The sequence below is a fragment of the Vicia villosa genome, unplaced genomic scaffold (genome assembly GCF_029867415.1).
Source record: "Vicia villosa cultivar HV-30 ecotype Madison, WI unplaced genomic scaffold, Vvil1.0 ctg.000488F_1_1, whole genome shotgun sequence".
In the NCBI taxonomy this organism is placed as follows: domain Eukaryota; kingdom Viridiplantae; phylum Streptophyta; class Magnoliopsida; order Fabales; family Fabaceae; genus Vicia; species Vicia villosa.
Window position 1 is genome coordinate 312,105 of NW_026705237.1, and position 72,089 is coordinate 384,193.

The window sequence follows — 72,089 nt, forward strand, 5'->3', positions numbered from 1 at the left end:
GCAAAGATTGGAAGGAGGATGATGACAACGAAATACCCAAGTTGTTGATTTGTATGCTTTCAAATAAAACTCTGCTGATGATGTACAGGCATTGTTTCAATTCCCAAACACTGGAGAAATAAGGAAGTTAATCCCTTGTCAACCCCTTTGAGCCTTCGAAGTAGGAGTTTCTTTCTGTACGAAAAAACCCGCATTTTAACCTGGGGCAGGGTAGTTCTCAGTTAATTTGGCTGTGCATTCTATTTTAAGAGAATCATTCAGTACACCTTTTAACAAAAGTTTCGATCACAAGCTTTCCTCCGCATACATCAAAGAAATGTTGGAGATGTCAATCAAAAGCCAATGATAGTTCATCAATCATTAAGCAAGGCAATCACTATCTTTCAAAAAAATATGTATCAAAAAATATATACAAAGAAAAGCCTGCTAAGTCAAAAGTCAAAAAGATGACTTAGGCAAAAATAAGGCATCCCGCTGACTGTAAGTGCAAAAATAGACAGTTCAGGTAAAAGTTAGGGATATCAAAATAAAAAGATGAAAAAAGAGAAGTCAATAAATTCCTCAAGCAACAAAATGTTGTGACAACAAAAAGGAAGAAGTGACTGCCATCTCAAAAGTTCTCTTTACTTGTGAGCTAACATCATTACAAAGGTGCAATTCCAGAAGCCTCTTGGAACCTGAATGCATAAGTTGAATTAACTGAGTTTTAGGACTGGAGATCATCACGAAGATGGGGTGGGTACAATCAAATTTTGAGCCTTATATCCTTTGTTTCTTAAACCGTGAACCAGGCCACGTTACAACCTTTAAAAGACCTAATTGAAGCAAGGTTTGTTTGAAAGCATACTACAACAAGGTTGCGTAAGATGACTCCCATGAGATTTGCCAATCATTTGCTTTGATATCATATCCTTGCTTTATCTTTCACTTTGAACGTCTCAACCTTTATGTTTTGACCAGTGATTCCATTTGCTTTACATCAATAACATCATTCCAATAATGATTTTGATTTCAAAAATATTCTTTGAGCATTGCATTAAAATTACCATTCTTGAATGAACATTTTATTTGCAAGTAAGCACTCATCTTTCAGGAAGTTCAAACAGTCGAGAAACTTGATCAGTGATCCAATCAGGGGCACGTTACTTCAAGATCCTGTTGTTCAGATGTTCATTCAAGATCTGTTGATCAGAATATCCTTTCAAGACTTATACTGGGGCAAGCCATCCCAACATGCATTTTAATAATTGAAGCCATGATTAGTTAACTTGCAACAATTAGTCAATCAGGGGCAATATTCTTCAGCAATCCCCAAGCAGTTTTATCAGCCTTTCTCAAAGGATCATCGTTTTGATACAGTTACCAATGTGACAAGAAGTGTGTCCAAGCATCTTCTTCATAAGCAGAATTGGTAGGGTTCCCGTGTTGAGGAGTCGAGTTCCTATCGTGCCTTACAAAAGAGTCTCCCTCAGTTATCACAAACAATTGCATTGCATTGATCGTATATCATGCATAGAAAAATTCAACATCATGCATTGAGACAAATTTCATACTCATTTGCATTTTTCGAGGTCCTGTTGCTATCAACATCTTCACCTTGAGATCAAAACAGATACTTGTTTGTCTTGTCTGTCTAGTGTTGTTCCTAGATGTATCTTTTCTTCTTTCAGTGTCATTCCTGAAAGATTTCAATCATGTTTTATCTTGGTTCCCTTCAAACATGTTTTATCTTGATTGTCTCTGATCATGCTTTATCCTGATCGCCACCAGGTTTTATCTTAATTTCCCTTCAATCATGTTTTATCTTGATTGTCTCTGATCATCATGCTTTATCCTGATCGCCACCAGGTTTTATCTTGGTTTCCCTTCAATCATGTTTTATCTTGATTGTCTCTGATCATGCTTTATCCTGATCACTTACACCATGTTTTATCTTGGTTCCCTTCAATCATGTTTTATCTTGATTGTCTCTAATCATGCTTTATCCTGATCGCTTTCAACCATGTTTTACCTTGGTTATCTAATCATGTTTTACCTTGATTGTCATTTGGTATTTTTTCAATCATGTTTTACCTTGATTGTCATTTGATGTTATCAATCATGTTTTACCTTGATTATCCCTTAATGACATCCAATCATGTTTTACCTTGATGGACCTGTGATGATTATCTAATAATGTTTTACCTTGATTGTAATTCGATGTTGCCCAATCACGTTTTACCTTGGTTGTCATTTGATGTTGTCCAATCATGTTTTACCTTGATATTCATTTGATGTAGCCACATTCATGTAGGCCTCAGATATTCTCTTCTCGAAGTTCAATCATGTTTTATCTTGAAAGCTTATGTCGACTGTTTCTTTCTTTTGTTAAGTCCGATTCTATTCCTAGATGACGTATACCTTTTCCCCCAGTGGAATCCTTTCTTATCTCCCCAGTGGTGTTATATTTCTCTCTATTCCATAATCATACTTGATGCATCCATTAGCATCGCATTATACCTTAGGTTCAAAAATTGTGTGTTTTATATTTAAGTCTCTTCAATTACGTCGAGCTGAGGATTTTAACCCTCACATCTCCTGATAGAAGAAACTTAAATAGGGGCATCTGTCATACCCCAATTTTTGACCCTAAGATCATACCTCATTTGCATATCAATCATCAATTAAGAGTTTCATCTTAAAGCTCTGCTCTCGGTGTTATGCTCATTTCATCTGTAAGAGGGATCATCAAACACCAATGTTTTTTGTATATATATGTTTTACTAACCCAAAATACAAAAAATTTTGCCTTGTGCTTTTGTAGGTACCAAGTCAAAGTATCCATCAAAAGGAGCATTTTTCAACAATTTCACTGTGCAAATCGATTTGCATAAGGTGTAAATCGATTTACACAACTGATTCTGCACCAGATTTTGCTTCTGCCATCAGTGCAAATCGATTTGCATAAGGTGCAAATCGATTTACATAACTGTTTTTGCCCCAGATTTTGCCTTTTTCAGCAATGTAAATAGATTTGCATAAAGTGTAAATCGATTGCACCAGTGCGAATTTGGAAAAATGAAGGCAAATTTCAGCTTTTGAAAGTGTTGACATCATTTGCAAGCATGGGAAGCATGACTTAGCTCTTGTATTTGATTACCTACATCATTTAATCATAAACCCTCATGTGATTGCATCAAGACCATTGGATCTCATTTTTGGCTCCAAATCCTTTTCCCAAGCCTAATTCTATTTTCCAATCCTAACTTCAAGCCACAAAAATTCCGAAGCCTAGCTCCTATAAATTGAGGCATTCCCCTCTTCATTTTTCAAGCTTTGATAGCCAAGAAACTTATTGCAAATTCTCTCCTCACCTCTTCCAAACCCATCACTCAAAGCTCTTTTTCTTCCACACAAATTAGTGAGTCACATCTTGAACCTCACTAATTTAGAGCTAAACCTCAACATAAACACTACTTTTCTTCATCAATTGTGAGAGATCAAAGCTTGTGGTTGTGTGTTCTTGAAGAAGATTCAAAGTTTGTGAAAGATTTGGTAAAATTCTAGATCCATTCCATAATTCAAGATGTGATCCATTGTTGTTTATGCTTGATGCACCTTTGGTGCTATATTGATGAGATTTGCTTGCTTACTTGATACATTTTCATGCACAAATTGATCCAAGATCACAAGGTGTTTGGTTTTATGTTTAAACAAGTTTTCTTCTCTTTATTTGCTGTTTTTTTTGAAAACTGTGTTGTGCAAATCGATTTACATCTTGTGCAAATCGATTTACACAACTGAAAACTGCGCAGATTCTGAAAACAGAGTTATGCAAATCGATTTACACTCTGTGCAAATCGATTTACACTGGGCAGAATGCTGATTTTTGTGGTTTTTGACTTGTTTTTGGTTCTAACTCATCTTCTACTCCATTCTTTTGATATTTTCTTTGAATCACAAGTTAGAGGCCTAATTTCTCTCTAATTTCAGTGGACTTAGGGCGTCGATAGGATGAGAATCCAAATCCGCAAAATTATGTGATTGAAATTATGGATGAAAGGAGCTTTTAATGTGGTTCCATCTTTTGTTTCTCTTTATTTTGATCGATGCAAGTCTTAATACCTTGAGAATTCTTATGGATTCTTGGTAAAGACTAGATCACTCACCATTTTTCTTTTCGTGCGGTATTGCTTTCGGAGAGTGATCTACATATCGCTTCTCTCGCATGCATTAGCACATAAAGTTTTGACCGGCCTCGTTGTAGGGTGATTTCTACATAAATCACTTGGCGATCTGCTTAACATAGCGCAATATTTCGTGTCCCGAATCAAAAAGATCAAATATGGAAGAGAATTGTATGCGGTTGATTTAAGACTTATGGAGGTTTATCGTGTAGTCGCTATGATTTTATCAAGCTTCTGATAAATTTCTATTGAATTTAAATCCGAGTACATCCTTCACTCACCATCGATCTTTATTACTAACTTTGATAACATACTTTACAAGTTTCAAGATGGTTATCTTTAACATCTAACAATTGACTTTAGTTTCCGCACTTTATTATATTGCTCTTTATATTTCTCGCTTTATCGCTTTATTTTATCATTTCATCATATTTACATTCCGCCATTTTCCTTTTGTCCATTTGGACATATGTTTATGCTTCCGCTATTTTTCTTTTGTCCACTTGGACCATACTTTATTTTTATGCTAAAACACTAATAAATAACAAAAATCTAAAAAACATTTAATGTTCTCTTTTGGACTATTGGTTACTACCCCTAGCATTTTGGAGAGTTGGACTTATGGACTTAGTGCCTCTGGACCCCTATGATGTTGTTACTTTACTGTTATTCTGTCTGTCTGGCATTGGATTGTTGTCTGTTTATGTGTGCAGGTATTTCCTTAAAAGCCCTTGATGGTTAATTCCAAGGCATTGAAATGAGGATTTTACCCCAAAACAACCGTTACTCTGCCCGATTTTCGTCAGAATTTTAATGTGCTTAATGCAAAGTGGTGCTAAGATAATAAGTTCATCTGGATCCCCAAGTGATAATGTGTTGGTTTAGTGTTCAATATTCCAAAGGATGGGAAATCTACCTTGACTCATAATGTCAAGTGTTGGCTTCTTATTTCGGTTAGACCGTTTCTTTCCTTAGCTTTTATTTTACGCAATAGGATAGCCTCTTCATCTCCTCCCATTCTTAAATTTTCAAAATCTTCTCCCTTTTTCCAAAACATTCTTATGTTTGCAAACCTTTTCAAAACCTTTTCTTTTAAAACATCTTTTGCTCTTAGTGGCCTTTTCTTCAAAAGTTTAGACACTGTTAATTGTCGAAACGAGTGGTTATACCCCACGATTTTGAAATTAATTGATATAATGAGATCTTTTCCGCGTGAGAAAGCTAGTGGCATACTCGTCGATCTTATCCGAGTTGGAGCCCTTCTTTCATTAGCGATGCAAAGAACTCGTTTGTTCTCATGCTCAAGATCAATGGCTGAGTATTTCTCTCTGACGACAATAAAGTGTTTATTCGTTTTAAAAACGTTTTCCTTTTAAGCGGAACTACATTAGCTCTGACTTCTCCATTGCACCGAGGAGGTATGTAGGCACAAGGCTTAACGTCTTGCCGAGCTTATTTTAAAAATAAAACAAACCGTTTTTTAGCACACACGACACAAATTTTCAAAAAGGTTCCTGTGGAGTACCACAGATATGAGGGGTGCTTTAAACCTTCCCCTCATATAATCAACACCCGTACCTGAGATCTCTTTCTTGTTTTAAAAACAAAACTTTGGGTTTTTCGTTCTTTTCCCTTTTCCTTTGAAAAAATAAAGCGCGGTGGCGATTTCAAACGAAATATTGATTCGAGTCAATCCCATGGCTTCGATATCAGATTTTCCCCGCTACAGTATGTGTTCGATAACTGGACCCCATCGAAGAGGCCTGACAGCCCGCACCCTAGAGCTCGAAGGGTCACATTCAAAATCCCCGCAGACACACCTAGGGATAGATGGATGCAAGTTGGTGCGAGGACCAACAAGTGGCGAAGTTGGGACCAAGGAGGAAGAACTGCAATGGCATATAGGAAGCAATTTCAGACCTCAAATCGAGAGATGTACAAGTTGGAGAATTACAAAGGCAAAAATCCTATGTCTAGATCCCAATGGAGAAGGCACCAGAGGATGAAGAAGGCCCAAAGGGAATATAAACCAAAGGAGATCGGAGAGTATAGTAGTAACCAAATCCCAATGCAGGGGGCAAGGACAAGTAAACCTCTAGTGGAACGCAAGTTATTCGATTCTGAAAATGAGAAAGAAGAAGAAAAGATGCATTCCAGCCCATGGAAAGAAGACGATAGGATGACAAATGATTTCGACTCAGACAGAGTATCATCTATAAACCTCAATTGCAATGTTGTGTCAGTACTCCCTCATGAGTTTAATCAAGAGACAGAAGCTGAAGATTGTGAGGAAGCTGATGCGGAAGAGATGGCAAGACACAAACCTGTGTGTTATTATGTGCTAAACAACGGGGAAGTCGAAGAACAGAATGCCTTCTTCGAGAGGCGTGATGAAGGTATGAGAAACCATATAAAACCACTCTACATAAGGGTTAAGATTGAAAATGTTGGCATTAACAAAGTCCTAGTAGATGGGGGGCAGCGGTGAATCTAATGCCCCAATACATGTTGAAGAGAATTGGTATGTTCGATACTGATATAAGGCCACATAACATGGTCTTGTTTAACTATGAAGGCAAAATAGGGCAAACTTTAGGAGTCATTCAAGTGAATTTAACTGTGGGTTCGGTCACAAGGCTAACGATGTTCATGGTGATACCTGCAAAGGCGAATTACATTCTTTTGCTAGGAAAAGAGTGGATCCATGGAGTTGCTGTAGTGCCTTCGACAATGCATCAAAGATTAACCATTTGGAGGGAATATGGCATAGTAGAAAACATTGAAGGAGATCAGAGTTACTACATGGCCGAAGTTAATCAAGTCAATAAAACCAGTTTCGACAGGAACTTGGCGAACATAGGACCTTGCCATGCTGTTGAAGATATATACACTCCGAACAAGAATGCTTTATACTATTTGTCTTTAAACCCAAATGGATTCCAATGGAATAGAGAAATAATGGACAGTCCAGAATATACCGCACCAATAGACCATTTGCCAACGATACGGCCAACAGGCTGGGATGACGACGTTGATGATGTCTGAATCATCTTTCTTCGAAAGGATTTCGGCTTACATAGCCGAGAACAAAAGAAAGACGGCTCTCGAAGCCGAATTATCAAACATGACTGTCGATACAGTTCAAAGAGAGGCAGAAACGACGGGTTCTGGGGTACATTCGATCCCTCAATTCCCTGAAGACACAGTTCAAGCCGAAAAGATCTCGGGTGAAGAGTTGAGTCAAAGGCTGGACGCAATCTACGATGAAGAACCCTTAGGATTCGAGAAAGACCCAATGGCGTCAAATGTAAAAATGTTAGCCCAAGATCCACTTGAAGAAGTAAATATTGGCGACGGAGATCAGAAGAGGGTGACATACGTCAGTGCAAAATTAGAGCCAGTTTTGAAATCAAGAGTCATCGCGTTATTAAAAGAAAACAAATATTGTTTCGCATGGGATTACGATGAGATGCCTGGTTTAGGGCGAGATTTGGTCGAATTAAAGCTGCCCATAAAGGAAGGAAAAAAGCCCATCAAGCAAACTCCTAGGAGGTTCGCACCGGAGATTCAAGTTCATCAGAACTACAAGGTATGTTGAATGGATTGCTAATATTTTGCCGGTTATTAAAAAGAACGGTTCATTAATAGTATGCATAGATTTTCGTGATCTGTATGCAGCAACGCCTAAGGATGAATATCCCATGCCTGTGGCAGAAATGCTAGTAGATTCAGCCGCAGGCTTCGAATATCTAAGTATGTTGGATGGATATTCTGGGTATAACCAGATCTTCATTGCAGAAGAAGATGTGTCCAAAACAGCTTTTCGTTGCCCAGGGGCAATAGGCACCTACGAATGGGTTGTAATACCTTTTGGTCTAAAAAATGCTGGGGCAACTTATCAAAGAGAAATGAATTCTATATTCCATGATTTTATAGAAACTTTCATGCAAGTATACATAGATGACATTGTTGTAAAATCTGTTTCAGATTACAGTCATCTTGACCATCTGAGCCAATCATTCGAAAGAATGAGAAAACATGTCTTAAAGATGAATCCCCTTAAATGTGCTTTCTTTGTGCAGGCTGGAGATTTCCTGGGCTTCGTAGTCCACAAAAAGGGAATAGAAATTAATCACAATAAAACAAAGGCTATTATGGAAACAAAGCCTCCATCCACGAAGAAAGAACTACAGTCTTTACTAGGAAAGATAAACTTCTTGAGAAGATTTATCTCTAACTTGAGTGGACGCACGCAAGCTTTTCCCCCTTACTTCGACTCAAGCAAGGAAGGTTTGAATGGCATGCTGAACATCAGGAAGCTTTTGAAAAAATCAAGCAATACTTGATGCATCCACCAATATTATCTCCCCCAAATGGGAAGAAGCACATGCGCCTATATATTTCAGCGTCAGATAATACAATAGGTAGCATGTTAGCTCAAGAAGACGACAATGGCATCGAAAGAGCCATTTATTACTTAAGTAGAGTACTCAATGATGCAGAGACTAGGTATAGCGCAATAGGAAAACTCTGCCTTTGTTTATATTTCTCTTGTATCAAACTCAAGTATTATATAAAGCCAGATTATGTTTCGTCTCATTGCGATGTTAAAGCAATGAATGGTCAGATCGTATCAGACTTCATTGTTGACCATGCAGTGGTTGGGAAACCTTAGCAATATGTAGAATTGAAGCCTTGGAAGTTATACTTCGATGGTTCAACCCATAAAGAAGGAACCGGCGTTGGAATACTAATAATTTCTCCTTATGGAATTCCAACAAAGCTCAAGTACAAGATTGAAGGTCCCTTATGCTCCAACAACGAAGCTGAATACGAAGCACTGATCGCTGGACTTGAAGCTTTGTTAGAATTGGGGGCAACCAGAGTTAAAATTAAAGGAGACTCCGAACTAGTGATTAAGCAACTGACGAAAGAATACAAATGTATCAAAGAGAATTTGATCATGTATTTTGTCATAGCAAATAGGCTGCTTAAAAAACTCGAATATGTGGAGTTAAATCACGTCTCAAGGTTAAATAATCAAGAAGCGAATGATTTGGCACAACTAGCCTCAGGATACAGGGTATCAAAAGAAAAACTAGAGGAACTGATCGAAGTAAAAGGCAAAGCAATGGCCACCAAGCTTTCCCCAAGTGATCTGGAGAACTCACAATTAGGTTTCGCTAACAAAGAGGAGTTTGAAGTTTTAAATATAGACTCTTTAGCAGACACAGATTGGAGGAGTCCAATTGTGAACTATTTAAAAGATCCTTCGACAAACACGGATAGAAAGGTAAAGTATCGAGCCTTATCATACTTCCTGATGGGAAACGAATTGTTTAAGAAAACTCCTGAAGGAGTTTTGCTAAAGTGTCTGGGTGAAGCGGAAGCATATTTGGCCCTCTCAAATGTACATAGCAGAGCATGTGGTGCACACCAAGCGGGGCACAAAATGAAATGGCTTTTGTTTCGATATGGAATGTATTGGCCCTCTATGTTAAAAGATTGCATAGAATTTGCAAAAGGATGTCAAGAATGTCAAGAACATGCAGGTATTCAACATGCTCCTGCAAATGAATTAAATTCAATAATAAAACCATGGCCTTTTAGAGGTTGGGCACTAGAGTTAATTGGGGAAATTCACCCCAAGTCTTCTAAAAGTCAGAGATATATCTTGGTAGGAATAGACTACTTCACAAAATGGGTCGAAGCGATACCACTTGCAAATGTGGATCAAGAGGCTGTGATTGAGTTTATTCAAAGACACATTATATACAAATTCGGAATCCCAGAAAGTATAACCACAGATCAAGGATCAGTGTTTACTGGGCGAAAGATGCAAGATTTCGCCAAAGAAATGGGGTTCAAGTTGTTTACTTCTACACCTTACTACGCTCAGGCAAATGGACAAGTTGAAGCAGCAAATAAGATAATAATTGCTCTCATAAAGAAACACGTAGGGAAAAAACCTAAGGGTTGGCATAAAACTTTGGACCAAGCACTCTGGGCCTGTCGAACATCGCCAAAAGAAGCTACAAACACTACACCTTTCCAATTGACGTTCGAACACGATGCAGTGCTCCTAGTTAGGATATACTTGCAATCAGTCCGGATCCAAAGACAGGGAGAAATTCTTCCAAACATATATTGGGAATTGATGATGAACAAATTGGTGGATTTGGACAAAGACAGACTTTGAGCGTTGGAAATGATAAAAAGACAAAAAGAAAGGGTGTCCAGAGCATATAATAAAAAGGTGAAAGGTAAAACATTTATTAATAATGACTTAGTTTGGAAAGTTATTTTGCCTATAGATCGAAAGAATCAGGTTTTAGGCAAATGGTCCCCACACTGGGAAGGACCCTTTCGAATTTTAAAAGTATTCTCAAATAACGCTTATGAGATAGAAGAGTTGGCAGAAGATCGCAGGATCTTAAGAGTGAACGGGAAGTATCTGAAAAGATACAAACCAAGCATGCACGAAGTAAAAATTGCAAAAACGTAGATATTCAAAGTATGCTACGTAGGCCAAAATGATTGAACAAGCACCAAAATGGCTTCGTGTTCAAGCAAGATATGTGGTAAATAAAGTAAGAAGACAAAGCAATGTCAAAATATATTTTATTAAGATTAGAAGAGTACATTCATTTTGGAAAATTGTGTTTTCACAAAAAACAAAGGCTACAGAAATAGAAGCATACTAGAGGCTATCAAAAGGAGCATTCAAAAAATTTTGAACAATAAAACTAAGACCTATAACACCTCCATCAAAGCCTAAAACAACGCATCCTCTAGTTGATCCTTTGTTCTATACCTTCCAAAGATAGCAGGGGCAAGCTTTCTGCTTCGAAGAGATCTAGAGATCCTGACTTACGCATTCTTCTCACTATACCTTTTTTGAGAAACATGTAGGACAACAACCTTCCATAAGGAAGACATGTCACTACGCCTTGACGAGAGGCGGCCATAGCAACAGCTTCGACAAGTTGCTTGAAGATCAGCAATGGAAAGTTGATTTTCCTTCCCCGGAGAGCACAGAGTATGAACTTCAGATATTCCATCATGATGTTGTCTTGATCATGGTTTCGTGGACGAAAGTTGCCCACTAAAAGTTGGTGCCAAATCTTAATGATCTTAGCGCTTAAGGGATCATTAGCAATGAGGGCCCTCAAGACATTAGAGGTAGTCATGTTAATGGTGTTATCATCAAACGCTTCTCCACAATTATCACACCTCAGCAGTTCAGAGATGGTTGAGGGAGTAATGGTAATATGAGCCCTTCAAACCTGAGACACAATGGTGGTTCTCCCTTCTGGATCTATGCGGAGGGACGCAAACATCCAGAAATCTGCCAGCATGTTAGGATAAACGGACCCCTCCAGGATTTCCTGGTAAAACTGGAGTTGTTGGTTGGCAAAGAGTGCGCCAATATTGATGTGGTTTTCATCGAAATCCTCCTCAGAGAGTTTGAATTCCTTTTTGATGCTGGACCGGATGGTAACGTAAGTCAAAGGTTACGCCATTTTGAGGAAGAGAGTACAAGAGGTTTTATCAAATTCTGTATTTGAAAGAGTATTAGGGGAAGAAAGGAAACTTTGATTAGAGTTTGGTGAGAGAATGAAAGAATGAGTAGAATGCTAAGCCTTATATAGAATACGTCGGCCATAAAAGAACGGTTTATCTTTTAAGTGTTGATTGGACTGCGTTTGGTATCCCCAAGAGAAGTTATGGCCTCCGCCGTTTCCCACCTTGGAAGTTGGAGTGTAATCATTTTGAAAACTGATACACGCACGTCTCAAATAGACGTTTTGAAAAAGTGATGTCATCATTTAATGATGGTTACGGCTAGGGAAGTGGAAACGTCAAGTCTAGGCTTGAGAGGCTGCGAAGAATAGTCATGTCACGTGGGTACATTATTAAAGTCATTATGATAATAAAAATAAATTTTGACAACTTTTAGGAATTATTAAAACGCTACTCGTGACAATTACAAAATCTGATGTATGGAAAATGGAAAGACAAAACTGCATATACATTCCTGGGGAAGTTTGATTACAAAATAAAAACTAAGTACGAAACGCAGAAGGATAGTACAAGGTTCAAAGTAATTAATTAAAGTCCCTAGGAAGGTTATCTTTCATCTTCAAATATTGAGATTCCCATAAAGACATACGACGTTCGATTAATGCCTGTTATCTTTTCAGTTCCTCGATTTCTGGAACTAGCTTCTGTGCCGTCTCGAAGTGTCGAATCCCTAACTGCGCCACTTCAGTCAATTCTTCCTGATGGGTTTGTTGGATTGCTTCCTAACGATACTGGGCTTTCTTTATCTTCTCTCCGAGGAGTTTAATTTCTTGTTTCCAGGATTCGATATTCGCTTCACAAGCTTCATATTCTTTCTGGTTCTTCGAACGTTCAAGCCTAAGGGCGTCAGCCTTTGTTGTTGCATCATTAGCAGCTTTCCATGAAGAACTATGAGAAGTCACCTTTGTTGTGAGTTGTTCGTCAACATTTCGTTTTCGAAGAATATCAGATAGAAGCTGATCAATCAGAGGACTCAGCGAAACAATAACTTGTGAAACTTCCTCTGAGACCAGAAGTAAATCCACTTTCTTCAAAAGATTGTTTAAGCTATAACAGCTGGTGGAATCCTTGCTTAGAACTTCAATGAGGTTAGTTTCAAAGAACTTCTCCCTTATTTGACGAAGGAGATTAGGAATATCATCCTTGTCACCGCTCCCTACCAGGACATTAGAAGAAGCTTCAAGCCCGACGGGCGAAACGTTATCAACGCTCATCATGGTCTTGAGGAAGCTTACGGGATCAGTTTTCTTGAGTTGCTCTAGTTTTGAAGGAGTAAGCATTGCTGGGGCCTGCTTCGAAGTAGCCACAGGAGTAACTATAGTCCCGAAAGTCAAAGTTTCATGAGGACCAGGTGTAGGCAAATTGGAAGTTTCCTCCGCAGCATCATGTTCAGAAATAGTATCTTCGCTGCCAGTTGGTTGTCCGACTACATTATCACTATCTGAACATTGAGGATTTTCCCCCATATTTTCATCTTGACGAGTAGGTGGAGAATCATCATTTGAATGGCTTTCTTCAGCAGACACAATTGGAATGATGGTTGCAAGGGGCTAAGCGTCTTCAATAACCGGAGAAAGCACAGGAGATTTGGGTCGAGGAACACCTGTGTTGAACGGTTAGAATTGATCAAAATGGAAAGGTTGCAAGAAATTCATCTGTCATTAGAAAAAGCAGACGCTTACCTTGAAGATCGTCAAGATCAATGTTGAGACTTAAGGTTTTGAGATCAGAAGTAGTTGTGCCCACATCATCCTACATTTATAAGGTAAGATGTGAACTTAATCACTAAAATTAAAATTTGAAAAGATGATTATGTTATGAAATCCAAATACCTTGGTTGGAACATTGTATGGGCTTGAGTTGTGGCTCTCTACAATAGGGATAATACTAGTAGCCTTTAAGGGTGATTCGTCAGAAGATACCTTATCACTTGATGAAGTAAGCTTCGAAGTCCCAGATCCCTTTTCTTTGGTTAAAGGGGTGGCAGTTTTCTGTCTTTTCTTCGTTGCTTTTCTAGTACGAGGAGGAGATTTATCTTCGTCATCTGAAGCAGCTGTCTAAGGAATTTTTCGCTTCGAAGGTGCTGGAGGCTTCGAGCTCTGAAGATGCATATTAAACTAAGTGAGTAATATTCAGAAAAATTGCACAAAATCACTCCCACTTGTCTTGGTGCTCCTCGAAGCTCCAGAATCCTTCTGTGCAGGGGTCTCCTTGATACTTTTCTTTCGAGTAACGGCTGTGAACAAAATTGGAATCAGTATTTCAGTGAAGAAGAAAAAGTTAGTCGAAGGATTGTCTAAACCCCAACCTTCATGTTTTGGAGTCAAGACGCAAACATGCTCAAGACCTATATGAAGATGCCCTTCGAAAGTATCTAGGGTATGCTTAGTCGGGACCACTCGTTCAGCGCATTTTTTAGATTGTTCCTGAAGGATTTTAATGGCATTCCCACACACAAACCAGTCTGGAAAAGGGGGGCTTAAAGCCACACAAAAATCAGCACTAGGTAGTGGAGGAAATTTTGGAGGATTAAGTTCAAAAGCCACTTCATAACGTAGTTCAGGTCGAACAGACGTGGGCAATTTCAACTTATCCAGTTTAGCAGAAAACTTTTCACGTAAAATGACCGCAGCCTCACGAACGGTCCGACTAAGATCATTAGGCCTGTAGATAGTTTCAAAGAATTTTTGAAATTCTTGGATTTCTTTAATGTGAGTCGAAGTACCTTTATGGAAGTTCGCCTGCACATCAGCAAAAGCTTCAGTTAGTTCTTGAGTAAGGCTCTCAGCATCGAAGATTTGTGTAGTATAGTAATCTGTCCACCATTGATGAAAATCTATGGTAGAATAAAATGCAGGTTCGAAAGAGACGGGAGACAGAGTGGTGATGCCAACATATTTGGAGATTTTTGACTCGTATTCATCTTCAGCTAAATGCAGAGTGTGTAGGCACATGTGATTCCTTTTGTCATACAAGCATTTTGGTTTGAATTGAACCAACCCAAATTGTCTCGAAACCAGATTTGGTTGATAACAAAGAAGACAGCAGTGACTTTTTGAAGATCGAAGTCGGTGGTATAACAGCTTAGGAGTAAGGAAAGCCTCCCAAATGACCATGGATTCGGCTTGTTGGTCGGAAGAAGTTGCTGGAAATTCTCGAGTAAACCATTCAGGACCTACCTTCCTTTTTACAATAGGAGCCATGGACGGGCTAAACTGGTAACGTTTAGCGAACAACATCACACACGCTAAGAAGGTTTCATGAAGTTTTCCCGTTTCTATTTTGGAGTTAGGTAAGCTAATCTGGTTCCTTCCACTGTTCTATTCTTTATAGCTGTATCTTCTTCATCCACAACACTTTTGTATGGGAGGTGAGCCTCAGAAGTGGTATTAAGCCATAATTGCAACAACCAGAAAGGACCAGCAAAAAGAAGGGATCCTGTCTTATAGTTTTTGACGAGATCTGTTTCTTCACCAAGGTTCTCGTAGAGAAATCCTAAAATTAACTGGCTTAAGTTTAGCTTTTTCCTGGCATTTATCTGGTTAGCCATACATAGATATCTCTTTTCTACTTGGATAGACCTAGAACAAAAGACACATCTCGAAAGCCATAGTTCTAGAAATGCAATGTGTTCTTCATCAGTAACTTCCGTAGTCGTTTGAACATGGTACCTTTGAATGAAAGTAGTGTAGGTGACTGTTGCCTCATTGAACTGGATGGTATCAGTATCCATGAAGTTGGGGTCGAAGAGTTTCCCAGTTGGTCGAAGCCCGGTAATGGCAGCTATATCGAAAAGAGTAGGAGTGATCATTCCGCAAGGAAGGTGGAAAGTATTGTGAGAAGCATCCCAGAAATGTACTGATGCTACTAGCATGGTTTGGTTATACTCTAAACCTATTTTAGATAACTGAATTAGGTCATAAATCCCTAATTCTTTCCAAAATGAAGCCTTTTGCTTTTCCACTTTAGCTAGCCAAGCGTAATATAATTCAGGATCTTTTGCTAAAGGGATTGACCTAAAGACTTTCACGAAATTGGTTACATAGTTTAACCTAATTTTCTCTAAGACCGAAGAAGTTTCAGTCGAGGTTTCTTCCGCATTGTCAGGATCAGCTAAGATTGGATGACCATCTTCATCTATCTTATTCTTGCTAACTAAAGGTCTAGTTTTATAATAAGCAGGAAACAATTTACTAAAAGAGGGGTTATTTCCTCCCGGTAAAGGACCCATGAAAGCGTGAGTTTTTCCAGAAAGTTCAAAAGGGATGATTACCTGAGAAGCGTAGATAGAGCGCGCCTCTGCAGCATTTGGGTCTAGAATGTGTTCTTGATTCCCTATCTGTGTAGGATTTTGAAGTGTTTGAATAGGTTGAAGAGCATTTGAAGAAGACGCCATGAGTAAATTTGATTTAAGAAATGGGTTAAACGAGACCAAAGAGGATTTTCTTTTCTGTGATGAACGTAGGAGAATAGAAGTGAAAGTTATGTGAGGGTAGAAGTTCAAGTATTTACAGGTTTAACGGAAACCCTTTCAAATCTTTTGGGTAAAAGTCAAAAGACACGCGGCGGGCGTTGATTTAATCCAACGGCGGTCGAACAGTTGTTAGCCTTACTCCTAATATATAGGAGTAATAATCATGAAGTAATGAAAGAACGTGAGAATGTAAGTTCTGAGAAGACATCTTTGAAAATGACAAGACGTTTTGAAAGTGGAGTCATAAATGATTATGACGTTAGTCAGTTGTCTTGGAACTCTAAAAAGTGAGTAAAACGAAATCTCGTCATAACAAAAAACGCCTATTTCTCTGGTTTTCGAAACAGGCATTTATTGGGGGAAATTTGTTGGCTGGAGATTTCGTTTAGAGGAAATATTCTTTGAAGGATTAGAATTCGAAGAAAGATGGCTACTGATGGCCATGTTTCGAGGATGTTGTTTGAGTTGGAGTGAAGATGGTTAGAATCGGAGCTAATTCCAAGTGAATTATCTTTAAGACTTAAACGTTTTGCGAAATACGAAGGGTACTGAAGCTTAACGTGTTTTCGTGATATTCTCGGTTCTGATCACGTTGCCACGCGTCGAAAGAGGATTCAGGCGGGAGGATTTGAATTTCGAAGTAGTCTGTGTAACCGAACAAGGACAGATGGCATCCCAGGGATTCTTGTGAGCAACGTGGCATCAGATTAGTGTAGGACCGTTAGGGTCGAAATTAGTATAACCACCTCTATGCAATATGCATGTGAATCCCACCCGTTATCAATTCCGGTCATGCCGATTGTCTTTCCTCTATAGACTAGATAACCACCTCAAAAAGCCTCATTCCGCGTTATGCTTTCAAATCTCATCCGGCGTTATATTTGGGACAAGTAAATAACCTTCACGAGCCTTCTTTAATTTTCAAAAACAAACAGCATCCGCTTAGCGGGTTGTGTCCGCTTAGCGGACATGCGATTTTGCAGAAAAAAACCAGAAAATACAGCACTGCGAAATCACACACCCACCACTCAAAATCACTTCCAGGCATCAATAAATATAAAATACAACCAGTATTAATCATTATTGAACAACATATATCATCAAAATCATGTTTAATCATGTAAATCCATATAAAATAGCATAGAAATTAGGGTTCATACATTTTCATGGAATTTGAAAATATTGAAGAGATTCACACAAACACATACATTACCCAATCTTATATTCTACAAGAATTTGGATTCTAACCCTTACCTCTAACTCTTAAATCCACCTTCTTGATGAAATCTACCAATCCCCTCTTTGTTCTCCTCTTGTCTCTTTTCTCTTCTTTTCTTTCTATCTTTCTATCTTCTAATTTTAGGTTAAGTCATAAATTTCCTTCTAACTCTTATTATCTCATTGGGCATAACCCACTCAATATTCTTTCTCACTCAACTAAGCCCATTTAGCTAATTTCTAATAAAATTCTACCATTAATTAATTAGCTAAATGACATATTACCACACAATTAAATAATTATCACTCAAACAATTATTAATTAAAACACACAAAAAATTATCAAGTATCAATTAGTCCTAATTAAATAAAATCTAACAAAAATAGGATGTTACAACTCTTCCCCACTTAAAAGATTTTTGGCCTAAAAAATTACCTCAAACAAACAACTCCGGATATGATTCTGTCATCTTATCCTCGAGTTCCCAAGTGATATTGCCATCGGCCACTCCACCCCATATCACTTTCACCAAGGAAATCTCATTACCACGAAGCTTCTTCACCTCTCGATCTTCCATTTGCATAGGTGATGTATCAACCGTTAAATTATCTCTCACTTGAACATCATCTAATTGAACAGCATGCGATGGATCCGCAATGTACCTCCTCAATTGAGACACATGGAACACATCGTGAAGATTATAAAGAGACGGTGGCAATACAATCCGATATGCCACTTCACCTACCCTCTCCGAAATCTTATAAGGACCAATGAAATGCGGCGTCAACTTATGCGACTTTAATGCTCTACCAACACCCGTTACTGGCGTAACTCGAAGAAACACATGTTCATCCTTCTCAAAATCAAGAGCCTTCCTCCTCTTATCATGGTAACTCTTTTGAAGACTTTGAGAAGCCTTCATCTTCTCTTGAATCGTCTTAATCTTATCCGTAGTCTCTTGAATCAACTCAGGTCCAACCACAACACTCTCTCTCAATTCATACCAACACAAAGGAGTTCTACACCTTCACCATAAAGAGCTTCAAAAGGTGCCATTCCAATACTAGAATAGAAAATGTTGTTATAAGTGAACTCAATCAAAGGTAAGAAACTATTCCAATTTCCTCCTTGTTCTAAAACACAAGACCTTAAAAGATCTTCAAGCGACTGAATAGTCCTCTCCGATTGACCATCAGTTTGCGGATGATATGCCGAACTCAAACGCAACTTCGTACCCAAATCACTTTGCAAACCTTCCCAAAATCTCAAAGTAAACCTTGGATCTCTATCTAAAACAATACTTGACGGAATACCATGCAAACACACAATCTTCTCGATGTATAACTTAGCAAGTCTTTCCATCGAATAATCTATCCTCATCGGAATAAAATGAGCATATTTTGTCAATCTATCCACAATGACCCAAATTGCCTCACAATTATTCGATGTTCTCGGCAAACCTGAAATAAAATCCATAGAGATACTATCCCACTTCCACTCTGGAATAGATAACGGTTGCATCAAACCATACGGCTTTTGATGTTCAATCTTTGACTTTTGATAAGCCAAACATGAATACACAAATTCCGCTATATCCTTCTTCATACCTTGCCACCAAAACATTTTCCTCAAATCTAGATACATTTTAGTAGCACCACGATGAATACTCAAACCACTTCTATGCCCTTCCTCAAGAATCCTTTTTCTCAAATCCATAACATCCGGAATACAAACTCGATCACAACATCTCATAACACCATTCTCGTCAATTTGAAGATCACCACCTTTACCTTAATTAATCAATGACATAATGTCAACCAATTTCAAATCCGATCTCTGACCTTCTCTAATTTCATCAAGAATACCACTCGTGAGCTTTAACATACCAAGCTTAACACACGAAGACGTCACTTCACAAACCAAACTCAAATCTCTAAATTGTTCCAAAAATTCCAATTCTTGAATCATTAACATAGACATATGCAATGACTTCCGACTCAATGCATCAGCTACAACATTTGCTTTTCCAGGATGGTAATTCAAACCAAACTCATAATCTTTCAAGAATTCCAACCATCTTCGTTGCCTCATATTCAACTCTTTTTGATCAAACAAATACTTCAAACTTTTGTGATCACTAAAAACGTCAATTCTTGATCCAAACAAATAATGCCTCCAAAGTTTCAAAACAAACACAATGGAGGCCAACTCTAAATCATGCGTCGGATGATTCCTCTCATGAACTTTAAGTTGCCTTCAAGCGTAAGCTACAACTTGCCCTTTTTGCATCAAAACACCTCCCAAACCCAACAATGAAGCATCACAATACACAACAAATGGTTCAAACGGATCCGGAAAAATTAAAATAGGAGCAGAAGTCAATCTTCTCTTAAGCTCTTGAAAATTCGCCTCACATTGTAAATTCCAAATAAAAGCTTGACCCTTCCTAGTCAATAATGTCAACGGAAAAGATAACTTAGAAAATCCTTTAATGAACTTCCTATAATAACCAGCCAAACCAAGAAAACATCTAATCTCAGAAACAAACTTAGGAGCTTCCCATTGAGATATAGCCTCAATCTTCGCAGGATCAACTGAAATACCTCCACTAGAGATCACATATCCAAGGAAACTAACTTCACTCAACCAAAATTCACACTTAGAAAGCTTAGCAAACAACTTCTTCTATTACAACACCGATAACACAATTCTCAAATGCTCAGCATGATCTTCTTTACTCTTAGAATAAATCAAAATATCATCCATGAACACAACCACAAACTGATCAAGATAATCATGAAAAATCCTAGTGACCATACTTTGTTCTAAAAGCAGTCTTCTGAATATCCTCTGCTTTCACACGAATCTGATGATATCAAGACCTCAAATCAATCTTGCTAAATACACAAGCTCCAACCAATTGATCCATAAAATCATAAATCCTCGGAAGTGGATACTTGTTCTTAATCGTCACTTTATTCAATTGCCTATAATCAACACATAGCCTCATAGAACCTTCCTTTTTCTTAACCAACAAAACAGGTGCACCCCAAAATGATACACTAGGATGAATAAACTTCTTCTCCAACAAATCTTCAAGTTGACTCTTCAACTCTTTTAACTCAGAAGCAGATATCCTATATAGAGCCATCGATACGGGACTAGTTCCAGGAACTAAATCAATCGAAAACTCAACTTCATGTTCCGGCGGTAAATCACTTACATCTTCAGGAAATACCTCCGCAAAATCACAAACTATTGGCAGTTCCTCAATTGTTCTCTTCTCATGGACAAATAAGGTTGAATAGATTCATTAACTTGCTTAGCAGATAAAAACAAATCTTCCTTAACACCAATCTCAGGAAAAATAACCTTCTTATCAAAACAGTTGATATACACATGATTAAATTCCAACCAATTCATACCCAAAATCACATCAAGCTGCTCTAATGGAAGACAAACTAAATCAATTCCAAAATCTCTAACAAAGATACTCAGCGGACAATTCAAATACACATAAGAAGTAGAAACAAAACCCATAGCAGGTGTATCAATAACCATACTTCTACGCATATCAGATAACACAAGATTCAATCTCTTAGCACAATCCAAAGAAATGAAAGAATGTGTCGCACTGGTATCAATAATAGCAATCAAAGGTGTACCATTAATAAAGCACGTACCTTGGATTAGCCTATCATTGGTAGAATCCTCCACACCAGACAATGCAAACACTTTCCCTTTCGCTTGCTCCTTCTTCGTCTTATCACACTTGGTACTAATGTGACCTTGCTCTCCACAATTGTAGCACATCACTTTTGAACCACCTCTACACTCGTGAGACTTGTGACCCACTTTGCTACACTTGAAACACGCCGCATCAGACTGAGGACATTCAGAAATACGATGTCCCTCAACACCACACCTATAGCACTTGACAGGAGTGTGAGATCCTCCCCCACTCGGTTTCTTTCCATTACCAGCTTTCTGCTTTCCTTTACCATCATACGGTTTCCCACAGAATTGACCTTTCTTCTCATTCATAGCCTTGAAGTGAGAAGCACTCTCCCTACTATCCTCATCATAGATCCGACTCTTGTTAACCAACTCCGTTAAACGAGTAATTTGTTGGTAACCAATCGCCTTCTTGATATCAAGCCTCAAACCATTGACAAACTTCAAACACTTAAATCTCTCCGTATTCATAGTATTGTAGTGAGGACAATACTTGATAAGCTCTTGAAATCTAGCAGCATACTCCGCCACGGTACCATTTACTTGCCTCAACTCAATGAATTCCACCTCTTTCTTTCCAAGAAAATCTTCTGGAAAATAGTTTTCCAAGAATGCATCACAAAAATGATCCCAAGTAACATGAATACCTTCCTCATCAAACCTCTGAGCCATATTGCCCCACCAATCCTCACCTTCCTTCTCTAGCATGTGAGTACAAAACTGCACTCTCTGAGCATCGGTGCAATTCATGACTCGAAAGATTTTCTCGATCGCCTTCAACCAAGCTTGAGCTTTATCCGGTTCATGCTCCCCCTCAAAGGTAGGAGGATTATTCCTATGGAACTTCCCCAAAGCACGATACTTATCATCATCACCATTCTGATTTCCAGCATTAGCTTGAGGAATTTGACCAAGAGATCCAGCCAACATCCTCAATGCATCAGCAATGGCATCATCATTCCTTCCAACAACCATCGTCCTACGACAACCAACAACCAGACAGACAAAACAGTATCGATCGTGTCAGATACACAAATTTAATACAACGGGAATAAGGATATTAACGACTACTGACTAACTGGTCAACTAGGCTCTGATACTACAAATGTAACACCCCTTTTCTAACCCCAAATACATCATACAATCACACAAAGTAATCATGCATAAGGAAAAAAGGGCGCCACATGTTGATTTCCACAAAATGAAAATCCCAAATTAACATACATACAACATCCATAATATGCAACGATCATATTGTAACACAATATAAATCTCATGCTTTCATATATTATGCATAAATGCTTGCAGAAAACAAAAAGAATTACTATCATATAAAATTCAACGAATATGTCCCATACCACATTCATCTACCAATACAAAGTAACATTAACATCCATGTTACGTAAATTCACAAATTTAGGCATACAAGACCTTTAAAACAACATATCCGAATGTTCACACATACATCCAAAATATTCAACAAAACATAAAGATAGCAATGTTCAAAACATAAGCATAAGTCAACAAAATCCCCCCAAGTGTTACATGACCAGAGCATATGACTCGCTACCTAATCAAATAACAAAACTCGGAGCTCTTCGGCTAAGCCACGAACAAGCAACTACTCGTCTGAACCTACACGTTACCAACAAAGGGCAACAATCAAACAGAAGGGTGAGAATTCAAATTATCATAGAAAATATAATAATGGGAAATACAACATAACAAGCATACATTTCAAAATTCATCACTCTTCATAAAAACATGCATTCATAAATATACATCAAAGTTAACATGTTTCATCATTAAACAACCAAATCTCATCCTTCAAGTAATTATATCTAATTACTAATTCAACAATTGCAATTCACTAATGAAATACCATCAAGTATGAAATTATCACACAAAATCCACATTATGCATCACTTATCACATAATTAATCCACGCCAATCATATTGCAAAATCACACAAACACAATTCACATCAACACGTGCGACTCAAGTGTAACTATGCAATATGCATGTGGATCCCATCCGTTATCATTTTCGGTCATGCCGATTGTCTTTCCTCTATAGACTAGATAACCATCTCAAAAAGCCTCATTTCGCGTTAAGCTTTCAAATCTCATCCGGCGTTAGATTTGGGACAACTAAATAACCTTCACGAGATTACCCAACATTGCCACTTTCAAAGACCCATGCTTATGTACCTGTGCAATAAAACAAGACTCGTGCATTTAAGACGATCTCCCTATCTCTTAAACTACACAATCACATCTTTACAAATTTGCACAACATGACATTCAATCCAATCTCAAACACCAATTAGCATTTAGCAATCAATCACACAATTCACAATTATCATATCACATATTACATCCATGAACATTGATTATAAACAATTCATCCATAACATACACATATAATTACATGTTATTCTCAATTAACATCATAATTAAATTAAACAATTACAATTCAATCCTATTCTATCATATAGAACATCACAATAGCTTCCTTACGCTTCAAACGGCGCATAAAAAGGAGTTACGAATCAAAAGATACAACATTTCAAAGTTTGGAAAAGTTTCATACAGCTATGTCCGCTTAGAGGCCATCAAGTGGGCTTATGGAAATAAAAATCCAACAACCCCACTTCAAGCGGCGATAGGCAGAAGCAAAATACAAACCGAGCTCCGCTTAGCGGGCTGGGTCTGCTTAGCGAACCTTCTTTAATTTTAAAAAACAAACAGCATCAGCTTAGCGGGCCGTGTCCGCTTAGCGGACATGCGATTTTGCAGAAAAAACCCAGAAAACACAGCACTGCGAAATCACACACCCACCATTCAAAATCACTTCCAGGCATCAATAAACATAAAATACAACCAGTATTAATCATTATTGAACAACATATACCATCAAAATCATGTTTAATCATGTAAATCCATAGAAAATAGCATAGAAATTAGGGTTCATACATTTTCATGGAATTTGAAAATATTGAAGAGATTCACACAAACACATACATTACCCAATATTAGATTCTACAAGAATTTGGATTCTAACCCTTACCTCTAACTCTTAAATCCACCTTCTTGATGAAATCTACCAATCCCCTATTTGTTCTCCTCTTGTCTCTTTTCTCTTCTTTTCTTTCTATCTTTCTATCTTCTAATTTGAGGTTAAGTCATAAATTCCCTTCTAACTCTTATTATCTCATTGGGCATAACCCACTCAATATTCTTTCTCACTCAACTAAGCCCATTTAGCTAATTTCTAATAAAATTCTACCATTAATTAATTAGCTAAATGACATATTACCACACAATTAAATAATTATCACTCAAATAATTATTAAATAAAACACACAAACAATTATCAAATATCAAATAGTCCTAATTAAATAAAATCTAATAAAAATAGGGTATTACACTTCCATCCCAATCAGCATTACAATAACCCAATAACGTGGAGTTTGAGTTATGTGAGTACATTATCCCATAGTCATATGTATCATTCACATACTTCAGTATCCTTTTGACTTGGTTGAGATGACTTACTTTAGGTTCTGCTTGATATCTAGCACATACTCCAACAACAAACGTAATATTTGGTCTGCTTTCCGTAAGGTAGAGGAGACTACCTATCATGCTTCTGTACAGACTTTGATTAACACTAACCCCCTTTTTCATCATTGGATAACTTCACGTGTGTAGAAGAATTCTTTTATGACTGGCATTTTCCGACCCAAACATTTTCACAATATTCCTTTCATATTTGCCTTGGCAAAGAAAAATGGAGTCTTCCATCTACTTGATTTATAAATCGAAAAACAAAATGTTAGACCATCTCATCCGACATCCCACCAAAGATAATGTCATCCATATATATTTGAGCTATCATTAGTTTACCATCATTCTCTTTGACAAAGAGTGTCTTATCAATTCCTCTCTTTCTATATCCATAATTGACGAGAAACTCAGTCAACCTTTCATAACAAGCTCAAGGAGCTTGCTTCAGACCATACAACGATTTCTTTAGTTTGAAAACATGATCTGGAAAGGCTAGATCATTGAAACCTTTTGGCTGTTCAACATAGACTTCTTCATTTAGATAGTCATTCAGTAAGGCACTCTTTATACCCATTTGGAATAACTTGAAATTTAAAATACATGTCACTCCAAGTAGTAACCGGATAGATTCCAGGAGAGTCACGGGAGAAAATTTCTCATCAAAGTCCACTCCCTCAATCTGAGTGTATCCTTGAGCCACAAGTCTAGCTTTGTTTCTAGTAACAACACCTTTCTCATCTGACTTGTTCTTATACACCCATTTGTCCCAATAGCATGTGTTTCTTTAGGTCTTGGTACTAAGTCCCAAACCTCATTCTTCCTGAACTGATCAAGTTTATCTTGCATGGCATTAATCCAGAACTCATCAGTCAAGGCTTCCTTGACATTCTTTGGTTCAAATTTTGAAACAAAGCAAGAATTTAACATAACTTCTCTGTATCTAGTGGTTACACCTTTACTCAGATCCCCTATTATAAGGTCCTTAAGATGATCTTTATGAATCCTGATAGAGGGTCCTTTATCATTTGTCTCAATGACTTCATGTTCAACATTTGCACTTGAGTCAGCACCATGGTCCTCCTAAGAAGAGGATGTTTCAACATTTTCCATAGGGAAAGATGTTTCTGCATCATCCATGGGAAAAGATGTTTCAACATCATCTGTGACATTATCTTCCTTTTTTGACTCATCAACCACCATATTTATGGACCCCATTATCACCTTAGTCCTTGTGTTGAACACTCTATATGCTTTACTATTGGTAAAGTACCCCAGAAATATTTTTTCATCACTTTATGGGTCCATTTTCCTCATCTGCCCATGATCAGTCAGAATGTTGCATTTACTTCCAAAAACATGAAAATATTTCACATTTGGCTTCTTTCCTTTCCACAGTTCTTAGAGAGTAACTGAAGTTCCAGATCTGATAGTCACTCTGTTTTAGATATAACATGCAGCGTTCATGGCTTCAGCCCAAAAATAATATGGGAGTTTCTTAGCATGAAGCATGACCCTTGAACACTCTTGGATATTCTTATTTTTGCGTTCCACCGCCCCATTTTGTTAAGGAGAGATTGGTGATGAAAACTCATGACTAATTCCCTCAGAAGCACAAAGTTCTTTAAATTTGTTGTTCTCAAATTCCTTCCCATGATCACTTATGATTCTGACATCGTTACACCCTTTGTCTCTTAGGATTCTTTTACATATTTCTTTGAAAACTTCAAAGGTATCAGGCTTCTCTCTGATAAAACTCCCGCAGGTGAACCTAGAGAAGTCATCCACAACCACATAGTCATTCTTTTTTCCTTCAATACTTTCAACCTACATTGGTCTCCTTAAGTCCATGTGAAGTATCTCAAGAACTTAAGAAGTGGTAGTAAGATGTTGAAGCCTTTTATGGGACATCCTTGTTTGCTTCCCAATTTGACATTCACCAGAGATACTTTCTTCACCAATCTTTAATCTATGAATACCTCTGACAGCTTCACTTGAGAGAATTTTATTCATACCTTTCAACTGTAGATGACCAAGATTTTGATGTCATAGCTTAGATTCATCCTCATTTGATGTCAAACATGTTGAAAAACATTCAGTTTCTTGAGGACTCCATAAATAGCAGTTATCTTTTGATTTGGTTCCTGTCATGATAAATTCACCATCCTTATTTGTTACAAGGCATTTTGATTTAGTAAAGTTAACTTTGAGACCTTGGACACATATTTGACTAATACTTATCAAGTTAGTAGTTATCTCTTTAACAAGGAAAACATTGTCAAGACATGGTTGTCCTACATGGTCCGTGTAGTGGTGAAATTTGCGAGACTAGAGTCATTGAATTGAATTAGCTCATATGTTTTAACAGAGTCGCCACTGCGCTTTATTATTTCCAAAGGAAATGGGAGAAAGAGTAACTAAAATCCACAAAAGTTTTTAAAATCAAAACTAATAAACTTAGCAGAGATTTGAGTACGGGGCTTTGTTATGCAAGGGGAAGGTTTTAAGCACCCCTCACATCTATGGTAATCCATAGGAACCTCTTTGAAAATATTATTATTATTTTTGTTGTTTAAAACTGTTTTTGTGTTTATGGGTTTTTGTTTAAATAGAGTGGGAGGATGAGAAAAGAAGGTTTTAAAAGTGAGCTCGGTAAGATATCGCATCTCAGGCCTACTTACCCCTTGAGTGCAATAGGGAAGTCAGAGCTTTTGTAGTTCCTCTTAAAAGGAAAAATGAAAGAGCCAAGTGGCCAAAATCTTTTTTGATGTTGAGCTTTAACAATACTCAACGGGTTTTTAAAATGTTAAGCTTTAACATTACTTAACAAGTTTTTATAAAAGAGCCAAGCTTTACAATATAAGGCTAGGGTTAAAAAAAGGTTGGTTAAGCTTTAACAAAAAAAAACCATGAGTTGATTTAAAAAGGTGGAGCTTTAAAAATACCAAAATATTTTCAAAACAAGTGGGGTGCAAAGCTTTAACAATGCTAAGCACAAAGATAAAAGAGTTTGGAAGAGAGATTGAGTACCTTGACAATTTTAGTCAATACCATTCCCATTCTTTTGGATATTTCAACAACAACTTAAGCAATCAATCATGGATACCTCGTGTGTGTGTGTGTGTGATAACATGTGTCACAAAATTAAACAAGAGAGTATAACAAAGAGATCAATGTAAACTCAAATGGTAATAAGTGAAAGGATGTTTGTACCTTTGGATCATTTCATGTATGAATGAATATGACGGATGATGGATGGATAAATATCTCATGCATGTGGTTAGTAAAAAATGTATGATAATACCATGAATAAAGTACAAGTGTACAAGGATAAAAATCAACAAGCATATGTACCAATACAAAGAAAGAGATCAAAGCTACAAGTTATATTAACATGATGAAGCTAGAGATCAAAGATTCAAATTAGGGTTTTTTAAAGATTAGGGTTTTAGAACCACACCTAAACCTAATTGATTTTAAAATGATAAAAATGCCAAACTCTAAAAGAGAGTTGGTTTAAAGGTACATGGCATCATCAAGAAGACTTTAACCTAGCCCTAAAAAGATTCACACAAAAATAATAGGAGTTAACTTGGTGAAAATATTAAAAAGAAATAATTTTTTAAAGGTTTTAACAAATAAAAATACTTTTTTGTTTTAATTTTTAAATGACTCAATAAATAATATTTTTGGATTTTTAAAATATATTAGCAAAATAGATAAGTTAAATAAGGAGTGTGCAAAAAATTACATTAAAATAAATATTTTTGCTATTTTTAATGATTTATCAAAGTTAAATAAAAAAGTGAAATAAACTAGTAATATAAAATTAAGGTTTGCACTTGGTGGGACTTGAACTCGTGCCCTCAAGGTTGCAGCTCAAACTCTTAGCTACTGGGCCAGACGCTTGCATTTAATCATAAGGCACAATCAGTTCAATACATAGCATAACATGTGATAAATGGTTTAAAATTAAAATTAGTGTTCAAAAATGAAAAAGGGGGGATCGAACCAACGCCCTAGCACACAAACGCCTTAAAACACACACTTTTGCCACTGAGCCATACAATGAAGTTAGATTTAAAACGCAAACAGTTGAATATAATAAAAAATAAATTCTCTTTTTCAAAGTTTAAACTTAAACCAACTTCATCTTCTTCGTGAAGCAACAACAACAACACCCATGGCTGGATTTCCAAACTCATTCAATTCTCAACCATTTGTGATGATATAACTCAGGTTTCATCCACGAATTCAATCATATGACTCTCATTAATTTATTTTAACTCTAACTTATTAATTTCCAAAAAAAAAACTCTATGAACCCTAAAACTTCAATTTAAAATTAAATTATCAATATGCATAATCAATCCCTAAGACCTTAGGGCTTTGATTCCCTACATGATGCTGAACTGAATGGTATCAAGTTTTGTTCAAATAGATACACAAATAAGTGAGTCAAAGTTTGAGTGTTACCTCTTTGAAGCTGATATCGAAACCTGTGTTAGAGGTGTTACAGAGAAAATGTAATGACCCGGGTAGCTTCCTTAGACCTCAAAGATGCTAACTGAATGCTTGGAATGGATTGAAACCTCCTGAAACTCCTTCCTCGACCTCAACTGCAACTCAACCAAGTGACAATGGTGGATGATGATTATGTGTTTACATATTGGATTTCATCATTTGTATAGCTTATATGGATGATATATGAGGTGTTTGAATTCTTAGGAGAGTTCAAGATGGCCTGTATAGCTCAACTCAAATCCTTGGACCAAGCTTAAAAGTGAAAATGGAGGGTGGTAATTTTGTGGCTACATATGCTATCTAAGGGTTGCTACATCTTCTATGGGGTGTATGGAAGATGTTTGAATGCTTCTTTGACACAGAAATTCCCTAGAGCTCAAAATGACCAAGTTTGTACAAGTGACAATTTTGAAGCTTTTGAGTGAGGGGTGACTTTGAGATTTTCTATGTGTTTGATTTCACAAGCTCTGGCCTCTATTTATAGGCAAGAAATGTGGTTTGTGGAGGGAAAAATCAGAGCAATTGAATATCACATGCTCAAGTTATCCAAATTAGTTTCTTAGTGAAGGAACATGAAAGTTATGGTTCCCATGGTGAAGTACAACCTTTAAGCATGCTTGGGAGAAATTCTTGTGCAAATTGGAAGCTTGCTTGTTGTGTTTAGATTGCTTTTGGTGTAGAGAAAACAAGTTAGGAGCTCAAGGAGAGTGGACTTTGTGATTAAAGTAGCTTTACAAGAATGGAAGTGTAACCTTTAGCCTTAAAATGGAACGATCACTTGGACAAAGCTTAGAACACTTGGAGTATAGCTCAAAACCAGGTGTAATCTTCTAATTATGGGGTGTTAAACAAGTTATAGGACCTGTCTTTGCTTGATTCTTGCAGATTTGGATAAGTTTGGATCATGGTTCTTCATGTTCATGCTTTGAAATTCAAGTTGTCATACCCCAAAATTTGCCTTCCATATTCCATTCATAATGATTCAAAGTTCAAGAGATTCATCCAGTCATTCTCTTGAGCAAGAGTCTCCTAAAGCTAGGGTTTGGTACTCTCCTGAAGGAACTAGCAAAACAAGGTCTCTAATGAATTTCTCCATGGCCCATTATGATCCAAGATATCTCTATGTCAAAAGTCAAGATCCAAATCCAAAGTTTACTTGTTCAACAGCTCAGATGATCCACAGTCAACTGGTTTGACCTAAAAGTCAACCATGGTCAAAGCATAGTCAAAACCTTTAAAATTTGGTAAACATCAAGTATGAGAGATTATATCCATCATTTGATCAAAGGTTGGTCATGATCCATCAATAGAAACTCAGAGATGAACAAATGCAAAAAGGTTCAAATTAGGGTTTCTTCAGGAGAAAGTCAACTCAACTTTGACTGGCCATAACTTTCACATGGAACATCAAAAATTCCCCACTCAAAGCCAAATTTGGAAGGAAATTGGATTCTCTACAACTTTGTCTCTCACAAGCCAAGGCCAGAAATGCTTTATTTGGGAGCTATAATGCAAAATATCATAGGTCATTTTCAAACATCATTCAAAAGCAGTTTTCTGTCAAAGAGTATATGATCAAGATAAAAGCTCCAAATGAAAAATATGTTCCATAGTGGCTTATAGAAGACATCTTGAGGTTTCCAAAAAGTCCTAGAACTCCTTCATAGCTTAAAAATTGAATGAGATATGCTTGGTCAAAGTTGGGTAATTTTAGAGGACAAAATGTGAAATAAAGGAGGTTCAAATTGGATTTTTTGCAAGTGGGCCTATCTTTTTATGACTTAATCTTGGTCCACAAGTTATGTACGCTATCCAAACCATATGCCACGAAATTATCGATTTTATACAATTTTAATACATTTAAAAATTGATTCAAAGTGATATATTTGGAAGAAAAATAGAAGATTGGACTAAGGAAATTATATTAGCCAATTTCAATCACATTTATGACAAAATTGTAATATATTTTCGTGGTGAATTGATTGGGAAAGGATTAATAGAAGATGTGGCAAATATAGAAAGTTTCTATTCAAGATTTGAAACAATTTTCTCAAATTTGCAAGATTGGATTCAAAGAGGTTTTGGATTGTTTTTATTGACCTAATTCGTTGCCTATAATCACCTAAAGCATACCACACGAATGGGGGTTGGAAATTCTGCAGAGAAGGCATATTCATGCACAAGAAATTTTCCAAAAAAACTCACATTCAGTTTTTGCAAATTAGAAGGTTTCAACCAGATTTAAAGGGTGCAAAAGCTTCCTTGAAGGTCTCTAAAGGTGACTGGATATTGGCATAGCATCAACACCCCCAGATAACCCTCCAATTAGCCGAGGTATGTGCTCTTAAAGTTATGGTCGATTAGAATGATTCCTGTGCATCCATAGCAAATTAATTGTGTATTCTAATTATTCTTGGTCTCCTTGATGTTTCTGGGTGGTTTAATTGTGGTTTGTATGCTTAAATCGTGAATCACCATTGTTGCACGAATTAGGGTTCTTGATTTCAAATTGGGGGTTTTTGATAGAGATAAAATTAGGACAAATCAAGAACATAATCAGGTTCGCATGATCAAAACGAGGAGAATATGATAGGTGCGCCAAATTTATGTGTGTTCTATGTGCAATTCGCTATTTTTCCAGGTTTGTGTTTGCTACGAACAAAAGGGTAGCTATTTCGTAGCTATTCTTCTGAAATTTACAGGTTGCACGAAGAAGATGATGGCGTGGCATCATGGTATTGGGTATTTTAAATCTCGCGCACGTTTTGATTTCATTATTCTATTGTTTATATTTTATGTTATGGATGCATTGCTCAAACAGTTGCGTTGGTTGGCTGGGTTGGTGCGTAAGAGGTGTGTGGAAAGAAGGGACGAGGGTTCGATCCCTCGCTCCCTATTATTTTTTATAAAAGATTTGGCTTCTTGATCATGTGAGGCACCTTCCCTGTAGAACACCATGCGCTCCCAGATCTGAGCCATAGGATCATCCTCTAGTTTAGATCTAGCGCCCCAGATCTGATCCTTGTCTCATACACCTTCAGCCAAACCACATTGATTTAAAACTCTAATAAACTAAATAATTTTAATTAATTTATTTGTTTTATTTAATTTCTTTTAAATATTTATTTATATGATAATAAATTATTTTTTATAAATAAATTAATATATGATGTTAATATTAAAATTCCAATTTATTGTTCGTCCCGATTAAATCAATTAATCGCAATGGGCAATAATCAATTTTAATTAAAATGTTTATTTAATTAAAACATAAATAAGTTTTATTTAGTTAAATGGTTTCAACCATTCTTATTGGTTGCGATGATTAACTTATTAATTTCCTCACTTCAATTCATTATTCTTTTTAATCGAATTAATCACGAGGGATAGTGATACAAACTAAACTATTAAATTCCTAAAAAATACTTTTATTCGTTATTAGTGATAATTGAATCTATCAATTAAAATTGGTAATGATAAAACTACTAATCTGTTAACTATGGTAATTGAATCAATCGATTATTACGGTTAATAGTACAAATTAAAATCAGGGTTGTACGCCCAAATCCTAAAAACACTTCCAAACAAACCTTTCAAATTCTTAACTCATCATAGGCTATTTCAAAAGCCTTTGAGACAAACTTTCAACCATATCAAATCAAATTCCAAATCCTAAGGGCGTACAACCCTTCCCCGAACTACGTTGACTCTGATTCTCCATAAGGAGATACGTAGGCACTTGGTAACAAGGTGAGTCCGCCTCCTCCAAATTCTAATCATGTCAATAATTAGCCTTTAACCCTATTAACTGTCTGTTACCTTTCTTTATGTTAGCCATAAATATTAACCCTATAGTGCAAACCTTGGGAAAGGGTTGAGGGTGCCTAACACCTTCCCTCGACCTGAATATAGTATCTTACCCTGATCTCTTAACCGCGCGAGGTTTCCTAATCGCCTTGGTAGAAAAGGTGGCGACTCTAATCTTTAATTTTTAGGGCATGTTGCTACAGCTGGCGACTCTGCTGGGGATACACTTAATGGTAAATTACTATACTCCTATAGGTTTTGGCAGAGTTTAGGTTTGTGGCAAACTATTTAGGGTTTGGCAATTTTCTGCCATTTTTAGGGTTTGTGCCTTTGTTTTCTTTTTTTATTATTATTATTTATTTTTCATTTTTAATTTGTTTATGTATTTTTGCCAAAATCTTTCTAGTTGTTTATATATATTTATATTTATTGCATAAATGTTATATTATATGCTCTGTTGGGTTATTATATTTTTGTTAAAACCTAAGTGTGGGAGTTATCCTTGAGATCAGGGGGGACTTGAATCGCCTACGAGTCTCATTGATAACTCCACTCGGAGTGGGTTGAATATCCGGAAATGTCCAATACGAGGCTTGACCTTGTTGAGGACAGGACTTGGTAGTCAGCTGATCTCTCCGAGAACCTACCCCAAAAATTCGAACCTCATTGGATAAAATGAGTTGGTGTAAAATCCGAAGAGACAAAAAGTCTCGGAGGCTACGAACGAACCCATGAGACCCGTGTCTAGGACATACCAATGGAATGGGTAAGCTCCCTAAAAGCCGCTACGTCGAACCTATGAACCTATGAACCTAGGGCCTATGTGATTATGTGCTATATATATATATATATATATATATATATATATATATATATATATATATATATATATATGTGTGTTGTTTATTATTTGTTTTTTTTTTTTTGCATTCATCATGCATCATGTGCATTCTTGCATCATGTCTTATCCAAAAAATAAGAAAGACAAAACAGATTTATTATATTTAATCCATAGATGTGGATAAAGACATAAATACGAACAAAGCATATCATGCATGGCATGCACATCATTTTCATGGCATTGAGAGAAGATTTCTCTTCTATCTCCAGAACAAGGGACCATTGGGAAGGATAACCTAACATCCCGACCGTCTTATCAAACCAGATTTCAGCAAAAGAAATCAATGGATCAGCTGGAATAGAATCAAGCCGCCCTTCGTGAGGAAGTGGATCAACTAAAGGTTAGTATGGAAGAGGTTAAAGGAGGTATTGCTCAGATGCTAGGATTCATGAAGGCCCTCCTAGATAAACAAGACAACGCAAAAGAGGTTCAGTTTGGGGATACCCTGGTTCAGGATGAGATCCCCAACGACGAAAACCCGCTACTAGGATTTGTTTCAGGCTTTGGCCCGGCTAAGGACAGACCTCAGGCCCGACCTGTTAGGAGAGCTATCCAATTACAAGAGAAAGGAGAAACCTCTCAAGAAGGATTTGTCCCTCCTCCACAAACGAAAGGGACAACCCGCACAGTTCGCATTCCTGCTAACAATGTCCCTAAGGATGACGATTACCTGGATCTACAATACGGAGTACACGAGGTGGAAAACACAGACCAAGCACCTCAGACACAACAGTCTATTCCTAACTCTGGGGAAGACTCCAAGGACAGTGAACAAATCAAGGTGCTAGAAGAGAGACTAAAAGTGGTAGAAGGATACTGAAGGATAGAAAAACACTTAGAAAGGGGGGGATTGAATAAGTGTGACTTTAAATCTTGGACGATAAAAATAAATGCACAAATATTTTTATCCTGGTTCGCTGTTAACGAAGCTACTCCAGTCCACCCCCGCAGAGATGATTTACCTCAACTGAGGATTTAATCCACTAATCGCACGGATTACAATGGTTTTCCACTTAGCCGCAACTAAGTCTTCCAGAGTCTTCTGATCACAACCTGATCACTCCAGGAACAACTGCTTAGTTCACTCCTAAGACTTTTTCTAGAGTCTACTGATCAACACGATCACTCTAGGCTTAGTTCACTCCTAAGACTTTCTGCTCAGCCAACTGCCAAGACTTCCTGCTCAGCCAACTGCCAAGACTTCCTGCTCAGCCAACTGCTAAGACTTCCTAGAGTATACTGATCAACTGATCACTCTAGTTCCTTACAACTTAATGTAATCTATTCAAGAGTTTACAAATGCTTCTTAAAAGCGATAATCACAACTGTGATATTTCTCTTACAATTTAAGCTTAATCTCACTAAGATATTACAACAGCAATGTAGTGAGCTTTGATGAAGATGAAGATTCTGAGTTTAGATTTGAACAGCGTTTCAGCAAGTTTGATATGAGTTGTTTTGGTGCAGAATCGTTAACCTTGCTTCTCATCAGAACTTCATATTTATAGGCGTTGAGAAGATGACCGTTGAATGCATTTAATGCTTTGCGTGTTCCGTACAGCTTTGCATTTAATGTTATACGCTTTTGTCAACTACCTCGAGCCTTGTTCACGCTGTGTCTACTGACGTAGCCTTTAGTAGCTTTAACGTTCCTTTTGTCAGTCAGCGTAGTCTGCCACGTGTACTTCCTTCTGATCTGATGTTTGTGAATACGACGTTTGAATATCATCAGAGTCAAACAGCTTGGTGCAAAGCATCTTCTGATCTTCTGACCTTGAAGTGCTTCTGAGCGTGATACCATCTTCTGATTTTCAGTGCTTCTGATCTCATGTTCTTCTGATGCTTCCATAGACCCATGTTCTGATTCTGCTTCGACCATCTTCTGATGTCTTGCCAGACCATGTTCTGATGTTGCATGCTGAACCATTTGAGACACATCTTCTGAGCGCTGAATTATGCGTACTCTTTATATATTTCCTGAAAGGGAAATTGCATTGGATTAGAGTACCATATTATCTTAAGCAAAATTCATATTATTGTTATCATCAAAACTAAGATAATTGATAAGAACAAATCTTGTTCTAACAATCTCCCCCTTTTTGATGATGACAAAAACATATATAAATGATATGAATTTGCGATCAGAAAGAGTAGACGGCAAAAGACAAATTACACAGCTATAGCATAAGCATATGAATATGTCTCCCCCTGAGATTAACAATCTCCCCCTGAGATAAATAATCTCCCCCTGAAATAAATACTCGAAGAACTTTGATAAAAGACTTCCCTGATTATTTCGGTAGAGACGATCATATAAGCTTCTGCCTTCAGAGAATTCATAGCTTCTGACTTCTGCTTCCATTGGACAGCTTCAGAACTTGAATTTCTTTGATCTTCAGAACATTCACAGCTTCTGACTTCTGCTTCCATTCAGGACAGCTTCAGAACTTGAATTACTGGATCTTTTAGAACATTCACATCTTCTGATTTCTGCTTCCCTCGGATAGCTTCAGAACTTTGAATGTCTACCAACATCACTTCATGCTAGATTTGTATCAGAACATTGTTGAATGTACCAGAGCATCATCTGAGCATCTCTACATCCTGAAATGTTACAGAACAAAAACTAAACGACAAAAGTCAGCATGAACGAGTTAGAACATAAAATGTATATTCAAATACATGATATGTATCAGAGCCAAATGTATCAGAGCATTTAGGCTAATAACATGTATCAGAGCAAATAATGTATCAGAGCCATAGCATTATGTGTATCAGAGCAAATAGAATTTTGTCAGAATTAGATAGACAAAGATATTCAAATTCTATTATCAGTGCTTCTGATTCATTCTTCTTTCTTGCTTCTGATCTCTGAAGCTTGACAGCACTCAGCTTGCTTCAGTTTCCATGGTTTTGCTTCTAGTGTTTGCTTTGAAGATTCACTTCACTTCTCTGTACCTGCAAAACACTTAAACCATATAGAACTTGTAGTTCTTGTTAGTGAATGTGTGGGAGCCTTTACCAGCAACTGATAGATTTAATCAAATCATTTATCATTTATCTTTCTCCCCCTTTTTGTCATAACATCAAAAAGAATATATAAAAAGATTCAGATGTGTAAGACAGAAAAAAAACTTTAAGAGGAAAACAAAGAGATAGGAAACCGAAAAACCATTTTGAAGAGTATTTAAAGGAAAATAAAATGAAACGAATGATGACTAGCATTTAATGTTACGTGACGTGAGGAGAGATATAATAAAGACAAATGAGGTGACTAGCACAGTTACCTATGGTCGGCGTCCCTTCAACTGCACGCGCGCATATCCATGAATAGAAATGACAGGTTTACCATCCCGAGATAAAGCGTAACAGCTGTTTTGCTTTAAAAGAGGTTCTGAATCAACTTAGACAATGAAACGTTAGTAATAACCGAATCATAATTTCTAAAAGAATTCAATCAGAACTTCTGATTAAAAAGATGTTCCACATTCATTTCAGAAGATACTCATACATGAGAACTTCTCATCTTCTCATTCTGGGCATAAATCCATACTGATGTTCTTCAGAATGAACTTAAACCTATCTTCAGCTAGGGGTTTTGTAAAGATATCAGCCCATTGATGGTCTGTATCAACAAAGTTTAAAGATATAACACCCTTCTGAACATAGTCCCTTATGAAATGATGTTTAATCTCAATATGTTTAGCTTTTGAATGAAGAATAGGATTCTTAGATAAACATATAGCAGAAGTATTATCACAGAATATAGGAATGTTACTCTCAAATATCTGATAATCTTCTAACTGACTCTTCATCCAGAGCATCTGTGTGCTACAACCAGCAGCAGCGACATATTCAGCTTCTGTGGTTGATAGAGCAATGGTTGCTTGCTTCTTGCTGTACCAGGAGATCAAATGACTTCCAAGAAATTGGCAACTTCCTGAAGTACTTTTTCTTTCAATTCTGTCTCCAGCATAGTCAGCATCGCAGAATCCTACTAAGTTGTATTCTTTAGATTTTCTGTAAACTAAACCAACATTAGTAGTACCTTTCAGATACCTTAGAATTCTCTTAACAGCAGTTAAATGAGATTCTCTAGGATCTGATTGGAATCTAGCACACAAACAAACACTGAACAGAATGTCAGGTCTAGAAGCAGTCAGATATAGAAGAGATCCAATCATACCTCTGTATAGCTTCTGATCTACCTTCTTACTTACCTCATCCTTACCTAGGATGCATGTTGGATGCATAGGAGTTTTGGCTTCTTTGCAGTCCAGAAGATTAAACTTCTTCAGAAGTTCCTTCACATACTTGGTTTGGTGAACAAATGTTCCTTCTGATGTTTGATTTATTTGTATTCCAAGGAAATACTTGAGTTCTCCCATCATGCTCATTTCAAACTCAGCCTGCATAGACTTAGCAAACTCCTTTCCAAGTGTAGCATTAGATGTTCCAAAAATAATATCATCCACATATATTTGACAAATTAAAATATCCTTTTCAAAGGTTTTACAGAAGAGAGTAGTGTCCACTTTTCCTCTAGTGAAACCATTATCCAGAAGGAAAGAACTTAAGCGTTCATACCAAGCTCTGGGAGCCTGTTTCAATCCATACAATGATTTCTTAAGTTTAAAAACATGATTAGGAGACATAGAGTCTTCAAAACCAGGAGGTTGATGGACATAAACTTCTTCATCTATATAACCATTTAAGAAGGCACTCTTAACATCCATCTGATAGAGAGTGATGTTATGTTGAGTGGCAAAAGAAATTAATAGACGAATAGATTCTAACCTGGCCACTGGTGCAAAGGTTTCTGTGTAGTCAATCCCTTCTTGCTGACTATAACCCTGAGCCACCAGTCTGGCTTTGTTCCTTACCACTTCGCCTTTTTCACTGAGCTTGTTTCTGAAGACCCATTTTGTACCGATTATATTGAATCCATCTGGTCTAGGAACAAGATCCCAAACATCATTCCTTGTAAACTGATTTAGTTCTTCTTGCATAGCAATTATCCAGTCTGGATCTTCTAGAGCATGATCAACAGAAGTTGGCTCGATCAAAGATACAAGACCTAATTGACAGTCTGCATTGTTTCTAAGGAATGCTCTTGTTCTGATTGGATCATCCTTCTTTCCAAGAATGACATCTTCTGAATGACCAGAGATGAGTCTGGATGATCTTCTGACAGATGGTTCTTCAGAAATACTTAGATCCTCCAGAGAAGCTGATACTTGATCTTCTGATTCCTTGCTTCTGAGAAGCTCTGCTTCTGATGCGTTGCTTCTTGGCTCAACAACTTCTGAGATGTCAATATCATAACCTGCAAAATTATCAACCTGCTTTGGTTTTTCAGAACCAAGCTTATCATCAAACCTGATATTGATTGATTCTTCTACAACCAATGTTTCAGTATTGTATACTCTGTAGCCTTTTGAGCGTTCAGAATATCCAAGAAGGAAACACTTTTGAGCTTTGGAATCAAACTTACCAAGATGATCTTTAGTGTTCAGAATAAAGCATACACATCCAAAAGGATGGAAATATGAAATGTTGGGCTTTTTATTCTTCCACAATTCATAGGGAGTCTTATTTAGAATAGGTCTGATAGAGATTCTATTCTGAATATAGCATGCAGTGTTTATTGCTTCTGCCCAGAAATGCTTAGCCATATTGGTTTCATTGATCATGGTTCTGGCCATTTCTGGAAGAGTCCTATTCTTTCGTTCTACAACCCCATTTTGCTGTGGAGTTCTAGGACAAGAGAAATCATGGGCAATACCATTTTCTTTGAAGAATTCTTCAAAGGATCTGTTCTCAAATTCACCACCATGATCACTTCTGACCTTTATGATTTTACACTCTTTTTCAGATTGAATCTGAATGCAGAAATCAAAGAACACTGAATGAGTCTCATCCTTGTGTTTTAAGAATTTTACCCATGTCCAGCGACTATAATCATCTACGATGACTAATCCATATTTCTTTCCTCTGACAGATGCTGTTTTGACTGGTCCAAACAGATCAATGTGCAAGAGTTCTAATGGCCTTGAGGTAGAAACAACATTCTTAGACTTGAATGCAGGTTTGGAGAACTTGCCCTTCTGACATGCTTCACAAAGAGCATCTGATTGGAATTTCAGATTAGGGAGTCCTCTGACAAGATTCAGTTTGTTAATCTGAGAGATCTTTCTCAAACTAGCATGACCTAATCTTCTGTGCCAGACCCACTGCTCTTCAGAAACAGACATAAGACAAGTCACCTTCTGACTCATAAGATCTTGCAGATCTGTCTTATAAATGTTGTTCTTCCTCTTGCCTGTAAATAGGATTGAGCCATCCTTCTGATTTACAGCCTTGCAAGACTCTTGATTAAAGATTATATCATAACCATTGTCACTTAATTGACTGATAGATAAAAGGTTATGTGTTAATCCTTCTACAAGAAGTACATTAGAAATGGAAGGAGAGTTACCAGACTTTATAGTTCCAGAGCCAATTATCTTGCCCTTCTGATCTCCTCCGAACTTGACTTCTCCTCCAGACTTAAGTACCAGGTCTTGGAACATAGACCTTCTTCCTGTCATGTGTCGCGAGCATCCAGAGTCCAGGTACCATGACATGTTGTGCTTTGTCCTTCTTGCAGCCAAGGATATCTGCAATAGGAATAATCTTATCCTTAGGTACCCACATCTTTTTGGGTCCTTTCTTGTTAGATTTTCTCAAGTTCTGATTGAACTTGGGTTTAACATTGTAAGCAATAGGAGGAACAGCATTATAATTCTTAATGTGAGTTTCATGATATTTCCTAGGTTGTGTCACATGCTTCTTAGTGTGTGTAATGTGAAAACTTTGTGCATGTGAAGTGTGCCTAATATTATGTGAGTGGCCATACTTGAACTGATCATACAATGGCTTGTATGTAATTTTCATTTCATCAACAGTTTCAAGTTTGTATGGGGTTTCACCCTCATAACCAATGCCAACTCTTTTGTTTCCAGACACAGCATATATCATAGAAGCTAGCTGACTTCTGCCAATACTTCTAGATAAGAACTTTCTGAAACTTAAATCATATTCTTTCAGAATATGGTTCAGACTAGGAGTGGATTTTTCTGAATCAGAAGGAGATCCAACATTATTGGATAGTTTTAAAAGTTTTTCTTTTAATTCAGAATTCTCCAATTCAAGCCTCTTTGTTTCAAATTCAAATAGCTTTTTCAGCTTTTTGTATTTAATACAAATCTGAGACTTGGATTCCAGAAGTTCAGTTAATCCGGAAACTAACTCATCTCTAGTAAGTTCAGAAAATACCTCTTCAGAATCTGATTCTGATGTAGATTCTGATCCGTCATCTTCTGTCGCCATCAGCGCACAGTTGGGCTGCTCATCTTCTGAATCATCTTCTGACTCATCCCAGGTTGCCATAAGACCTTTCTTCTTATGAAACTTTTTCTTGGGACTTTCCTTCTGAAGATTTGGACATTCATTCTTGTAGTGTCCAGGCTCATTGCATTCATAGCACATGACCTTCTTCTTGTCAAATCTTCTTTCATCAGAAGATTCTCCACGTTCAAATTTCCTTGAACTTCTGAAGCCTCTGAACTTCCTTTGCTTGATCTTCCAGAGTTGATTTAGCCTTCTGGAAATCATGGACAGTTCATCTTCTTCTTCAGATTCTGATTCTTCAGGATCTTCTTCTCTGGCCTGAAAAGCGTTAGTGCATTTCTTGATATTTGATTTTAATGCAATAGACTTACCTTTCTTTTGAGGCTCATTTGCGTCCAGCTCTATTTCATGACTTCTCAAGGCGCTGATAAGCTCTTCCAGAGAAACTTCATTCAGATTCTTTGCAATCTTGAATGCAGTCACCATAGGACCCCATCTTCTGGGTAAGCTTCTGATGATCTTCTTCACATGATCAGCCTTGGTGTATCCTTTGTCAAGAACTCTCAATCCAGCAGTAAGAGTTTGAAATCTCGAAAACATCTTTTCAATGTCTTCATCATCCTCCATCTTGAAGGCTTCATACTTCTGGATTAAGGCAAGAGCTTTTGTCTCCTTGACTTGAGCATTTCCTTCATGAGTCATTTTCAAGGACTCATATATGTCATAGGCCGTTTCCCTGTTAGATATCTTCTCATACTCAGCATGAGAGATAGCATTCAGCAAAACAGTTCTACATTTATGATGATTCCTGAAAAGCTTCTTTTGATCATCATTCATTTCTTGCCTTGACAGCTTTACGCCTCTGGCATTTACAGGATGTTTGTAACCATCCATCAGAAGATCCCATAGATCACCATCTAGACCCAGAAAGTAACTTTCCAGTTTATCTTTCCAGTATTCAAAGTTTTCACCATCAAATACCGGCGGTCTAGTATAACCATTGTTACCGTTGTATTGCTCAGCAGAGCCAGATGTAGATGCAGGTGTAGGTATAGTCCTTTCACTTTCATCAACCATCTTTTAAATGAAGCGTTTTTCTCTTCCTGAATCTTTTCTAAACACGGTTAAGTGCTTGCACCTTAGAACTGGCGCTCTGATGCCAATTGAAGGATAGAAAAACACTTAGAAAGGGGGGGATTGAATAAGTGTGACTTTAAATCTTGGACGATAAAAATAAATGCACAAATATTTTTATCCTGGTTCGCTGTTAACGAAGCTACTCCAGTCCACCCCCGCAGAGATGATTTACCTCAACTGAGGATTTAATCCACTAATCGCACGGATTACAATGGTTTTCCACTTAGCCGCAACTAAGTCTTCCAGAGTCTTCTGATCACAACCTGATCACTCCAGGAACAACTGCTTAGTTCACTCCTAAGACTTTTTCTAGAGTCTACTGATCAACACGATCACTCTAGGCTTAGTTCACTCCTAAGACTTTCTGCTCAGCCAACTGCCAAGACTTCCTGCTCAGCCAACTGCCAAGACTTCCTGCTCAGCCAACTGCTAAGACTTCCTAGAGTATATTGATCAACTGATCACTCTAGTTCCTTACAACTTAATGTAATCTATTCAAGAGTTTACAAATGCTTCTTAAAAGCGATAATCACAACTGTGATATTTCTCTTACAATTTAAGCTTAATCTCACTAAGATATTACAACAGCAATGTAGTGAGCTTTGATGAAGATGAAGATTCTGAGTTTAGATTTGAACAGCGTTTCAGCAAGTTTGATATGAGTTGTTTTGGTGCAGAATCGTTAACCTTGCTTCTCATCAGAACTTCATATTTATAGGCGTTGAGAAGATGACCGTTGAATGCATTTAATGCTTTGCGTGTTCCGTACAGCTTTGCATTTAATGTTATACGCTTTTGTCAACTACCTCGAGCCTTGTTCACGCTGTGTCTACTGACGTAGCCTTTAGTAGCTTTAACGTTCCTTTTGTCAGTCAGCGTAGTCTGCCACGTGTACTTCCTTCTGATCTGATGTTTGTGAATACGACGTTTGAATATCATCAGAGTCAAACAGCTTGGTGCAAAGCATCTTCTGATCTTCTGACCTTGAAGTGCTTCTGAGCGTGATACCATCTTCTGATTTTCAGTGCTTCTGATCTCATGTTCTTCTGATGCTTCCATAGACCCATGTTCTGATTCTGCTTCGACCATCTTCTGATGTCTTGCCAGACCATGTTCTGATGTTGCATGCTGAACCATTTGAGACACATCTTCTGAGCGCTGAATTATGCGTACTCTTTATATATTTCCTGAAAGGGAAATTGCATTGGATTAGAGTACCATATTATCTTAAGCAAAATTCATATTATTGTTATCATCAAAACTAAGATAATTGATAAGAACAAATCTTGTTCTAACAGATACGATGTCTTCGACGTGGATACCTTCGAAATGAGCTTGGTCTCAGACTTGACTATCCCACACAAATTCAAGATTCCCGACTTCCAGAAATACAAAGGACTCACATGCCCGAGGAATCACTTGCGCATGTATGTGCGAAAAATGGCTGCTTATGCTCACGATCAAAAGCTGATGATACACTTCTTCCAAGATTGCTTAAGTGGAGCATTTGTTGACTGGTACATGCAATTGAAGAAATCCTATATCCGAAGCTGGAACGATCTTGCTAACACATTCTTGAAGCAATACAAGTACAACCTGGACATGGCACCCAACCGGATGCAATTACAAAATATGTCACAAAAGAAGGATGAATCATTCAAGGAGTATGCCCAAAGGTGGATAGAAATGGCTTCTCGAGTCCAACCTCCCTTGATGGAAAAAGAACTAGTGGACATATTTATGAGCACTTTGCAAGGACCGTACTACGACAAAATAGTCGGAAGCATATCTTCAGGGTTCTCGGACTTGGTAGTCATTGGTGAGAGAATTGAAAATGGGATCAAAAACGGGAAGATACAAGGGGCACCTTCAGGTTCCTATCACACAAAGAAGTCATACAACGAAAAAAAGGAATCCAACACTGGGGGGCAGTCTTAGTTAATCACACTCCTGTCGCACGCTCGCGAAATGATGAACAGAGTCGCCACCAATATATTTATCCCAAAGAGGGAAAGGAATATCAGAAAACCTGGAATAAAGAAAGGATAAGAAAAGGTCTTGCGACCAAAGATCGGGTAAGAAGTCGGTTACGCGAGGGGAAGGTATTAGCACCCCTCACGTCTGTGGTACTCCACAGGATCCACTTATGTTTGTTCTATTCTAAGGGTGTATAAATCTAAAGCTTAATTACTAAGGGAATGCATGCAAATGAAAGAAAAGAAACACGGGGAAAATGAGGTTTATAAATAATTGTGCTCGTTCAAGCCCCGCGACTTGATGCCTACGTATCCTTTTCAGGAATCAGAGCGCCGTAGTTCGGCTCTTTAGTTTTGTTTGTTTTTGTGTTTTTTAGTGGACGGCGTTACATTCGCACTCCGCTGCTCGACCTCTGGAGTCTTAAGCTGGGAATGGAGCGGAAATAACGTGTCCGATTAGGAGAAAGAATGCCCTGAAGGCAAGAGAAAGAATGCCTCGGAGGCAAGAGAGAAAAGAGATTGGTTTGTGTCTTTTATGTGTGATTCCATGATGGACGAAAACCTACTACAAGGCATCGCATCACTTCCTCACTTTGATTAGCTCTGAGCCTTTATTAGATATTTTGAAATGTTTTTGGTTAGGTGTCTTTTAAGGGAAATTAATTTGTGACTTGAATCATGCCATAAAAAAGGAGTTTTTTGAATATTTAGAGAATGCACATCGAGGCCTACGCCACAATCGTTTCTCTAAATGAAATACAGTTTTTTGAATAATTAGAGAATGCACATCGAGGCCTACGCCACAATCGTTTCTCTAAATAGCGGTTAAGAAATACACCGAGACCTACGCCTCAATCATTTCTCTTCCGCTAAGTGGGAAAGAACATACATCGGGGCCTACGCCCCAATCATTTCTTTCACACTAAAAAAGGCATTAGCATGATTCGCGTCGTCCTTTATTAATGTTTTAAAGGTTGAAAAGAAAAAAAGAGAAGAAAACTAGCCTAAAATGAATAACTAGCTTAATGTTATGATTACACCTAAATGTTAGGATTTAAGGGAAAAGACTAAGCCTAATATTATGAAGATTATAGGTTCTAAATCTATGGGAACATACAAGTGAAGTTACAAGTAAAAATCACAAGCAAGCATGATACAAAATCAGTATTAAAATTGAATAAAAGAATGACTTGAAGTATAGCAACAAACATGGAAACAAATGATTCAAAATATGGCACCAAAAGTGAATTAAAGGACTATTATTTTTATTGATTTTTATATGAAGGAAAATAAGGATTCTAATCAAGCAAAAGAATTACAATAATAGCCTAAACTAATATTTTTTTTTGATTATTATTTATATGACAAATTAGTATTAATGTCTAAAAAACAAGGAGAAAATTAGTATTTTTATTGCTTAAAAGAAATAGGAGAAAAATCTGATTAAACCTAAATCTATTAATTAAAACAAAAGTAAACAGGGGGGTGTTAAGTTTATGGTGCAGATAGTGATGAGGGCGCGTGGCCCATCAGGTCCAACAGGTTTTTGTTATCTTCTTCAGCACACCAAAAAAGTGGTGAACGGGCCAAATAGGGTGTATGACTTTAGCAGTTCGTGGCCCATAATGCATGATCCAGATTATTATTGATTAATCACCTAATCCAACAATTAACATCTATTAATCCTGATTAACCCAATAAATTAACAGATTAAAGAAAAATAACATGAAAAAGGCTTAGGGTTAGAAATATGACCATTGAAGTTACACATTCAGACTCTCTCGTTCCTTTCTTCACTCGCGAACGGCGCTGCAACGCCCGCCGTCTCCGACGAAATAAAATCTCGCCGCCGTGAAACCATGAGAAAACTCCATCATTCTTGCCTCACTCTCATCTCCAAATTCAACCTAACTTGTCTGATTTCCTCTTGATTCACCCTAATCTAAGAGAGGAGCTACAAACCCTAACTTTCTGAACGACGAAGCAACAACAATCGTGGATGAAAACCATAAGGGAGAATCCGTGCTGCTTGCATCGCGAAATAAACGCGTGAATGATCTTTAGCTCAGGTATGCTTCTTGCTCTCTTTTCATTTTTGAATTGTCTTTCATTTCTCTTGCTCTCGAATTCTGAAGTTATCGTTGTCGTTGTTTGCAGCGATGAAGATCGAAGGAAATATCGATTGGAGATGAGGTTGTGACTCGTTATTGTGGTTCTTGTGCGCGAAGGTGATGCGAAGATCTGACGAATTGAACGTTGTTGATAGAGTTTTGTCGCTGTGCTGCGATGAAGATGGAGGTAGTTTGAAGATTATGGTATACTGAGAACTGGTGAAGAGATTGAGGTCCAGAAGCGTGATAGAGAAGATGATTGCTGAAGATGATGAATTATGGAGGTTCTGGAAATGAAGGGAGAGTCAAATGATGAAGTGAATTGTCGAGAGAGTGAAGAATGAGAGAGGTGGAGATGAAAATGGTGGAGGGATCGAGATGAGAGTGAAGGTGCTCTGTTATATAGGGTTAGTTCTGTTCTCTGATTTTCTGTTATGCAATCGGTTAATCCGTTAGTTACAGGTTGTTAGAGATTCGGTTAGAGTTAGTTACGGAGCTGTTAAGGGTTACCAAGTGGTTATGTCAGTTAGAGGGTGGTTACAAGTTCCGTTAATTCTGTTTGGATTCAATTAGAAAATCTGTTTGGCCGTTAGTCTTGTTGGAACTTATAGGTTAGTTGAATTGGTTATTGATAGTTAGGTTAGAGTGGCTTTTGGATGTACACTGGTTTGTTAAAAGAGAGCTTGGAACTGGTAGTTAGAATCGTGAGGCTGAACTGGTTTATCTGTTGCCAAACCGACGCGTTTCTCTTATTTAAATTCTGAATTTTTGTTTTGGCTGCAGGATTTGGAGGTCAAGCAATGGTACTCTTGGAGGCTGATGGGTTTATGAAGAAAAAACCAAGTTTAGCATGGACACGAAGATAACTTCGGCCTGGAGATTTTCACCTGAAGCGTTGTGGAGATATGGAAACAATAGGCTGTCATTTTTGTATCTTTTGCTGTGTAATGAGCCTTTAGGGTATAATGTGATGGATTTTGTAATGAATTTGGATTTGTGGAACTGAATATGTACACTTTGTTTATAACTTAAAATTAAAGTGAAATGCTCCTCTTTTGAATGACATGTTTTCTTGGACTTTGAAGTAGAATTTGTTGAATTGATGAACAAACTATATGAATTATGGATAATCCTATTTGGTTTTGGAAATTCTAAACAATCATTGAATTGAGGTGGACTTGCATTTCTTCAAGTATGTCCAACTTTTTATGAAAGCCCAAGTCCGGAGTACACCAATCTTTAATTAACAAACCAAATGAATCCCAAAGATGAGAAGGTCCCTACGTCGCTCTCAACCTCTAAGGTCAACCGGTGTATGCAAGCATATAAACACATCTCTATCCATAGTCAATAAGTAAATACTTTTAACTCGAATCACAAGTAACACTGAATAAGGCACCTTGATTGAGGAGTTTCTTAATGAGAGTGAGAGCTTCAAAGTAATATAATAACCTTAGCTTTTAAGATCCTTGGTCCCAATGCCAAATTATTGATTAATGAATGCATGAGTTAAATAACCTAATGGATGTAAATGTAGATGAAACGAGAAACATAAGCCAGTTAAAGATAAAATTAAATGGGCAAATTTTGGGGTGCAACAGCTGCCCCTATTTAATCGTCTTAAACCTGAAGGAGAGATTGGCGCTGACCTTTCGAGCATTCAAGGTAGAAGTAGATTAAATATCAAGTGAACCTGAAAATTTGCCTGAAGAAAGATGGAATCCACTGGGGAAGAAATATGGTGTCAATTCCATTGAGGAAGATTGTGTCAACTCTAGGCTGAACAAATTAACTCTGGGTTAGAAATGAAATAGAACTCAACTCTGGGTTGAAGAAGAAAAGTGGGTCGACTCTGGGTCGAAGAATAAAGGGAAGTCAATTCTGGGTTGGATAAGAGGTAAACATCAATTCTGGATTGAGAACGGAAATGGAACTCAGTATTAGTGGGACAAGATATGAGTATCAACTCTGGGTTGAGACAAGGTAATTCAACTCTGAGTTGAAAGAGGGTAGATGAACAATTAGGAATGACCGTCAACTCTGGGTTGAGTGGGAAGGATAAGAGGTGACCGTCAACTCTGGGTTGAGAAGTAAAAGGTAAATGATAACCGTCAACTCTGGGTTGAAAAAAAGGGTAACCGTCAACTCTGGGTTGAGTGAGAAAGGACAAAGATGACCGTCAACTCTGGGTTGAGTGGGATAGAAAAAAAGATAACCATCAACTCTGGGTTGAGTGGGAAAAGACAAGAATCAACTCTGGGTTGAATAAAAGGTGACCGTCAACTCTGGGTGAGTGGGAAAAAGACATAAGATAACCGTCAACTCTGGGTTGAGTGGGAAAAAAAAGACAACCATCAACTCTGGGTTGATTGGGAAAAAAGGCAAGGATCAACTCTGGGTTGAATAAAAGATAGCCGTCAACTCTGGGTTGAGTAAAAAGTGACCGTCAACTCTGGGTGAACGGGAAAAGGATAAAATGGATGACCGTCAACTCTGGGTTGAGTGGAAAAAGATAAGGGTCAACTCTGGGTTGAATAGAAGCCAACCGTCAACTCTGGGTTGAGTGGGAAAAAGAGAAGGATCAACTCTGGGTTGAATAAAAGGTAACCGTCAACTCTGGGTGAGTGGGGAAAGGATAAAATGGATGACCGTCAACTCTGGGTTGAGTGGGAAAAGACAAGGAATCAACTCTGGGTTGAGTAAAAGATAAGCGTCAACTCTGGGTTGAGCGGGAAAAGAAAAGAGATAACCGTCAACTCTGGGTTGAGTGGGAGGAGATAATTAACTCGGTTAAAAGACGGAGAGAAAGTCAACTCTGGGTTGAACTCAAAAACATCAACTCTGGGTTGAAGGAAAAATGACCATGATTGGCTTTGGGAGATGACACCACAATGGTAACTCTGAGTGATCTAGTGGAATATCGATTGATTGCTTGTAGGGACCTCATCTGATGAGTAACTTGGCTTATGCTTCATATGCAAATGTTTGATTTACTTTATGCACTTCTGAAGATGTGATGCAATGATTTCTATATGCAGTGTACTGATGGATTGTCCAGGGTTTCTGCTTTGCGCGGGATAGATTAGGTGGAGTTCTGAAACTCTGTTTGAGAATCATGGTGGGGTGGATGCCCCTGATTTCTTGATGATTGGATCATGCGGGAGCAATGATAATGGAAATGCAATGATATGCATGAGGATTGTATGATTATGAATGGAATGATTGTTTCCATGATACTAGGAGTAAATGGAGAATGCCTTTGTGGAAAGGTCATAGCCCTTGTGAAGGTGAGGTGTTTAGCTTGACTCCTCGACACTTATCTCGATATCTGACGCTTGCTTGGGGATGAAAAGATGAATTGTCACTAGCTTGCCCCAGCTTGTGTAATCTCTTGAGATAGAACTTTGGTATGCTTGAATCACGGAGATGCGCAATGGTCTGCCCCAGTGTTGACAATGGAATGAATGCCCCAGATTGAAGGGAGCCCTTCCACCAGATGGATTCTTCAGAGATTTGCTTTGTGGATGACCAACCTTTGCCTTTGTAAGATTACTCGATGGAACTTCAATGTCGAACTTTCCTTGGTATCAAGTACTTACTTTCAAGTTAGAGACAATTCTGTTTTGAAAAAGGATAATGAGAAATGCAATGCACATGTTAATCTCAAAGAAGAGTTTTATTTGTCAAAAGGTTGTACTGATACTAACACAAATGACACAGCAACATTAGGAGTCAGTTTGACATGATTTTACAGTTTGCATGCTTTTGGAGCGAACCTTGCTTCAATTAGGACTTTTGAGGGTTGTAACTTGGCCGGGTTCACGGTTCGAGAAATAAAGGATAAAGGCTCAAGTTCTACTTAACCCACCCCTTCTTCGTGATGTTCTCCAGTCCTACATTCAGTCAGTTCGACACGAGTATTCACTTTTCAGGAAGGATTGTGATGGATGAGGATCCTTTATGGCTTTGGCGGAGGTGGCAGCCACCCTTTGATTCTTTTGTTGATGGTCACAACAACTTGTCCCTTGGAGGATTTTTCTTTTGCTTTGTTTTTTACTTTCCCTAACTTTTGCCTGGACAAAGAGTTTCTTATGAATTTGGTTTTCGTTGTCCAGCGGGATATGCCCTAATTTTTGCCTAAGTCATTTGCTTCAAAGCTCTTCCTTTCTTCTTTTTTTTTTGACTTAGCGGGCTTTTGTTTCTTTCTTTTTTGATCATGATTCAATACTTTCTTTTCATTCTTTTTGTCTCGTTCGGAAACAAGTTGTATGACATTTGTGATTGACTTGATGAAAAGGTTGTGACTGCCTTCTTCTTTGTGAATGGGAGACATCCATTGTGTAATGTGCTCTTCTTCTTTGTTGTGAGAGATAGAATATGATTGATCCTCTGATGGAATACCTGAAATTTGAACGCTCGGTCGCACTAACTGAAGACTACCCTGCCCCTGGTAAAGATTGAGGGTTTTGCATTTTTTGAAAAGAAACTACTACTCCATAGGCTCAAAGGGGTTTACAAAGGTTTCACTCCCTTATAACTCCGGTGTTTAGGAATTGACAATGCCTGTACATCGTCAGCAGGATCTTGTTCCAAAGGCATACAATTAGTGATTCATGTGTTTTTGATTTTCATCATTCTCCTTTTTTAGTTGCTTAAGACAAATGAGTGAAGTATCAATGAACATAATGACAAAGATGAAATGATTTGAGAAAAACATGTATATTACATTTTTATTTATTCAAACAGAATGAGTTTCTTACAATGAGAAGTACTTGATAACAACAAAAGTAATACAATTGAAAGCGTTTGAGAAATCTAAACAATGGCAAGATTGGCCTTATTATGATGCAAATGAAATGTTCTCTGACAAACATAAAGTCTTTAGGATCCTTTGGTGGAAGGTGCCCCTTTAGGAGGCATGGAGTTTTCTGATTGCAGCTTGATCTTGTTTGTAATTCCCCATGATTCTTTGTCTGTTGTCATGTCAGATAACGGTGTTGAGGAATCGTCTTGACTGATCTGATGGAGAGGAAGAGTGGTAAGAGTATTGGTAACCATGGATGCACATGCATGAATGCAAAATGTTAATGATGATGCAAATGCAACATAAATCAGGATCAAGGATCAAGGCCTCTTGGATAACAACTTCTCATGGTCAATAAGATATGGTCGAACCCTCCAGATTCAGAGGTTCGACGTTGCTTTCTGGATAAACAGCTTGTGCATAAGTCAAAGGTGGTCGAACCCTCCAGATTCAGAGGTTCGACGTTGATTCTGATAGATAGCTTTTGCATAAGTCATATAAGGTCAAACCTCCATATTCAGAGGTTCGACGTTGATTCTGATAGATAACTGATGTAGAACTTCTGTATAAGTCAAATGTCCCAGGATCAAAGGTTCGACGCCTTTTTGAATGCCAGGAAAACCAATAGTCACCAACATAACATGTACCTGCACCTGTATAGAGTATGATTCCCTCCCCACTCACAGGTGTAGTCTAGGTCAGGGTAGGTCAAAATGGCAACCAGCGTTATCAGTTCTCCTGAGATACCACCATTGTTGCATCTACATGCCAACGATGATACCCCATTTGAACCTCGACTGGGCGTGGGTCTCATGATCGCACTAGACAAGACCTGACATCTCATCGGCGTCATGACTATCCACTCTATCCTAGGTATCCTATGTGTCAACTCTGGCCTGGGTATTGGGCCTTTTACCTCAAATCAGTAACATCCCAACCCAACAGAACAACATAATAATAATCCACAGTATAGGAGAATAATAGTGCAATGGATAAAGAAATAAAGCAATAAAACAATAAAGCAGTAAAGCAATAAATGAACACCCAAAGAAAAGAAAACAAGCGCAAGCTAGGATCGACTTGCTAAGAATGGACCAGCACAGGTCTATCACTTCCCCAGCAGAGTCGCCAGCTGTCGCACGCTCGCGAAATGATGAACAGAGTCGCCACCAATATATTTATCCCAAAGAGGGAAAGGAATATCAGAAAACCTGGAATAAAGAAAGGATAAGAAAAGGTCTTGCGACCAAAGATCGGGTAAGAAGTCGGTTACGCGAGGGGAAGGTATTAGCACCCCTCACGTCTGTGGTACTCCACAGGATCCACTTATGTTTGTTCTATTCTAAGGGTGTATAAATCTAAAGCTTAATTACTAAGGGAATGCATGCAAATGAAAGAAAAGAAACACGGGGAAAATGAGGTTTATAAATAATTGTGCTCGTTCAAGCCCCGCGACTTGATGCCTACGTATCCTTTTCAGGAATCAGAGCGCCGTAGTTCGGCTCTTTAGTTTTGTTTGTTTTTGTGTTTTTTAGTGGACGGCGTTACATTCGCACTCCGCTGCTCGACCTCTGGAGTCTTAAGCTGGGAATGGAGCGGAAATAACGTGTCCGATTAGGAGAAAGAATGCCCTGAAGGCAAGAGAAAGAATGCCTCGGAGGCAAGAGAGAAAAGAGATTGGTTTGTGTCTTTTATGTGTGATTCCATGATGGACGAAAACCTACTACAAGGCATCGCATCACTTCCTCACTTTGATTAGCTCTGAGCCTTTATTAGATATTTTGAAATGTTTTTGGTTAGGTGTCTTTTAAGGGAAATTAATTTGTGACTTGAATCATGCCATAAAAAAGGAGTTTTTTGAATATTTAGAGAATGCACATCGAGGCCTACGCCACAATCGTTTCTCTAAATGAAATACAGTTTTTTGAATAATTAGAGAATGCACATCGAGGCCTACGCCACAATCGTTTCTCTAAATAGCGGTTAAGAAATACACCGAGACCTACGCCTCAATCATTTCTCTTCCGCTAAGTGGGAAAGAACATACATCGGGGCCTACGCCCCAATCATTTCTTTCACACTAAAAAAGGCATTAGCATGATTCGCGTCGTCCTTTATTAATGTTTTAAAGGTTGAAAAGAAAAAAAGAGAAGAAAACTAGCCTAAAATGAATAACTAGCTTAATGTTATGATTACACCTAAATGTTAGGATTTAAGGGAAAAGACTAAGCCTAATATTATGAAGATTATAGGTTCTAAATCTATGGGAACATACAAGTGAAGTTACAAGTAAAAATCACAAGCAAGCATGATACAAAATCAGTATTAAAATTGAATAAAAGAATGACTTGAAGTATAGCAACAAACATGGAAACAAATGATTCAAAATATGGCACCAAAAGTGAATTAAAGGACTATTATTTTTATTGATTTTTATATGAAGGAAAATAAGGATTCTAATCAAGCAAAAGAATTACAATAATAGCCTAAACTAATATTTTTTTTTGATTATTATTTATATGACAAATTAGTATTAATGTCTAAAAAACAAGGAGAAAATTAGTATTTTTATTGCTTAAAAGAAATAGGAGAAAAATCTGATTAAACCTAAATCTATTAATTAAAACAAAAGTAAACAGGGGGGTGTTAAGTTTATGGTGCAGATAGTGATGAGGGCGCGTGGCCCATCAGGTCCAACAGGTTTTTGTTATCTTCTTCAGCACACCAAAAAAGTGGTGAACGGGCCAAATAGGGTGTATGACTTTAGCAGTTCGTGGCCCATAATGCATGATCCAGATTATTATTGATTAATCACCTAATCCAACAATTAACATCTATTAATCCTGATTAACCCAATAAATTAACAGATTAAAGAAAAATAACATGAAAAAGGCTTAGGGTTAGAAATATGACCATTGAAGTTACACATTCAGACTCTCTCGTTCCTTTCTTCACTCGCGAACGGCGCTGCAACGCCCGCCGTCTCCGACGAAATAAAATCTCGCCGCCGTGAAACCATGAGAAAACTCCATCATTCTTGCCTCACTCTCATCTCCAAATTCAACCTAACTTGTCTGATTTCCTCTTGATTCACCCTAATCTAAGAGAGGAGCTACAAACCCTAACTTTCTGAACGACGAAGCAACAACAATCGTGGATGAAAACCATAAGGGAGAATCCGTGCTGCTTGCATCGCGAAATAAACGCGTGAATGATCTTTAGCTCAGGTATGCTTCTTGCTCTCTTTTCATTTTTGAATTGTCTTTCATTTCTCTTGCTCTCGAATTCTGAAGTTATCGTTGTCGTTGTTTGCAGCGATGAAGATCGAAGGAAATATCGATTGGAGATGAGGTTGTGACTCGTTATTGTGGTTCTTGTGCGCGAAGGTGATGCGAAGATCTGACGAATTGAACGTTGTTGATAGAGTTTTGTCGCTGTGCTGCGATGAAGATGGAGGTAGTTTGAAGATTATGGTATACTGAGAACTGGTGAAGAGATTGAGGTCCAGAAGCGTGATAGAGAAGATGATTGCTGAAGATGATGAATTATGGAGGTTCTGGAAATGAAGGGAGAGTCAAATGATGAAGTGAATTGTCGAGAGAGTGAAGAATGAGAGAGGTGGAGATGAAAATGGTGGAGGGATCGAGATGAGAGTGAAGGTGCTCTGTTATATAGGGTTAGTTCTGTTCTCTGATTTTCTGTTATGCAATCGGTTAATCCGTTAGTTACAGGTTGTTAGAGATTCGGTTAGAGTTAGTTACGGAGCTGTTAAGGGTTACCAAGTGGTTATGTCAGTTAGAGGGTGGTTACAAGTTCCGTTAATTCTGTTTGGATTCAATTAGAAAATCTGTTTGGCCGTTAGTCTTGTTGGAACTTATAGGTTAGTTGAATTGGTTATTGATAGTTAGGTTAGAGTGGCTTTTGGATGTACACTGGTTTGTTAAAAGAGAGCTTGGAACTGGTAGTTAGAATCGTGAGGCTGAACTGGTTTATCTGTTGCCAAACCGACGCGTTTCTCTTATTTAAATTCTGAATTTTTGTTTTGGCTGCAGGATTTGGAGGTCAAGCAATGGTACTCTTGGAGGCTGATGGGTTTATGAAGAAAAAACCAAGTTTAGCATGGACACGAAGATAACTTCGGCCTGGAGATTTTCACCTGAAGCGTTGTGGAGATATGGAAACAATAGGCTGTCATTTTTGTATCTTTTGCTGTGTAATGAGCCTTTAGGGTATAATGTGATGGATTTTGTAATGAATTTGGATTTGTGGAACTGAATATGTACACTTTGTTTATAACTTAAAATTAAAGTGAAATGCTCCTCTTTTGAATGACATGTTTTCTTGGACTTTGAAGTAGAATTTGTTGAATTGATGAACAAACTATATGAATTATGGATAATCCTATTTGGTTTTGGAAATTCTAAACAATCATTGAATTGAGGTGGACTTGCATTTCTTCAAGTATGTCCAACTTTTTATGAAAGCCCAAGTCCGGAGTACACCAATCTTTAATTAACAAACCAAATGAATCCCAAAGATGAGAAGGTCCCTACGTCGCTCTCAACCTCTAAGGTCAACCGGTGTATGCAAGCATATAAACACATCTCTATCCATAGTCAATAAGTAAATACTTTTAACTCGAATCACAAGTAACACTGAATAAGGCACCTTGATTGAGGAGTTTCTTAATGAGAGTGAGAGCTTCAAAGTAATATAATAACCTTAGCTTTTAAGATCCTTGGTCCCAATGCCAAATTATTGATTAATGAATGCATGAGTTAAATAACCTAATGGATGTAAATGTAGATGAAACGAGAAACATAAGCCAGTTAAAGATAAAATTAAATGGGCAAATTTTGGGGTGCAACAACTCCAGTACTACAACGAAAGGATCAGCAAAAGCAACAGGGTGGCCAACGCACCTGGAGGTCCAAGCCAAAACGATCATTCACCCCATTGCACATGTCACTGTCTCAAGCTTTGCAACATCTGCTCAGTCAGAACTTGGTTACTCTGCTACCTCCATACTCAGCTCCAGCTAACCCCGCTCCTGGGTACAAGCATCATGCTAGATGCGCTTATCATTCAGATAGTCCTGGTCATGATACAGAGGATTATGGACCGTTGAAGCACAAGATCCAAGATTTAATTGAAGAAGGGCTCATTGAGTTCGAAGATCCTCGCAAGTCTAATGCCATAGATGGCTAGAAGGAGGATATCTTAGATCATTAGTTTTGTTTTCATTTGCAATTTCTTTCCGTCTGTTTAAACATTAGTCTTATGACATATGCTATGCACTTTACGATAATCATTATTGCATTGCTTACGTTTGTCTTGATTTATTCCTAGTGTTCTCACTATATTTAAAATTGTGTTTTACTTGGTTTTCTTCTTTGTGATATTCAACTCTCGTTAAAGTCGTACACCTTTATAGGGAGAATGACGAAAACGATACCCCAATTTCATACATTACGCTTTCGAACAGACCGTGTTGATGATGTACAGGCATTGTTTCAATTCCTAAATAATGGAGATATAAGGATGTTAATCCCTCGTCAACCCCTTTGAGCCTAAAGAAGTAGGAGTTTTCCTTCATACAAAATAAAACCCTTAATACATAACCTGGGGTAGGGTAGCTGCTCAGTTAACTTAACTATTCCAAACTACTCCTTTGAACATAATCACCGATGGTTCCCCGTCATCATTAAGTCCGGTAGTCAATAGCCGACAAGGAAAAAGAAAGCAATGCAAGGGCCTGCTAAGTCAAAACCTATTAAGGAGACTCAGGCAAAATTGGGGCATCCCGCTGACTGTAGTTTTAAAATGAACAGTTCAGCCAAAAGTTAGGGATAACAAAGTCGAAAAGAGGTCACTACGTACCTCGACAAAATATTACAAAAAGGAGGATGACTTCCTTTGCAAATAAACCTTCGTTTTTAAAACCATCATAAATATCAGTATTCCCAAAGTCTTCTGGAGCTTAAACGCCTAGTTAATTGAGCATTCGACTGGAGAACATCACGAAGATGGGGATGGGTACAAATAAACTTTGAGCCACTATCCTTTATTTCTTAAAACCGTGAACCAGGCCACGTTACAACCCTTAAAAGCCCTAACTGAAGCATGGTTAGTTCGAAAGCATACCGTTACCAAAGGTATCCCGACTCCTTAAGGTCTACTATAACTCTTGAGTTGATATCACTTTCTTACAAAAAAAACAACGTTTTACTCCAAAAAAAAAATGTTTTTAACTTTCAAGACAGACATATGCATTCGCATCTTATGAAGTTCATTATAAAGTACACTTGTCTATGTGAATTCAAATGTTTAAGCATCAGGGAGAAGTTGCATGGGGCAATCTAATCAAGATCCATGGAATCTCTCAAAGACGCTGAATAGCCCATGGGGCAAGCCCATTGCCTGGGGGCACGTTGCAAAGGTCACTCAGTATCAGATGGTGTTAATACCACTCTCGCGTCCTTCCTAAAGAACCCTTTTCAGGTAGTTTTCTCTAAGACATGATTCAAATGTTTCATATCCTTTCTACAAGCCTTTCCAGGTATCTCTCTTCATTTTCAGGAATCTTTTCAGATAGCCTTCTCTAAGACATATTACTTTCTAAGTAATCTTCTTTAAGATACTCATCGATCTTTTAAGTTAGTTTTTTCAAACTTCTCTTATGCTTCCAAAAACCTTGTCAAACTTTGTTTAAAAGTACAGAGTCTTCTCTAGGACGGTCTATCATCCTTTCTAGGGTAATCTTCTTCAAGATGTCTTTTCCTAAGTTTTGTTTAAAATGCCACATTCCTTAAAACAGCCTTTATTCTCTATAGGAATCTTTTTGACCCTCTTCACAAACATATCCCTTTGAGCTTTGTTTAAAGCACAGTATTGTTTAAGACAATTTCCCATTCTTTCCAAGGACCTCTTTAGGTAATCTTATAGAAAACATCATCCCATTCTGAGTACTCAGCAAATCACTGTCCGTCGGATGCAACCGAAACGCATGGCTAATGCTGAAAAACATCTGCTTCACATTCAAATCAACACTTAGCATCAAGGAGACCTCGAAATTGGTTTAATCAAAGGCGATTATTCCTGATAAAGACTCTTGAATGGGGAAACCACGTCCAGAGGATTTTCCTAAAACAGGGGCATACTATCAAGGATCCTATTGACTAGGGGCATATTTTTCAAGATTTCAAATACTGGGGCAGTGCATATCAAGTTCGTGGCAGGACATGGTAATACTCGAGTTCCCTTTAAAGATCCCTCCTTCAGATTAAGGGGCACGTCTCTCAAAATTTCTGATATTGGGGAAATCACACTAGTATCACCCAAGGAGCATTGTTGCGTATTTGGTCTTCCCACGCCTGTACTATTTACGACCCGCAATGTGGGATCGTCATACATACATAATTCTCATTTATTTTGAGAATCTCATTACATGACACATGCATCATGACATTGCATAAAACTCACGCTGCCTTTTCAGGTCACTTCATAATCAAAAGGATGTTATCATCCAATTACAGTGCAAATACGATCGTATCAACGATTCAATCTTAACAGATACAATTCTAATACCTCATTCCAAGTCTTTCTTCAAAGACAACCCAGAAGCAATCAAACAACTTCTTACCTTTCGAGGTAGTCTTGTCCAAAACGATTATCAACCTTCCCAAGCAGTCTTGTTTAAGACGTATCCTAACCTTCCCAAGCAGTCTTGTGTAAGACGTATCCTAACCTTTCTAGACAGTCTTGTGTAAGACGTATCCTAACCTTTCTAGGCAATCTTGTGTAAGACGTATCCTAACCTTTCTAGGCAGTCTTGTGTAAGACGTATCCTAACCTTTCTAGGCAATTTTGTTTAAGACGTATCCTATCCTTTCTAGGTAGTCTTGTTTAAGACGTTCCATAACCTTTATAGGAACCTTTCTAGGTAGTTTTGTTTAAGACATCTCATATCCTTTATAGGAACCTTTCTAGGTAGTTTTGTTTAAAAAAAACGTATCGTGTCCTTTCTAGGAGCCTTTCTAGGTAAGTCTTGTTTAAGGTATCCCATATCCTGTCTAAGAACCTTTCCAGGTGAGTCTTGTGTAAGATGTATCACATCCTTTCCAAAAACATTTCTAGGTTAGTCTTGTTTAGGACATATCATAACTTCTAGGTAATCTTCTTAAAACATGTATTCAATCCCTCCTCATCCTATCCAGGAGCCTTTATAGATCAGTCTTGTTTAAGATATATCTAAGTTAACCTTATAGTCTTGTTTAGGGCACATTGAATTAAAACTCTAATAAACTAAATAATTTTAATTAATTTATTTGTTTTATTTAATTTCTTTTAAATATTTATTTATATGATAATAAATTATTTTTTATAAATAAATTAATATATGATGTTAATATTAAAATTCCAATTTATTCTTCGTCCCGATTAAATCAATTAATCGCAATAGGCAATAATCAATTTTAATTAAAATGTTTATTTAATTAAAACATAAATAAGTTTTATTTAGTTAAATGGTTTCAACCATTCTTATTGGTTGCGATGATTAACTTATTAATTTCCTCACTTCAATTCATTATTCTTTTTAATCGAATTAATCACGAGGGATAATGATACAAACTAAACTATTAAATTCCTAAAAAATACTTTTATTCGTTATTAGTGATAATTGAATCTATCAATTAAAATTGGTAATGATACAACTACTAATCTGTTAACTATGGTAATTGAATCAATCGATTATTGCGGTTAATAGTACAAATTAAAATCAGGGTTGTACGCCCAAATCCTAAAAACACTTCCAAACAAACCTTTCAAATTCTTAACTCATCATAGGCTATTTCAAAAGCCTTTGAGACAAACTTTCAACCATACCAAATCAAATTCCAAATCCTAAGGGCGTACAACCCTTCCCCGAACTACGTTGACTCTGATTCTCCATAAGGAGATACGTAGGCACTTGGTAACAAGGCGAGTCCCCCTCCTCCAAATTCTAATCATGTCAATAATTAGCCTTTAACCCTATTAACTGTCTGTTACCTTTCTTTATGTTAGCCATAAATATTAACCCTATAGTGCAAACCTTGGGAAAGGGTTGAGGGTGCCTAACACCTTCCCTCGACCTGAATATAGTATCTTACCCTGATTTCTTAACCGCGCGAGGTTTCCTATTCGCCTTGGTAGAATAGGTGGCGACTCTAATCTTTAATTTTTAGGGCAGGTTGCTACACAAGTGTTATGGTGCCTTATTCACAAATTCATAACTCTTAGCTCAAGTGTTGAAATTTCATGCTAATGGTCTCTTTGGAAAGCCTTTGCTACATACTTCAATCCACTTGTTTTTTGTTTCTTCAAAATCATTTTGGAACTAGGTGAAAATTGGTCAAAACGTTGGAAGAAATCTAGGTTAAAACACTAAGAAAATTTATGTCTTTTGTTGGAAACTTCATGATCCCATAACTCACAAATGATTCATTTTTTGGGAAAAAGTTATATGTGACAAAGTTGTTCATTGGATAAAGATCTACAACTTTCATGTTGGAAGGTTTTTCAGTTGCATACTTGAAATTTGAAGTTACTTGCCCATGAAGTTATGATTAAAACACTTGAAAATACTTAGAATTTTTCTAAGTCTTTGAATTTTCCAACTTTGACTTTTGTTGACTTTTTGATTCTTGATTGATTTTCTTGATTTTTTTTTATCAAATGGCTTCAATAATCATATTTTAATGATTTTGATCTTCAAAAGTCCAAAGTTGACCAAATTTCTCAAAAGTCAAAGGTTGACTTGGACAGTTGACTTTTTCTAAATGAACTGCATTCTTGTGACTTTCTATTGAATCAAACTCTCCTCTTCAAATGAATGACTTAAGTGTATTATAATGTTTTATTGGGGATCCTTGAATCATAGTTTGATCCATGGATCCATGTGCTGATTAAAAGTCAATTCCCCAGATGAATTAGGTCAAAAACCCTAATTTGTGCACCAGATGAAATTGGGAGTTGTTGATCTTGTATTGAACCATTCTTGGACTTGGATTCTGATGGGGGATAATCATTTGAGCATATGATAATTCTTGAGCTCCTTTGTGGGTCTCAAAACCCTAATCTTGCTTGAGCCTCTTGGTCAACCCCTACCTTGGGAAATAAGCAATAAGCAAAACACAATCCTTTTTTGTATATTTTTGTTAGTAAATGAAATATGAATAATATTGATGGTGATGATAATAATGATGATGTTCACACTATGCAAAAAATGATGTGGGATCTCAGGGTCAAAAATTGGGGTACAACAGTCCAGCATACCCACACCGTTTGTTTCACCTTTTGACCCATCTCCAAAAGTGACATGGCTAGTAGAACGAGGCTTGAAATATACCAAAAATTTATGGATATTGGTCATGTGTTTAGAACACCCACTATCAGAATACCAGTTCTCTCTTGTAGAAGCTCTGAGAGAAGTGTGAGCTATGAGGGCAGTCACAGCCTATTTCGGAATCCCCTTCTTCTTTGTTTTAGCACCAGTCCATTCCTTTTTGGGATAAGAAACAATCATGGGATAGCCATATAATTTATAACAGAAAGCTTTTATGTGATCAAACCTTCCATAATAATGACATCTTTGATTCTTTCTTCTTGAGAAATTCTTCTGATGTCTTTGCGGATGTTGAAGCCTTTGATCTGACATCTTCTTTTTTCCTCTAGCTTGAACAAACTTCACTTCTGCCACTTTATTTTTGGGCTTTCCTTAATGAGTATACCCAATGCCTTTGTTATTGCCAGAATTCTTCTCAATTTGAAGAATCTTATCCATCACATTAGAACTATTGTTAAGCACTCTAACAGATTTTGTCATATTGTCCAGTTTTGAATTAAGCAATATAACTTCCCCTTTCAATTCAAAAGAGAAGAGTCACTATAGAAGAATTGGACACACTCCGAAACTCGAAGATGTTGCAAAATATTTATAGATTAAGGTGAAAGACTTGGCATGCCATGTAAGCAAGAGGGGAAATGTCTAAGAATTCTTGAGAGGGTATCTAGGGAAGAAAGCCCAAAAATTTACAGAAGCCCAAGAATGGAATCCCTTCAATGATGTGTAGGCTCTCCTCATCTACGGACATGTTCTCTTTCCAACTTTTAAAGACTTCATAGACTCTGCCGCCATAAATGTATTTTGGGATGTTACGGTTAATGAAGAAAACCATGTTCCCGTGTAATACGGTGGGAGAACTGACTTTTTTGAATGTTGCGGATAGCAAGAGTCGCCACCGACTTTTATTTTATCCATTTAGGAAAGGCAAAAAGAACAGGAAAGAGCTTTAAAAGATTTTGAGTTAGAGGAGTAGGTTATGAAAAGGGAAGGTGTTAACATCCTTTTCATCCGTAGTTATCTACGGGCTCTTAATTGCTTAGCTCACTTTTGAATTGTTTAATTTGTTTGAGTGTGTAGTGCGTGTTTATAAAATGATTTTGAAAAAGGACTTTAACTTTGTAAGTAAAGTGTAGCCTTTGAAATCATTTTGAAAAGGAGGTGTAAAAAGAAATTTATTTGAATGTGTTGTAAGCAAGCAGTTAAAAGCTACCTACCCTAAAGTTATAAGGTCTAAATTGTTCTTTTAATACTTTCCTTGGGCGATAGTACTATCCATACCATTTGAAGCGTTCATCCCCCCAAGTGTTACGTATCAGAGTGATCGGTCACCATTTCTACCTAATTTCGGTCATGTATTCGGTCTAAATTTGTCGATTAGGTAACACTTTGATCAATGTTTTATTGTTTTTGTTTAAGTATTTCATGTTTGATTGTTTTTGTGTTTACTTTGCATTGTGTTTTAATTTAAGTTATTTAGATGCTTTTGATGCCGTTTGGTTAGTTGTGTACAAGTTTCAGGTGTGAACAAGTCATCTTAAATGTCGAAGCAACCATGAAGGAAGGAGAAGCAAGAGAAAGATGAAAAGTCAAGGTACTAGGGTCAAACACGGCCGCCCGTGCTTCCACGCACGGCCCGTGTCAGATGATCAACTATCCTCCATACAAAATCCAGGGGAGCAACACGGCCGCCCGTGCTTCCACGCACGGCCCGTGTTAGGATGGCTGGGAGCAAAAATAAAAATAAAGAGCAACACAGCCACCCGTGCGTCCAAGCACGGCCAGTGCTGCTGAGAGCGTGAAAACTTCCAATTTTAGGGCTTTTTCATGTAATCTCCACCTTGAGGGCACTTTAGACATTTCATTTGGCTGAGATTTGTACCTAGACTATTTAGTTGAGTTTGAGAGAATTATTGAGAAACTTTTTGGCCAAGAGAAGACACGATTGAAGATTGGAGAAAACAAGGGTTTGGGAGAGAAGAAGGTCTTCATGAACGGAAGCGATTGAAGATCAACTTTCATCTCAATTCTTGTAATGTATCTATTTTATATTTTGTTTTCTTTGAACAATATGAGTAACTAAACCCTAATGCTAGGGGGTGTCCCTGATTTGACTCTGTAATGATTTTGAATTCTTGAGTTCATCAATAGATTTGTTTTCTTATTTAATTTAATTGTACAAGGTTTTTATGCTTTCTTTGTCGGACCAACAAGATTGATTTACGGTTAACAACCAGCTGGACAGCGGTTGTTAAGGTTTTTTGTACGATTAGACTATAGTAGATATCACCTAGGACTAGGGATACCCTATAGTTACCGGTTAACTCTTGATAACATATATTGCTTGATTTCATCATAATTCTCTAAGGACTTAGGAGTTAGGATGAATGTTCAAAGGTTTTCCCACTAAGGACTTAGGGAAAAATAATCTAAAGGGCGGTAATTAAAGGTTATGAACTTGTTGAAGAGATCTAAATCCAAGGTTATTACAGGAACAATCACACACTATACCCCTAGCATTATACTCATATTTGTCAAAAAGCCAATTTACTTTTCTGCTTATTTTAATTATTGTTTAGTGACAATTTGCAAACAAAACCCCAACATTAGTTTTTGTTTAATTGAACTATAATTTGAACTCGATATTACTACGTAGTCCTTGAGATCGACATTCGGGGAATTTCCCTATTATTACTACAGAGGCAAAATAGTACACTTGCTATTTTTCCGATCACAGAGCAACGACACCGACTCGAACTAATGAAGGTAGATAGCCTTCATTCTGGATTACCTGCACGTTACCAACATAGGGGTAACATTCAAACAGAAGGGGTGAGATATCAAACAATATAATCAGATGTATGATAAATAATATACTAGTTCATGCAAATCACCGCTTCACAACTTTTAAACAACGTTAATCACAACAAAATTATCAACATAATACAACAACTATTTTATCATCACACCAACTCAAAATGCGACTTGGAATGCGGCTCATACGATGCACATGCATATGGTATCAACAAAGAAAAGCCCCAACTTAAGATTTGCCAATTAAAAGAGGCATCAACAAGGCGTAAGACTTCAACTTTAAAACAAGGCATAAGCCTTCAACTTGCAACTTTTGCCAATCCAGGCCAACTTAGAGAGCATGAGCTCCCAACTCGTATGCTATGAATGCAACGAAGTATGAATGCAACAACAACACCACAACAACACAACAACAAATCGACTTTGGCATAAGCCTACCACTTAATTTTTGCCAACAATCAGAGGCAACATAATGAAAATAGCAACGATTCTCAGCAACTTCAACATAACAATGATAGAACCAATCATCAACAACTACACCTTAACAACGATAGCAACAATAATCAACAACAGCATAACAACAACAACTCAACAACAATAACAACGACAACTCAACTACAATTTGACACTGGCCATAAGCCTACAACTTATCTGTCAAGAATTAGAGACAAATCAACAACATCAATATAACCTGCAAATTCACAACTTTAATATCTACATTATAGAAACTTATACAATCCACGATTTTCAACTGAAATATACCGCAACCTTTCCTCATATTTATTCGGACTATTCATTATACTATAAAGTGATTTTCTACTAATGCTACTACTATTTTATGCTCTGCTATATAAGTTACTACTGCTATTAACCACTTCGTATTAACACTGCTAGTAACTACCTACCTGATAGTGAATACCCTTTTCCACTTCTAATTAATGAATTAATTATTTTACCAATAATATCGTTCTGTTATTATTTTACAAGCAACTCCGGATGTCAACTCATTCCTACTAAATCAATCATTTTCTACTATTAACTCCTATTACTATTCCGCTACTATCAACGGTTCTCTATTACTATTACTAAAACATTCTTGTGCTTCCCTCATTGCATGTACTAATTATTTCCTGCTAATTAGTTTTATCCTTAATAATCTACATGCTTCCATAATTAATTAGGTATGAGTGTATTATATTAAAAGTGCAACTAATATAGGAACATGAATTAATAAAATAAAAAGCACTAAAATAATTGAGTGGCACCCACCCCCCCCCCCCCTAAGAAGCAGGCGCCCCTCACTCCTTTTCACCTAGGGAGCAGTCGCTCCCCTCACCCTCTCTATCCTGGGGTGGACGACCCCTACCTTCTTCAACTCCAGGGGTGAGCGCCCCCTCCTTGTTGTGCACATAGGGGCAGCCGCCCCTTCTTATGGTGACAGGAGCCCCTTCCCACTTTTTCTATTTAATATATTATTTAATATTTAGTGGGACTCTGCACTAAAACGTGGTGGCACTCGCCACTGCCTACAGTATCTCAGAGATTTACCGTATTCATCCCAAATTCAATCTATTCTTCCATGGATTTTCACTCGATTGACAAACTAAAACACAATCACAGCGACCGATTAGCTACATGACATAATTTCCAATAACTAGATTAAATTAATTGGAATACTACAACAGTATCAAAATTTCATGACAGTGAACACCAATGGATTCCAGCACAACAACATCACAACATAACACAATCAGATGGGAAACAAGTATGTTAGAACAAGAAATGTTCTGATCAATATTCTTAGTTTTGATGATAACATTATATATGAATTTCATATAAGAGAAAGTGGTACTCTAATTATTCACGTTTTCCATTTCAGGAAAAGTATAAAAGAGTATGCACAAAATCAACGCTCAGAGGCTCTGACCCAAAAGTTCTAGAGTGCTTCATCAGAACATGGTCTGGAAAGACATTAGAAGATGGTCCTGCAGAATCAGAACATGATCTGGAAAGCATCATAAGATGGCAGTCAGAAGAAAAGCTCTGAAGTTCTGATGGTATCACGCTCAAAGCACTTCTGAAGTCTGAAGACAGAAGTTGCATCTGCATCAAAGCTGAAGACTCTGATATTCAAACGTCTATTCTACATATTCTGAGTCCAGAAGCAAGTACGAGATGAAAAGGCTATAACGTCAAATCTCTGCCTGACAAAAGGAACGTTAGAAGCTATAAATGAAAAAGTCAGTAAAAGCAATGAAAGCATGGCTCGAGGTAGTTGACAAAAGTGTGAAACATTAAATGCAGCAGTGTACTATTCATGCAAAGCATTAAAAGCTCCCAACGGTCACATTTCCTCCAAAGCCTATAAATATAAGTTCTGATTCAGAAGCAGCAACAACTCTCTCACGTGAAAGTACCAAAACACTGTCAAACTGAAATCAAAGAAAAGAAAAGAAGAACTTCATCTTCAACCTCACAACTTTGTAATATTTTAGTGAGTGTTACAAACTAGAACTTAAGAGAAATATCACTTGGTGATTACAACTTTCTTAGAAGCAAACTAAAATCTCGTAATATTTATTTTACATTGATTGTAAAAGGATTTCCTAGAGTGATCAAGTTGTGATCTATAGACTCTAGAAGACTTAGAGGGTATCTAAGTGGAGAACCATTATAATCAGTTTGATTAGTGAATTAAATCCTCAGTTGAGGTAAATCACCTTGTCAGGGGTGGACTGGAGTAGTTTAGTTAACAACGAACCAGGATAGAAATAATTGTGTCATTTATTTTTTCTATCATTTTTGAGAAAGAACCCTTATTCAATCCCCCCTTTCTAAGTGTTTTTCACTCCTTCAATTGGTATCAGAGTATGGTTCTAGGTGCAAAGACTTAATCGTGTTAGAGAAAAGATTCAGGGAGAAAAACACAAAATGGTTGAAACAACTACTTCTACTTCTACTCTTGAGCAAAACAATGGTAACAATGGAAGCAATAGCTTCAATGGTTACAATAAACCACCAGTCTTTGATGGTGAAAACTTTGAGTATTGGAAGGATAAACTAGAAAGTTACTTTCTTTGTCAAGATGGTGACTTATGGGATTTGGTGTTGGATGGTTACACACATCCTGTAAATACTCGTGGAGTCAAGTTTACAAGACAAGCTATGAGTGATGACCAAAAGAAAGAATTCAAGAATCATCACAAATCAAGGACTATATTGTTAAATGCTATCTCACATGCTGAGTATGAGAAGATCACTAATAGAGAAACAACTCATGATATCTGATAAATGTCAAATTGTAGTTATTTTTGTATATAGTTTTATGACACTTATCGTCTCTTTTCCTCAACTCGTGTGTGAATTCACACGTTTTAGTTAGATTTGTACATATTGTGTATAATTTGTGTTTTTGATTCATTTATGTATCGTTTGATAGTTTGTATGTCTTTTTGTAGGTATTCATGCATGGTTGGAGCATTGAGTAATAAAGGCCAAAGGCTAAGCTTCAAGAATGCAAAACTTACCAATTCATCAAAGAATAAGGCTCAAAATAAGGCTGATAAAAATCATCAATTTGGTTGCCATTTTGTAATTTTTAGTTAGAGCATTGAATAAGCTTTCCAACGCTTCAAACCGGACGTAATTCGGAGTTACGGTTCTCAAGTTATGGCGAAAACAAAATTTGGTTTTTTCTGCTATCGCTTAGCGAGATTAAGCTCGCTAAGCGAAATCGCCTGGGACAGCAACTCGTTAAAAGGGGATAAAACACATTTTTAGGTTATGGTTTTGGGATATTTGTTCCCAACTCCATCAACCTTCATTTTTGGGTAGAGAGAGGCTTAGAAACATCAAATGGGGTTGCATCTTGATGATCGGAGGTCGAATATCTCATCGATTGGTGTTGACAAACCAAGAAATATTTTGTTCTTCTTCTTCTATTCTCTTTGTATACTCTATTTTCTTGGGTATGTTTGTACATTTTCTTTGAACATATGTATATGTATTGATCATGGTGTTGTATATTATATTTACTTTACAAATCATTATTGATGTCTTCCTTAATCTTTTTGCATTTATGTTTGGATTTGGGTTATTATAGACATATACCTCACAAATCTTGATTAGGGATGGATATCTATTAGTTTCTAGATTTTAGAGATAGATTTAGAGCTAATAATCTTTATGGCTGTCGAAGCCTAATGCTTCTGTGTTAGTTGTGTCGGTTGAGAGATCGTCGGTACAAATGATATGAATGTCTGCTATGTTGTTGAGGTTGACTGAGAGATCGTTGTCGAGATGATATAGTAGTTCTCTCTACTTTGGGTTGGAAATGACTTAGAGTGTGAGCGATGCTTGATGATAATGACGAGTGTTGTAGGTTGAGTATAACTGGTCGATAGGTTTAAGTTTGTGATAAGTAGATTATATGCATGCTTGATAAGTTTCTTATCTCTAAAGAAAGAATTCTTTTTGTGTTAATATTTACTTTTATGTTTTTATGCTTTAACCATTATAATCCAAGCTCAAGAACTAAGAATCTGTCAAACGGAAATTCAGTGGCACTAATCTCTGTGGACACGATAATTTCCCGGATAAGTATTTTCAAAACTTTTGTTGCTTGCCCTATACCGCTTCAACAATATCTTTGAATCTCTAAAGATGACTCATGAGGGAAATGCTCAAGTAAAGGAGACAAAGGCTCTGGCTCTCATCCAGAAGTATGAAGCATTCAAGATGGAAGATGATGAGAACATTGAAGCAATGTTTTCAAGATTCGAGACTCTGACTGCTGGATTGAGAGTGCTAGGTAAAGGCTACACCAAAGCTGATCATGTAAAGAAAATTATCAGAAGCTTACCCAGAAGATGGGGACCCATGGTGACTGCCTTCAAGATTGCCAAGAATCTGAATGAGGTGTCTCTTAAAGAGCTTATACGTGCCTTGAGGAGTCATGAGATTGAGCTAGATGCAAATGAGCCTCAAAAGAAAGGTAAGTCTATTGCTTTGAAATCTAAAAATAAAAACTGTGCTAACGCTTTTCAGGCAGAAGAAGAAGAATCTGACGAGTCAGAGTCAGAAGAAGAAGAAGAAGAATTATCTATCTTATCCAGAAGAGTAAATTAACTCTGGAAGAGCAAGCAGAGAAGATTCAAGAACTTCAAGAGACCTGAAAATGGAGAATCTTCTGAACACAGAAGATCTAGCAAGAAGAAAGTGGCGTGCTATGAATGCAAAGAGCCCGGACACTACAAGAACGAATGTCCAAAGCTTCAGAGGGAAAATCCCAGAAAGAAGTTTGAAAAGAAGAAAGGCATGATGGCTACATGGGACGATTCTAATTTATCAGATCAAGAATCAGACTCTGAAGATGAGCAAGCCAACATAGCACTCATGGCAACAGTTGACGCTGGTGAAGAGTCTACTTCTGATTCAGACTTTGATGATGTATTTTCTGAACTTACTAGAGATGACCTAGTTTCTAGCTTATCAGAACTTATGGAAGTCAAGAGTCAACTTAGTCTCAAATACAAAAAGCTCAAAAAGCTCTTTGAATCTGAAACTAAGAGACTTGAAATAGAAAACTCTAAACTGAAAGAAAAAGTTTTAAAATTAACTAAAGATATTGAAACATCTTCAAGTTCAGAAAAGTCTATTCCAAGCACTAACAATATTCTGAAAAAATATGACTTGAGCTTCAGAAAGTTCTTATCTAGAGGTATAGGCAGAAGTCAGCTAGCCTCTATGATATATGGTGTAAGTGGAAACAAGAGAATATGTATAGGCTTTGAGGGAGAAACCCTATATAAACGTGAACCTGTTGATGAGATGATTATCAATTACAAACCTTTGTATGAACAGTTCAAGTATGGTCACTCTCATGATATCAAGCACCCATCACACTCTAAGAGTTTCCACATAACACACACAAAGAAATATGCTGTTGCACATTCTGGTAAATCTTATGTGAAATCTCAGTTCAATCAGAACTTGAGAAGGACTAACCCCAAAGGACCCAAAAGAATGTGGGTACCTAAGGATAAGATAATTCCTGTTGCATATCTCCTTCACAACTCAAAAGAAAAACATGTCATGGTACCTGGACTCTGGGTGCTCACGTCACATGATGAGAAGAAGGTCTATGTTCCAAAATCTGGAACTTAAATCTGCTGGAGAAGTAAAGTTTGGAGGGAATCAGAAGGGAAAAATCATTGGCTCAGGAACCATGTGTATTGGTAATTCTCCCTCTATAACTAATGTTCTTTTAGAAGATGAATTAACTCATAACTTATTGTCCATAAGTCAATTAAGTGACAATGGTTATGACATAATCTTTAATCAAAAGTCTTGTAAAGCTATTAGTCAGAAGGATGGCTCAATCCTATTTACGGGCAAGAGAAAGAACAACATTTATAAGATTTATCTTCCAGATCTTAAGAACCAAAAGGTTACTTGCCTTCTGTCTGTTAACGAAGAGCAGTGGGTCTGGCACAGAAGATTAGGTCATGCTAGTTTGAGAAAGATTTCTCAGATTAACAAACTTAATCTGGTCAGAGGACTCCCTAATCTGAAATATAAATCAGATGCTCTTTGTGAAGCATGTCAGAAAGGGAAGTTTTCAAAACCTGCGTTTAAATCCAAAAATGTTGTCTCTTCCTCTAGGCCTATAGAACTTCTGCACATTGATCTTTTTGGCCCAGTCAAAACAGCATCAATCAGAGGCAAGAAATATGGATTGGTCATTGTAGACGACTATAGCAGATGGACTTGGGTAAAGTTCTTAAAACACAAGGATGAGTCACATTCCGTGTTCTTTGACTTTTGTAATCAGATTCAATCTGAAAAGGAATGTAAAATCATAAAAGTCAGAAGTGATCATGGTGGTGAATTTGAGAACATATTCTTTGAAATTTATTTCAAAGAAAATGGTATTGCCCATGATTTCTCTTGTCCTTGAACTCCACAGCAAAATGGAGTTGTAGAATGAAAGAATAGGACTCTTCAAGAAATAGCCAGAACCATGATCAATGAGACTAATATGGCTAAGCATTTCTGGGCAGAAGCAATTAACACAGCTTATTATATTCAAAATAGAATCTCCATAAGACCTATTCTAAATAAGACTCCTTATGAATTGTGGAAGAACAGAAAGCCCAACATTTCATATTTCCATCCTTTTAGATGTATTTGTTATATTCTGAATACTAAAGATCATCTGAACAAGTTTGATTCTAAAGCTCAGAAGGGTTTTCTACTTGGATATTCTGAACGCTCAAAAGGCTACAGAGTATACAATACTGAAACTCTGGTAGTTGAAGAATCAATCAATATTAGATTTGATGATAAGCTTGGCAATGAAAAGCCAAAGCAGTTTGAGAATTTTGCAGATATAGATATATCTAACTCAGATCATGAAGAACCCAAGGGAAAGGATGATGCAGAAGATCAAGCTGCAGCGTCTTTAGAGAATCTCAGAATATCTGAAGAGCCAACA